This window comes from Ranitomeya variabilis, chromosome 1, assembly GCF_051348905.1.
Source record: "Ranitomeya variabilis isolate aRanVar5 chromosome 1, aRanVar5.hap1, whole genome shotgun sequence".
NCBI classification, from domain to species: domain Eukaryota; kingdom Metazoa; phylum Chordata; class Amphibia; order Anura; family Dendrobatidae; genus Ranitomeya; species Ranitomeya variabilis.
This window is the reverse complement of record NC_135232.1, coordinates 281,917,642-281,989,730: the sequence shown is the minus strand read 5'-3', so window position 1 is coordinate 281,989,730 and position 72,089 is coordinate 281,917,642. Positions and strand designations below refer to the sequence as shown.

Here is a 72,089-nt window from a genome sequence, read left to right as displayed (position 1 = left end):
AGGCTCTGCCCAGAACCAGCTGACGGTACTGGAACCAGGATGGGGAGCAGAAGGTACAAGAGCAAGTGTCTGCGTGGCTTTTGCAGGACACGATGCCGGCTGCACAGCAGGGGAACAGCTGGCGGTGCTGAACCCCACTGACACATTGGCTGGTGTTTTTCTCTGTGCAGCTAGCAGTACCGGGCCCCAACTGGCGGTGTTAGAGCCCGGGGTCAGCAGGAGGAGGAGATGGAGCAGAGTGTAGGCCGAAGCCTGCACTGGCGGCAGCTTTGGGTCTGTTGTGCCTGCGTGGCAGTTGCAGGACACGTTGCCGGCTGCACAGCAGGGGAACAGCTGGCGGTGCTGAACCCCACTGACACATTGGCTGGTGTTTGGCTCTGTGCAGCTAGCAGTACCGGGCCCCAACTGGCGGTGTTGGAGCCCGGGCTCTGCAGGGGGAGCAGAGTGTAGGCCGAAGCCTACTTGAACCAATTTCAAAGGTAACCTTTAACCCCCCCTCAGGGGTTACAAAGTAGAAGAGCCACAGCTTATGCAGCAGTAGTGCTGCACAAGTCAAAGGTTGCTCTTTTAATTTTGCTCCTTGCACACGCTGAATGAAACACGTATAACATTTAGCCCTTTATACAGTCAAACTGTGTTGGAGGCGCGAGTTCCCTTTGTAATGAGACGCAGCACAGATGTCAAGAATCCCACCTTGGTGCTGGGTGCAGCCTCCTGAGCGTTGTTATTTGCTGTACAGGAGTCTGCGCTGTCGTGTTATCCCCCGGCCTAGCGCTGTTAGCGCTGCCCATCTTCTGACCTCATTTAATGTCGGCCGGTGCGGTTCGCGATGACCATGAATCCCAGCCCCGCAGTGTCTTAACATTGTTAAAACACTGCGGGGCTGGGATTCATGGCCTGGCGCAGCACATATGTTCGCCTCTCGCACTCGGGTCCTTACACCCGCTTCAGACTGTGCAGCGTCAGCTGATCCCTTATCGCATGCCGCGGCCATGAAGCCGCACAGTCTGAAGAAGGCGGAAGGAGATGAGGGACAGGCGAAGTGATGCACCGCTCATGCCCATCAATCACACCCTCGCAGTCCCAAGAAATAAGACACCGAGGGGCGTTGTGTGGGTCAGGGCGGCCGCAGAGGCGCAGGCAGCCAAACAATGATGCCAGAAGACGGGCAGCGCTACCAAGGGGGTTGCAGCGTGTCATTACAAAGGAAAGTCACACCACCGGGACGGTTAAATGGTCACACAGAGGACACATTTTAGACGTGTTTTCAGTTCCACATGTGCGAGGAGAATACGTTTATGAGCCACCTTGCACACATGCAGCATTACCGCTGTACAAGGTGGCCTTAAAAACGTACAAACGCCTGGGGGAGGGGGGACAGGTTCCCTTCAATTTCAGTTCTTGTGTCTGCGTGGCTTTTGCAGGACACGATGCCGGCTGCACAGCAGGGGAACAGCTGGCGGTGCTGAACCCCACTGACACATTGGCTGGTGTTTTTCTCTGTGCAGCTAGCAGTACCGGGCCCCAACTGGCGGTGTTAGAGCCCGGGGTCAGCAGGAGGAGGAGATGGAGCAGAGTGAAGGCCGAAGCCTGCACTGGCGGCGCTTTGGGTCTGTTGTGCCTGCGTGGCAGTTGCAGGACACGTTGCCGGCTGCACAGCAGGGGAACAGCTGGCGGTGCTGAACCCCACTGACACATTGGCTGGTGTTTGGCTCTGTGCAGCTAGCAGTACCGGGCCCCAACTGGCGGTGTTGGAGCCCGGGCTCTGCAGGGGGAGCAGAGTGTAGGCCGAAGCCTACTTGAACCAATTTCAAAGGTAACCTTTAACCCCCCCTCAGGGGTTACAAAGTAGAAGAGCCACAGCTTATGCAGCAGTAGTGCTGCACAAGTCAAAGGTTGCTCTTTTAATTTTGCTCCTTACACACGCTGAATGAAACACGTATAACATTTAGCCCTTTATACAGTCAAACTGTGTTGGAGGCGCGAGTTCCCTTTGTAATGAGACGCAGCACAGATGTCAAGAATCCCACCTTGGTGCTGGGTGCAGCCTCCTGAGCGTTGTTATTTGCTGTACAGGAGTCTGCGCTGTCGTGTTATCCCCCGGCCTAGCGCTGTTAGCGCTGCCCATCTTCTGACCTCATTTAATGTCGGCCGGTGCGGTTCGCGATGACCATGAACCCCAGCCCCGCAGTGTCTTAACATTGTTAAAACACTGCGGGGCTGGGATTCATGGCCTGGCGCAGCACATATGTTCGCCTCTCGCACTCGGGTCCTTACACCCGCTTCAGACTGTGCGGCGTCAGCTGATCCCTTATCGCATGCCGCGGCCATGAAGCCGCACAGTCTGCAGAAGGCGGAAGGAGATGAGGGACAGGCGAAGTGATGCACCGCTCATGCCCATCAATCACACCCTCGCAGTCCCAAGAAATAAGACACCGAGGGGCGTTGTGTGGGTCAGGGCGGCCGCAGAGGCGCAGGCAGCCAAACAATGATGCCAGAAGACGGGCAGCGCTACCAAGGGGGTTGCAGCGTGTCATTACAAAGGAAAGTCACACCACCGGGACGGTTAAATGGTCACACAGAGGACACATTTTAGACGTGTTTTCAGTTCCACATGTGCGAGGAGAATACGTTTATGAGCCACCTTGCACACATGCAGCATTACCGCTGTACAAGGTGGCCTTAGAAACGTACAAGCCTGGGGGAGGGGGGACAGGTTCCCTTCAATTTCAGTTCTTGTGTCTGCGTGGCTGTTGCAGGACACGTTGCCGGCTACACAGCAGGGGAACAGCTGGCGGTGCTGAACCCCACTGACACATTGGCTGGTGTTTGGCTCTGTGCAGCTAGCACATCTGGGCCCCAACTGGCGGTGTTAGAGCCCAGGGTCAGCAGGAGGAGGAGAGGGAGCAGAGTGTAGGCCGAAGCCTGCACTGGAGCAAGTTGAAAGGGAAACTTTAACCCCCCCCCCCAGGCGTTTGTAGCTGAAAGAGCCATCGTGTACAGCACTAATGCTGGAAAAGGTAAACTTAGCTCTTTTAATTATGGTCCTTGCACATGCTGAACCTAACACTTATAAAAAGTGTCCCCTCCTACCGTGATACCGTCCGGTAGGTGGAACTTTCCTTTGTGATGTGACGCAGCACAGCCGTCATTCTTACCCCCTTGGCGCCGTGCGCCGCCTCCTCAGCGTTGTTTGAATCAGTCCCGGAGCCTGCGCTGTTAGGTTAGCCCTTGGCCATGCACACATTTTGCGCTGCCCGTCCTCTGACATCATTTGGTGTCAGGCTGGCTGCGCATGTGCGGCCGCGCTGGCCGAGAGCCCGCCTCGTACTGTCTTCTGATTTAATCCCACTCGGGGCCTGAGATCCATGGACATGCGCAGTGCATATCTGAACCTCCACCTCTCACTCATCTCCCTACGGCTTCTTCTGACTGTGCGGTGTCACGGCCGTGGCATGCTATTAGGGACCAGCTGACACCGAACAGTCTGAAGAAGCCATAGGGAGATGAGTGAGAGGTGGAGGTTCAGATATGCACTGCGCATGTCCATGGATCTCAGGCCCCCAGTGGGATTAAATCAGAAGACAGTACGAGGCGGGCTCTCGGCCAGCGCGGCCGCACAGGCGCAGCCAGCCTGACACCAAATGATGTCAGAAGACGGGCAGCGCACAATGTGTGCATGGCCAAGGGCTAACCTAACAGCTCAGGCTCCGGGACTGATTCAAACAACGCTGAGGAGGCGGCGCACGGCTCCAAGGGGGTAAGAATGACAGCTGTGCTGCGTCACATCACAAAGGAAAGTTCCACCAACCGTACGGTATCACGGTAGGAGGGGACACTTTTCATAAGTGTTAGGATCAGCATGTGCAAGGAGCACCACGAAAAGAGGCACTTTTTCCCTTTGCATCATTACTGCTGCACAAGGTTGCTCCTTCAGTAACAAACGCCTGGGGGGGGGGGCAGGTTCCCTTAAATTTAACTTGTTGTGCCTGCGTGGCGGTCGCAGTACACGTTGCCGGCTGCACAGCAGGGGAACAGCTGGCGGTGCTGAACCCCACTAACACATTGGCGAGGTGTTTGGCTGTGTGCGGACAGCACTTCTGGACGGCAACTAGCGGTGTTGGAGCCCAGGGACAGGTGGAGGAGGAGGAGGTAGGAGGGATTGCCACACACACAGCAGGGGAACAGCTGACGTTACTGAACCCCAATAACAGAGGAGGGACTGTTGGGACTGTGCGTACAGCACTTCCAGGCAACAACTAGCGGTGTTGGAGCCCAGGGACAGGTGGAGGAGGAGGAGGTGGAGGAGGTAGGAGGGATTGCCACACACACAGCAGGGGAACAGCTGACGTTACTGAACCCCAATAACAGAGGAGGGACTGTCGGGACTGTGCGTACAGCACTACCAGGCAACAACTAGCGGTGTTGGAGCCCAGGGACAGGTGGAGGAGGAGGAGGTGGAGGAGGTAGGAGGGATTGCCACACACACAGCAGGGGAACAGCTGACGTTACTGAACCCCAATAACAGAGGAGGGACTGTCGGGACTGTGCGTACAGCACTACCAGGCAACAACTAGCGGTGTTGGAGCCCAGGGACAGGTGGAGGAGGAGGAGGTGGAGGAGGTAGGAGGGATTGCCACCCACACAGCAGGGGAACAGCTGACGTTACTGAACCCCAATAACAGAGGAGGGACTGTCGGGACTGTGCGTACAGCACTACCAGGCAACAACTAGCGGTGTTGGAGCCCAGGGACAGGTGGAGGAGGAGGAGGTGGAGGAGGTAGGAGGGATTGCCACACACACAGCAGGGGAACAGCTGACGTTACTGAACCCCAATAACAGAGGAGGGACTGTTGGGACTGTGCGTACAGCACTACCAGGCAACAACTAGCGGTGTTGGAGCCCAGGGACAGGTGGAGGAGGAGGAGGAGGTGGAGGAGGTAGGAGGGATTGCCACACACACAGCAGGGGAACAGCTGACGTTACTGAACCCCAATAACAGAGGAGGGACTGTCGGGACTGTGCGTACAGCACTACCAGGCAACAACTAGCGGTGCTGGAGCCCAGGGACAGGTGGAGGAGGAGGAGGTGGAGGAGGTAGGAGGGATTGCCACACACACAGCAGGGGAACAGCTGACGTTACTGAACCCCAATAACAGAGGAGCGACTGTTGGGACTGTGTGGACAGCACTTCTGGACGGCAACTAGCGGTGTTGGAGCCCAGAGACAGGTGGAAAAGCAGAGGAACACAATGTAGGCCGAAGCCTGAGAAAGTCGAAAGGGAACCTTTAACCCCCCCCAAGGCGTTTGTAGCTGAAAGAGCCAGCTTGTGCAGCACAAAAGATGCAAAAGGAAAAGGTGGCTCTTTTCATCATGCTCCTTGCAAACACAGAACTAAACACTTATAAAATGTGTCCCCTGAAACCGTGAAACCGTCCCGGAGGTGGGACTTTCCTTCGTAATATGACGCAGCACAGCCGTCATTCCTCCCCCCCGGGCGCCGCGCCCCGGCTCCTCAGCGTAGTTTGATTCCGTCCCGGAGCCTGCGCTGTTATGTTATCCCTTGGCCAGGCACACTTAGCGCTGCCCATCTTCTGACATCATTTGGTGTCAGGCTGGCTGCGCCTGTGCGGCCGCGCTGGCCGAGAGCCCGCCTCGCAGTGTCTTCTGATTTAATCCCACTGGGGGCCTGGGATCCATGGACATGCGCAGTGCATATCTGAACCTCTCACTCCCCTCCCTACGGCTTCTTAAGACTGTGCGGTGTCACGGCCGTGGCATGCTATTAGGGACCAGCTGACACCGAACAGTCTGAAGAAGCCATAGGGAGATGAGTGAGAGGTGGAGGTTCAGATATGCACTGCGCATGTCCATGGATCCCAGGCCCCCAGTGGGATTAAATCAGAAGACACTGCGAGGCGGGCTCTCGGCCAGCGCGGCCGCACAGGCGCAGCCATCCTGACACCAAATGATGCCAGAAGACGGGCAGCGCTAAGTGTGCCTGGCCACGGGATAACATAACAGCGCAGGCTCTGGGACGGAATCAAACAACGCTGAGGAGCCGAGGCGCGGCGCCGGGGGGGGGAGGAATGACGGCTGTGCTGCGTCATATTACGAAGGAAAGTCCCACCTCCGGGACGGTTTTACGGTATCAGTGGACACATTTTATAAGTGTTAAGTTCTGCGTGTGCAAGGAGCTAAACCAAAATAGCTACCTTTTCCTTGTGCAGCATTACTGCTGCACAAGGAGGCTCTTTCAGTAACAAACGCCTTGGGGGGGGGGGACAGATTCCCTTACATTTCAGTTGTTGTGTCAGCGTGGCGGTCGCATGACACATTGCCGGCTACACAGCTGGGGATCAGCTGACGTTACTGAAACCCAATAACACTGGGTCGTATGTTTTGACTGTGCAGACGGCACTTCTGAGCCTCAACTGGCGGTGTTGGAGCCCAGGAATTTAAGTTCAGGTGGTAGAAAGATGAACACAACAGGAGACCTGGATAACGTATACAGTGACCTAATTATTTAATCAGGAGGAGGAGTGGCAAATTCCTGCGAGATCCAGGCCTTGTTCATTTTCAGGAAAGTAAGCCGGTCAACGTTATCGGAGGATAGTCGCATGCGACGGTCAGTTAGTACACCACCTGCAGCACTAAAGACACGTTCCGATAATACACTGGCCGCAGGGCAAGACAGCACCTCCAATGCATACTGGCTTAGCTCTGGCCATGTATCCAGCTTTGAGACCCAAAACTTGAAAGGGGAAGAGCCGTCTGGGAGTACAGCAAGAGGGCAAGACATGTAGTCTGTCACCATCTGACGGAACCGTTGCCTCCTGCTGACTGGAGCCGTCTGTGATGGTGTAGACTTTTGTGGGGGGCACAGAAAACTGTGCCACAGTTGGGCCATACTGGTCTTGCCTTGGGCAGAGGCACTGCTTCTGCTCCCTCTTTGTGCAGAGCCTCCACCACTGCCTGGACGCACTGAGCTGCTTTGGAATGCACTAGCAGCACTTCTCTCAGTTGGAATGGAGAAGATGATGGAATTGACCAGTGTGTCTTGGTACTCCCGCATTTTTCGCTCCCGGTTCAACGGTGTGATGAGGCTTTCTACGTTGTCCCGGTAGCGAGGATCGAGGAGGGTGAACACCCAATAATCAGACATGTTGAGAATGTGGGCGATGCGGCGGTCGTTTCTCAGGCACTGCAGCATGTAATCCACCATGTGCTGCAGACTGCCAACTGCCCAAGAAACGCTGTCCCCTGCTGGAGGCGTGATATCTGCCCGCTCGTCATCACCCCACCCTCGCTGTACACACTGAGTACTGGACAATTCGGTAACTCCCTCCTCTGGACGGATGTCTTCCTCCTCCATTGACTCCTCCTCACCCTCCTCACAAACTGTCCCCTGCCTACGCGTTTGTGAGGAACCACGTGGCGCTGACTGTCCAGAAGATGATGGAAATGCTGAATCCTCATCCTCCACCTCTTCCACAACATCATCCCTTAGCGCTTGGAGTGATTTTTCAAGCAGGCAGATAAGGGGGACAGTCATGCTGACTAGTGCATCATCTGCACTCGCCATCCGCGTGGAATAATCAAAGGGACGCAAAACCTGGCAGACGTCATTCATAGTGGCCCACTCTGTGGTTGTGAAGTCTGTACGGCGCTGACTGTGACTTCTTTGTGCCTGAAGCAGCTGGTACTCCATTACAGCTTGCTGCTGCTCACACAACCGCTCCAACATATGTAACGTGGAATTCCACCTGGTAGGTAGGTCACATATGATGCGATGTTCCGGCAGGCGGTGTCGGCGCTGCAGAGCCGCAATGCGCGCTTTTGCCGTGCTGGAACGCCGCAAGTGAGCACACTCTAGGCGGACCTTGTGCAGCAGTGCATCAAGATCCGGATAGTCCCTCAAAAAGCTCTGCACGACCAAATTGAGCACATGTGCCAGACATGGGATGTGAGTGAGGTTGCCGAGGCCCAGAGCTGCCACCAGATTTCGGCCATTATCACACACTACCATGCCTGGCTGGAGATTCGCTGGCACAAACCACACATCGCTCTCCTGCTTGATGGCATTCCAGAGCTCCTGCGCTGTGTGGCTACGATTCCCCAAAAAAATTAATTTCAAGACGGCCTGTTGACGTTTGGCCACGGCTGTGCTCATGTCGGTCGTAACAGGTACACGTTCATCACGGGTCCATGTGGAGGTGGACTGTGACAGCTCCTGCAGCGATGATTCTGAGGAACTGGTGTAAGAGGAGGAGTCAATGCGTACAGAATGGATTCCTGCAATCCTTGGAGTGGGCAGGACACGTCCTGCGCCACTCGCACGGTCTGTACCCGGCTCAACGACATTAACCCAATGGGCAGTGAGGGAAAGGTATCGCCCCTGTCCATGTTGACTGGTCCACGCATCGGTGGTGAGGTGGACCTTGCTACTGACGGCGTTCAGTAGCGCGTGTTTTATGTGTCCCTCCACATGCTTGTGCAGGGCAGGGACGGCTTGCCTGCTGAAGTAAAAGCGGCTGGGCACATTGTACTGTGGGACTGCCAATGACATCAAGTCACGGAAGCTGTCAGTCTCCACCAGCCTGAATGACAGCATTTCCAGTGACAGAAGTTTGGCAATGCCTGCAGTCAGAGCCTGTGCTCGTGGGTGGTTTGACGAGAAAGGCCGCCTTTTCTCCCATGCCTGTACTACCGATGGCTGTAGACTGGGCTGGGAGTGTGTGGATGACTGGGAAAGTGGTGCTGCGGGTGGAATTACAGCGGGTCTCTGGACAACAGGGCCAGAGGTTCTTCCACGGCGATCCTGGGAGGAAGCCGAACCAGCTGCGTGTGAGCTAGAGGAAGAGGCAACACGAGCTGAAGAGGTGGTAGCTGCCGCTGTTGGTTGGCCTAGCTCTTCAGTGTGTTTTTCTAACTCCGCCGGGTGCCTGTTGCGCACATGTTTCCACATGTTGGAGGTATTGAGGTTGCTGACATTTCGACCTCTTTTGACTTTTTGATGACACACCTTGCATCTGACATAGCAAATGTCATCTGCAACTGTGTCAAAAAAGGACCAGGCACTGCAAGTCTTGGGAGCGCCCTTTTTGGCTTTTGGAAGAGACATGCTCCTAACGGGTGCCAAAGCGGAGGCTGCAGGATCCGCAGTCTTCCCCCTCCCTCTCCCTCTTTGGGCCGTACGGGGAATCTCTTCCTCAGAGCTGCTCCCACCACCTTCCTGTCCCTCACGCCAAGATGGGTCAAGGACCTCATCATCTACACTACCCTCTGCCCCCAACTGCTCCTCCTGGGTAGTCTCAGCAGCAGAGCACGCACCAGTAAGTGGCACCTGAGTGTCATCATCAGCTGATGCGGCCTGCGATGTGGTGACCGGAGCCACTGGCCCACCCGCCTCTTCAGAGGAAGAGAGAAAAAGCTGTTGGGCATCACTGCACCCTGCCTCTTCTTCCATTTCTCCAATGCTGCTTGGCTGGCCCCCTGTTTCCAAGCCAAGAGATTCAGAGAACAGAAGTAGAGACGGCTCCTGTCCTGGGCTCTCTGTCTGCCTGGGCAATTTGGCAGGTGGTGAAGAGACAGATGGCTGCTCTCCAGTGCTCTGTGTCTGAGAGGATGTGGCACTAATTGAAGTTGATGCATTAGCTGCCATCCATCCGACAACGGCTTCAATTTGGTCTTCACGCAGCAGCGGTGTACGGCGCTCTGACACAAAGCTGCGCATGAATGACTGTTGCCTGGTGAAAGTGGGTGCTGATGAGTCACCGGTGCCCACAGCAGGCACAGAATCCCCACGTCCCCTCCCTGCTCCGCGCCCACGCCCACGCCCACGTGCCTTACTCACTGCCTTCTTCATCTTGGTTGACTGATAAAGATAAGCAGAAAAGTACTAACGGCTTTGTGTGCTTATTCCTGAGCAACTCCTCCTAACAGGTATAAGAAACACTAATTTTCTAAAGTGTGGACTAGACTTTAATATGAGCTAATGTGGCCTACACAAATGTAAAGTGGTGTAACTGGTGTGTTTGGTGAACTTTATTATTTATTTTTGGGGGGCTGAACTGACAACGGATAGAGCTGCAGTCACACGGAGACCGTGCAGACAGACGTAAACGGCGCTGCAAGGCCCAAAAACCCTCCTCTACGTTATCCTATGTAGTGTTTTTCCACAAGTTAGCTGGAGACGGGTGGAAAGACACTAATAGGATTTTTTTGAAAAAATGTGCAGCAGCCTGCACTACTTAAAACAAAATGAAAATTGATTTGGCGGTATGACGCAGTGAAGAACCCTGAGCTGGAGACAACCAGGCTATGGCTGCTCACAGACTACAGGGCGAGCTGCAGTCACACGGAGACCGTGCAGACAGCCGTAAACGGCGCTGCAAGGCCCAAAAACCCTCCTCTACGTTATCCTATGTAGTGTTTTTCCACAAATTAGCTGGAGACGGGTGGAAAGACACGAATAGGAATTTTTTGAAAAAATGTGCAGCAGCCTGCACTACTTAAAACAAAATGAAAATTGATTTGGCGGTATGACGCAGTGAACAACCCTGAGCTGGAGACAACCAGGTTATGGCTGCTCTCAGACTACAGGGCGAGCTGCAATCACACGGAGACCGTGCAGACAGCCGTAAACGGCGCTGCAAGGCCCAAAAACCCTCCTCTACGTTATCCTATGTAGTGTTTTTCCACAAATTAGCTGGAGACGGGTGGAAAGACACTAATAGGATTTTTTTGAATAAATTAGCAGCAGACTACACTACTTGAAAAAAAAAAAAAAAAAGAACAGTATGAGGCAATGAACCACCCTCCCTGAACTGAATACAACCAGCTATGGATGGCCTATGTGGCTGCACTCAGACTAGAGAGTGGGCTGCACTCACACACACACACACACACAGACCTTGCAGATCGCTGTGAAAACAGCGCTACAAGGCAAAAGCAAGGTGAATAGTAGGTGAACACAGCGGTTGCTAAATTAGCCTTTGGAAAGCACAAAGAAGCAAATCGCTATCTCTAAACTGTCCCTCAGTCAGCAAACAGCGTCCTGTCACTAACTGAATTCACAGCAGAGTGATCGCAAAATGGCGCCAGTGACTTTTAAACTGCACCATGACATCATTTCAGCAGCCAATCACAGCCTTGCCAGTAGTTTCATGCCCTCCATGCTAAACAGGATGTGCCCACACTTGGAATCATTCTCATTGGCTGAATTTCTGCATTTTGAATCTTGGAACTTCCGATTCCGGTATCCGATACGCGGCAAGTATCGGAATCCCGGTATCGGAATTCCGATACTTGCGGTATCGGAATGCTCAACACTAGTTATAAGTATTCAGACCCTTTGCTCAGTATCGAGTAGAAGCACCCTTTCGAGCTAGTACAGCCATGAGTCTTCTTGGGAATGATGCAACAAGTTTTTCACACCTGGATTTGGGGATCCTCTGTTATTCAACCTTGCAGATCCTCTCCAGTTACACCAGGTTGGATGGTGAACGTTGGTGGACAGCCAATTTCAGGTCTCACTAGAGATGCTCAATTGGGTTAGGGCAGGGCTCTGGCTGGGCCAATCAAGAATTGTCGCAGAGTTTTTCTGAAGCCACTCCTTTGTTATTTTATCTGTGTGCTTAGGGTGATTGTCTTGTTGCAAGATGAACCTTCGGCCAAGTCTGAGGTCCAGAGCACTCTGGAAGAGGTTTTCATCCAGGATATCTCTGTACTTTGACCAAGATGAGCAGAGACCACTCCTCTCTGCTTCACACCTGAACGCACTTAGTTTTACATATATTGCATAGCTAAAGTCTGCATGACTTTAGGGTACTGTCACACAGTGCAATTTCGATCGCTACGACGGCACGATCCGTGACGTCGCAGCGTCGTGTGATTATCGCTCCAGCGTAGTAGACTGCGGTCACACTTTGCAATCACGGCGCTGGAGCGATGCTGAAGTCCCCGGGTAACCAGGGTAAACATCGGGTTACTAAGCGCAGGGCCGCGCTTAGTAACCCGATGTTTACCCTGGTTACCAGCGTAAACGTAAAAAAAACAAACAGTACATACTTACATTCCGGTGTCTGTCCCCCAGCGTTCTGCTTCTCTCCACTGTGTAAGCGCCATAGCCGGAAAGCAGAGCGGTGACGTCACCGCTGTGCTCGCTTTCCGGCCGGCAGGCGCTCACACAGTGCTGAGACGCTGAGACGCCGGAGGACAGACACCGGAATGTAAGTATGTACTGTTTGTTTTTTTTACGTTTACGCTGGTAACCAGGGTAAACATCGGGTTACTAAGCGCGGCCCTGCGCTTAGTTACCCGATGTTTACCCTGGTTACAAGCGAACACATCGCTGGATCGCTGTCACACACAACGATCCAGCGATGTCAGCGGGTGATCAAGCGACGAAAGAAAGTTCCAAACGATCTGCTACGACGTACGATTCTCAGCAGGGTCCCTGATCGCTGCTGCGTGTCAGACACTGCGATATCGTAACGATATCGCTAGAACGTCACGAATCGTACCGTCGTAGCGATCAAAATTGCACTGTGTGACAGTACCCTTAGTCTGCAGTGTGATTCCTAGAAGTGTGTCCTAAAAGTGTGAAGATAACAGTAGAATTAAAACCTGAATTGAACCTGAAGGGAACTGGCCAGTCGCTGTAAACAATATTTCTGTTTGTTTTCACTTTCACCCCTATAATCCTTCACTTTCTGCTAACTCCCCTAATCCCCACACCAAGTAAGGAACTGTTTATCTCTGCTTCAATCCTCCCCATCCATCTCACCTCCTCCTCAGAACTGTTCCTTCACATACAATCCTCTGTCTCCAAGCACAGACAGCCCCCTCATGCCCTCTCCTGCTCCCACCTAAGGGTACTGTCACACAGTGCAATTTTGATCGCTACGACGGCACGATTCGTGACGTTCTAGCGATATCGTTACGATCTCGCAGTGTCTGACACGCTACTGCAATCAGGGACCCTGCTGAGAATCGTACGTCGTAGCAGATCGTTTGAAACTTTCTTTCATCGCTGGATCTCCCGCTGTCATCGCTGGATCGTTGTGTGTGACAGCGATCCAGCGATGCGTTCGCTGGTAACCAGGGTAAACATCGGGTTACTAAGCGCAGGGCCGCGCTTAGTAACCCGATGTTTACCGTGGTTACCAGCGTAAAAGTAAAAAAAACCAAACCGTACATACTCACCATCTGTTGTCCGTCAGGTCCCTTGCCGTCCGCTTCCCGCTCTGACTGTCTGCCGGCCGGAAAGTGAGAGCAGATCACAGCGGTGACGTCACTGCTGTGCTGTGCTCTCACTGTACGGTGGCACTCAGTCAGAGCGGGAAGCAGACGGCAAGGGACCTGACGGACATCAGATGGTGAGTATGTACGTTTTTTTTTTTTTAACTTTTACGCTGGTAACCACGGTAAACATCGGGTTACTAAGCGCGGCCCTGCGCTTAGTAACCCGATGTTTACCCTGGTTACCCGGGGACTTCGGCATCGCTCCAGCGCCGTGATTGCAAAGTGTGACCGCAGTCTACGACGCTGGAGCGATAATCATACGACGCTGCAACGTCATGAATCGTGCCGTCGTAGCGATCAAAATTGCACTGTGTGACAGTACCCTAACAATTTCTCTGCTCCTTCTCATTGCTGGTGATATCTCTCCAAATCCTGGTCCTCCTCACCACATTCCCACAGTCATTTCTACCTCCCATCCACTCTCTATCACAAACTTCCGTAACCTCTCTAACCTTATACCCATTCGCCCAGCCCCCGCTTCCCTAGTCCCACTAACAGAAGCTCTGTGGAATGCTCGCTCTGTCTGCAACAAGCTTTCCTACATCCATGATCTTCCACCTTTCTCACACACCCCGCCCCAGCAGCAAACATGGCGGAGGAGTTGGTTTTCTCCTGTCAGATAACTGCTCCTTCACCCCAATCCCACTGCCACCCTCCCTTCCTTTGAGGTGCACTCTATGCGCATCTACTCCCCCTCCAACCTCCAACAGGCTGTCATTTACCGCCCCCCAGGGCCAGCCACCACCTTCTTTGACTACTTCACCACCTGGCTACTTCATTTCCTTTCCGCGGACATCCCCACTATCATCATGGGCGACTTCAACATCCCCATTGCCACTTCCCTCTCAGCTGCCACTAAACTTCTATCTCTCACTTCCTCCTTCGGCCTCACTCAATAGTCTTCTGCAGCCACTCACAAAGATGGTCACACACTGGACCTCATCTTCACCCGCCTCTGCTCCCTATTTAACCTCTCTAACTCACTTCTTCCTCTCTCTGACCACAACCTTCTCACATTCTCTTCCCTCTCCACTCCATGTCTACAATCCCCACCCCACAAACTTTCACACCCTCGCAGAAATCTTAAACATCTTGACCTACATTCATTCTCTGAATCCCTCCTCCCTCTCACAGACATAAGTTCCTTACACAATGCGGATGACGCTGCCGCTCTATATAACACCACAATAGCTGTAGCTTTGGAATCTGCTGCCCCACTTACACATACTAAAGCTCGCAAAATCAACAGACAACCCTGGCACACCAGCCTGACCAAAGAACTGACGTGAGCTTCCAGGGCTGCTGAGCGCAGATGGAAAAGATCCCACTCCAACGAGCACTTTATCGCATTCAAACAGTCCCTCAGTACTTTCAGGACCACACTCGCCACAGCTAAACAAACCTACTTCGAATCTCTCATATCCTCCCTGTCTCACAACCCTAAACAGTTATTCAACACCTCCTCCCTCCCCACTTATCTCAGCTGAAGACTTTGCCTCATTTTTGAAGACTGATAACATCAGAGACAATATTGGTCAACAACCCCCAGATCCCTTCCTCCCGACTTCCCAGCCCTCCACCTTCAAAAACCAACTTCTCCACCATTAAAGATCACCTCTCCACTCTACTCTCAAAATCGCATCTCACCGCCTGTGCACTTGACCCGCTCCCATCCCACTTCATCCCAAACCTCACCACAGTCTACATCCCAACCCTAACCCATCTCTTCAACCTATCACTAACAACTGGTGTTTTCCCCTCAAGCTTTAAAGGGACTGTCACCTGAATTTGGAGGGAACAATTTTCAGTCATACGGGCGGGGTTTTCAGGTGTTTGATTCACCCTTTCCTTACCCGCTGGCTGCATGCTGGCTGCAATATTGGATTGAAGTTCATTCTCTGTCCTCCATAGTACACGCCTGCGTAAGGCAAGATTGCCTTGTGCAGGCATGTACTACAGAGGACAGAGAATGAACTTCAATCCAATATTGCAGCCAGCATGCAGCCAGCGGGTAAGGAAAGGGTGAATCAAACACCCGAAAACCCCGCCCATATGACTGAAAATTGTTCCCTCCAAATTCAGGTGACAGAGTCCCTTTAAACATGCCTCCATCACACCTATCCTCAAAAAGCCCTCTCTTGACCCATCCTCTGTATCTAGCTATCGCCCTATATCACTTCTCCCTTATGCCTCCAAACTACTGGAACAACACGTCTTCCTTGAACTGTCCTCCCATCTCTCTTCTTGCTCCCTCTTTGACCGCTTACAATCTGGCTTCCGGTCACACCATTCCACTGAAACTGCCCTAAGGTCTCCAATGACCTCTTAACCGCCAAGAGCAAGCGACACTACTCTGTCCTCCTCGACCTGTCGGCTGTCATTGACACAGTGGACCATTCCCTATTATTACAGACCCTCTCATCCCTTGGCATCACAGACTTGGCCCTATCCTGGATCTCATCATACCTAACAGACCGGACATTCAGCGTCTCCCACTCACACACCACCTCCTCACCTCGCCCCCTATCTGTCGGAGTCCCACAAGGTTCAGTCCTTGGGCCCCTGCTCTTCTCCATTTACACCTTTGGCCTGGGACAGCTCATAGAATCTCATGGCTTTCCGTATCACCTCTATGCTGATGACACACAGATCTACATCTCTGGACCAGATATCACCTCCCTACTAACCAGAATCCCTCAATGTCTGTCCACTATTTCATCCTTCTTCTCCGCTAGATTTCTGAAACTTAACATGGACAAACAGAATTCATCATCTTTCCCCCATCTCACGCGACCCCCCCAACGAACCTATCCATTACAGTACATGGCTGCCCACTCTCCCCAGTCCCACAAGCTCGCTGCCTCGGGTTAATCCTTGACGCTGATCTCTCCTTCCAACCACATATCCAAGCCCTTTCCACTTCCTGCCGACTTCAACTCAAAAGTATTTCACGAATCCGTACATTCCTCAACCAAGAATCTGCAAAAACCCTAGTCCATGCCCTCATCATCTCTCGCCTTGACTACTGCAACCTCCTGCTCTGTGGCCTCCCCTCTAACACTCTCGCACCCCTCCAATCTATTCTAAACTCTGCTGCCCGACTAATCCACCTGTCCCCCCCGCTATTCCCCGGCCTCTCCCCTCTGTTACTGGCTCCCCATTGCCCAGAGACTCCACTACAAAACCCTAACCATGACGTACAAAGCCATCCACAACCTGTCTCCTCCATACATCTGTGACCTCGTCTCCCGGTACTTACCTACACGCAACCTCCGATCCTCACAAGATCTCCTTCCCTACTCCCCTCTTATCTCTCTTCCCACAATCGTATACAAGATTTCTCTCGCATATCACCCCTACTCTGGGACCCTCTACCACAACACATCAGACTCTTGCCTACCATCGAAGCCTTCAAAAAGAGCCTGAAGACCCACCTCTTCCAACAAGCCTACAACCTGCAGTAACCACCGATCAACCAAACCGCTGCATGACCAGCTCTATCCTCACCTACTGTATTCTCACCCATCCCTTGTAGATTGTGAGCCTTCGCGGGCAGGGTCCTCTCTCCTCCTGTACCAGTTATGACTTGTATGGTTTAAGATTATTGTACTTGTTTTTATTATGTATACCCCTCCTCACATGTAAAGCGCCATGGAATAAATGGCGCTATAACAATAAATAATAATAATAATACTTTGCCGCATTCATGTTTCCCTCAATGACAACCAGTTGTCCTGTCACTGCAGCTGAAAAACACCCCTATAGCAGATGCTGCCACCACGTTTCACTGTTGGGATGGTATTGAGCAGGTGATGAGCAATGCCTTGTTTTCTCCACACATACCACTTAGAATTATCACCAAAAAGGTCTATCTTTGTCTCATCAGACCAGAGAATCTTATTTCTCATAGTCTGGGAGTCCTTCATATGTTTTTTTAGAAAACTCTATGCAGGCTTTCATGTCTTGCACTGAGAAGAGGCTTCCGTCGGGCCACTCTGCCATAAAGGCCCGACTGGTGGAGGGAAGCAGTAATAGTTGTGGAACTTTCTCCCATCTGCCCACTGCATCTCTGGAGCTCAGCCACAGTGATCTTGGGGTTCTTCTTTACGTCTCTCACCAAGGCTCTTCTCCCACAATTGCTCAGTTTGGATGGATGGCCAGGTCTAGGAAGACTTCTGGTGGTCCCAAACTTCTTACATCTAAGGATTATGAAGGGCACTGTGCTCTTAGGAACCTTGAATACTGCAGAAAATTCTGTTGTAACCTTGGTCAGGTCTGTGCCTTGCCACAATTCTGTCTCTGAGCTCCTTGGCCAGTTCCTTTGACCTCGTGATTCTCATTTGGTCTGACATGTACTGTGAGCTGTGAGGTCTTATATAGACAGGTGTGTGCCTTTCCAAATCAAGTCCTATCAGTTAAATTAAACACAGCTGGCCTCCAATGAAGGAGTAGAACCATCTCGAGGAGGATCACAAGGAAATGGACAGCATGTAACTTAAATATAAGTGTGAGCAAAGGGTCTGAATACTTATGACCATGTGGTATTTCAGTTTTTCTTTTTTATTACATTTGCAAAAATTTCTACATTTGTTTTTTTCAGTCAAGATGGGGTGCAGAGAATATATTAAGGTGAAAAAATGAACTTTTTTGAATTTACCAAATGGCTGCAATGAAACAAAGAGTGAAAAATGTAAAGGGGTCTGAATACTTTCCATACCCACTGTATATTTACACCATGTATACAGGACAGAAGGAGTATACACTATGTACACAGCTCCACACTATATACTGTGGCAAGGAATATAGAGTGGAGATGTGTATATATTATAAAGTGTAGCGATGTGCCAGTGTATAGTGTGGATTCCACACTATACACAGCACCATACTATATGAACAGCTCTACACTATATATACACACACAACTCTATTATACTATATGATGCATATATCATATAGGAGACACCACGACTGCTAAATATATATCACACAGACTACTGTATATACATTATATAGGTGATACTGCTGCAACTGCTGTGTATAGTCGCAGTATCACTTATATATTGTATATACAGCAGTACCACCTATATAGTGTATATAGATTGGTGTATATACAGTGGAGGAAATAAGTTTGATCCCTTGCTGATTTTGTAAGGATACCCACTGACAAAGACATGAACAGTCTATAATTTTAAGGGTAGGTTAATTTTAACATTGAGAGATAGAATATCAAAAATAAAATTCAGAAAATCACATTGTATAAATTATATAAATTTATTTGCATTTTGCAGTGACAAATAATGATTTGATCCCCTACCAACCATTAAGGGTATGTGCACACGTCGATGGAACCTCTGCAGATTTTTCCGCACCTGTTTTTGTAAATCCGCAGGTAAACCGCACTGCGGATTACCTGCCTATTTACTGTGGAATTACTGCGGTTTTTGTGCGGATTCCACCTGCAGTTTTACACCTGTGGATTCCTATTATGGAGCAGGTGTAAACTGCAGCGGAATCCGTACAAAGAATTGACATGCTGCGGAATAAACAACGCAGCGTTTCCGTGCATTTTTTTCCGCAGCATGGGCACTGCGATTTTGTTTTCCATAGGTTTACATGGTACTGTACAACGCATGGAATCCGCAGCAAAATCCGCAACGTGTGCTCATACCCTAAGAGTTCTGGCTCCTACAGACAAGTTAGACTGTCAGGGTTCTTGCAACCACAGTGACGCGTGACCACATTGTTTCCCTTACCCCCTAGTGAAAAGAAAAAACAAACAAACAAAAAAAAAAATATATATATATATATATATATATATATATATATATATATATATATATATATATATATATATATATATATATATATATATATATATATATATATATATATATATATATAAACTAGTTTGGTATCACTGTGTTCACAAAGAGTCAAAACAAATTAACCCGATCGGTAAACACCGTAAACAGAAAAAATTCAAGACTATAAATTACATTTTTTTTTTTTATTGCCACAATTCCACAAAAAAAATGCTATAACATGTTATCAAAAAGTCACATCTATCCCAAAATGTGACTAATAAAAATGTTGTCTCGCTCCTTACAAAAGAGAGATCCACCTGGTCTCGGAAAATGGTGACAACTCCCCAATTTTTTTTTCACCACTAAAATAATATAAAAAAAAAAAACTGGACATGTTTGGTATCACTGTAATCATAATAATGGAGAATCATATTGATAGAGAATCTTTACCACAAAATGTATACCATAAGGCCAGAGTCACAATACCGTAGAATACGAACGAGTGCTATCCGAGTATCGGCTCACTCGCACCCATATAAGCCTAAGGGTGCGAGTGAGACAACGCACATCACTCAGATATCGTCCGAGTACTGTGCGATATACGCGGACCCCGGCAATGGAGGAATTCATTTCTCCACCTCCTCCGCAGCTGTGCTCCGATCCGCTCTCTTACTGGTCACTCCGACAAGCACTGCGCGCACGGGACATGCCGAGGTCACGGGTACGAGCCGTATTGACAGTGATCATAGTTTTTACCATCATCTCCAGCAATACCCACATCCTAATTTGAGCAGAAGGATGTATATATTCACCTAAATAAAGAGTTGGGACCATAGAACGGGAGTCCCTTCACATCTATATGATGACTCTATTGCATAAGTGAAATGTACCCATTACTGGTGACATGTACGAGAGTCGCCATGAAAGGACATAGGAGAATGCGAGATGTGTTCCGATACTAGGCCCTCTTGCAGATTTGTGGAAAAACTCTGGCAGCGAAGTGACTCTTAGGATACAAGAACGTAAAAAAAAACAAAACAAAAGGGGGTCAGCGTTTCAAACAGAATAGTGGGAGGATTTTTCTCACTTGTCCTAAGTGTACAGTCCTTATACATTCCGTTTATTACAGCAAACTGCGATATTTTTCACATGTTCAGTGAAAAAATGTTTAATCTGCACTGCCCTATTAAATAATATTGGTCGAAGTGATGTCTATTATTTCAAAGACAGCGCTCGGACTGAAAATACAGTTATGTGAATGAGCCCTTATGGTTCGTTTATGGGGGAGACCCCTATATTGCAGCTCTTACTGATAGTTTTCTCACTTTCCCTGTGTGTAGACCTGTATGCATAATCTGTTACATAAATGACTATACATGTATCTGCAATTTATACACCACCCAGTACTTTTCCCTTGCAAAACCTGTCAAAAAGGATACCTGGCCACTTAGAGAAATTATATGAATTATTTATTTGACTTCTGCAGAAATTTCAATAGAAGAAAAACTATGTTAATGTTTTACATCTAGTCTAAAGTCTTCTAGATATATGCTACCAGGACAAAAAAAGTCATTAGGAATACAATATTTACAGTGTTACAAATTCATAGAATTCATAGGACACTGAAGAGTGATCTTTGACAAGACATGTGACAAAAAAAATAAAGTATAAAACTAGAACAAAGGATCAGCTTCACAGTAACAATAATAAAAAAAATACATCATGTAATACAAGTTTCTGACTACAGCCAACAGAAACAAGGAAAAATGAGGGACCTTGGGCAAAGAAACAGCACACAAGTAATCGTGAGTGTTGTGAAAATGATTTCCATCGGTTTTGTAAGGTGGGATTTTCAGACATGGTCAACCCCCACCTTCTGTAATCTGTGACCCAACGAAAGAATATGGTCTAATTCGTGCAGGAAATTAGGACTATGTTTTGCTTGTTGAAGACTCCTTCTGCTGTAATTTGCGAATTAGTTCCAGTAAATTCATCTGTATCGTTATCTCCTAGAAGGAAACAAGAACAATTTATTCACGTTTGTAAAGTGCATTTTAATATCATAATTTCATCAGCTTTCTTATTAATTCTCTAATACGTCTTTCTGTAAACGACTAATCTTAATGCACAGCTCGAATCTTTGTCCAGCTCCGTACCCCGGTTATGAGATCATATGAACTTCTGATGTCCACCCAGTATAAGTGGATTATGGCCAGGAGGCCGGCCATTACGTGCACAGAGTCACAGAGAGTACACAACTGACAACAATGAGTAACTTTCATGAAATGTACATAAGCGGCATAACCCTGGACAGCAGGAAAATCAGAATCATTAGTACGAGAATCAGAAAATAAGGAGACTTCATGGCGTAAAAGAATTTCATTGATCTCTGATTAACATTGTGAATTGGATCTCTAAAGCAGGTTGTATATATTCGATCAAAGGCATGATAAAACGTCTCTCTCCAGATAGTCCCCCAAAAAGAAGAAAAGTAGTATACACAATATTACGTGAACTAATCTTCACGGTAGACTTGTATGTGCCAAGCATGTAACATGCAAGGTTGGAACATTTTGACTGCAGTCGTCTAAAATAACGTGTATGACATGACTGCCCTTTTGTTTGATCTCTCAGATAGGTCTAGAGTTTGTGCCACTCAAAAAATACCTAAGGTAATTTTAACCTACCCAATTCTTTGCTCCAGCAGAATATGACCCATTGTCCGGCTCATTTATCGGGAAGGAAAAAAAGAGGTAACCGTTTGGCCCCTGCTACCTAGTATTTAGAGGCACAGTTACCCATAGGGCACCATTTAGCCTGGCAGGCAGTCTACTAGTAGATTGTGGATAAATGACTTGAAACCAGTTTGTTGACTTTCCCTGCTGTCTGGTCAGTGATTTTGATGGTTTATGGACCGTATATACTTTATGATGAGGGCAGAGGGCGAAAATCAGAAGAAAATCCTTTATACCTCGCCAATTTCAATGTGCAACATGCAATTCTCCTTTTCTCCTGAGGTGGCAGTGCGGGGAAACTAAACACTTGCTGCTAGATTATTCCACAGATTACTGGAGGATGGCATACCCTGTGATGAGCTGATTTTCAAAGGGACCATTTAACCAAAAAGAATGGTCTCTTGAATGTCTGTGATACAAAAACAAACCACAAGGCGGAAAAACAGAAAAGTTACCCTACTAGGATTAAATAGTGCAAAAACATAGCTAAAATTTGTGAAAGGGAAGGCATTGCAAAGTTACACACGTGGTCAAAATTGTTGGTGCCCCTTGTTTAATGACAGAAAAACCCACAATGGTCACAGAAATAACTTAAATCTGACAAAAGTAATAATAAATAAAAAATCTATGTAAATGAGCAAATGAAAGTCAGACATTGCTTTTCAGCCATGCTTCCACAGAATTAAAAAAAAAAATTAAACTCATGAAGTAGGCCTGGACAGAAATGATGGTACCCCTGAAAATAATGTGACAAAAGGGACATGTTAAATCAAGGTGTGTCCACTAATTAGCATCACAGGTGTCTGCAATCTTGGAATCAGTGACTGGGCCTGTAGGGCTACAGATACCCACCATGTCACCAAACAGCACAGGGAGTATCACACTCAACATGGACCAGAGGAAGAGAAAGGAAAGCGTTGTCTCAGGAGATTAGAAAGAAAATTATAGACAAACATGTTAAATGTAAAAGTTATAAGACCATCACCAAGCAGCTTGATGTTCATATGACTACAGTTGCACATATTATTCAGATATGTAAGATCCATGGGACTGTTGCGAACCTCCCTGGACGTGGCCACAGGAGGAAAATTGATGACAAATCAAAGAGACGGATAATACAAATGGTAACAAGAGAGCCCAGAAAAACTTCTAAACAGATTAAAGGTGAACTTCAAGCTCAAGGAACATCAGTGTCAGATCGCACCATCCGTCATTGTATGAGCCAAAGTGGACTTCATGGGAGAAGACCAAGGAGGACACCATTGTTGCAAAAAAAAAAAAAAAAAAAAAAAAAAAAATCATAAAAAGTCCAGACTGGAATTTGCCAAACTACATGTTGACGAGCCACAAAGCTTCTGGGAGAATGCCCTATGGACAGAAGAGACGAAAATTGAACTTTTTGGCAAGGCACATCAGCTCTATGTTCACAGGTGAAAAAATGAAGATATCAAGAAAAGAGAACTGTCCCTACTGTGAAACATGGAGGTGGCTCTGTTATGTTCTGGGGCTGCTTTGCTGAATCTGGCACAGGGTGTCTAGAATCTGTGCAGGGTACAATGAAATCTCAAGACTATCAAGAGATTCTAGAGAAAAATGTGTTGCCCAGTGTCCGAAAGCTTGGTCTCGGGTCATGGGTCTTGCAACAGGATAATGACCCAAAACACACAGCTAAAAACACCCAAGAATGGCTAAGAGGAAAGCATTGGACTATTCTGAAGTGGCCTTCTATGAGCCCTGACCTAAATCCTATTGAGCAGCTTTGGAAAGAGCTGAAACGTGCCTTCTGGAAAAGGCAACCTTCAAACATGAGACAACTGGAGCAGTTTGCTCTTGAGGAGTGGGCCAAAATACCTATTGAGAGGTGCAGAAGTCTCATTGACAGTTACAGGAATCGTTTGATTGCAGCAATTGCCTCAAAAGGTTGTGCAACAAAGTATTAAGTTAAGGGTACCATCATTTCTGTCCACGCCTATTTCATGAGTTTTAATTTTTTTTAAAATTCTGTGGAAACATGGTTGAAAAGCAATGAACACAAATTGAGAAACAAAAAGCCAGCTCACCAGGCAGCCCCAGCAGGTGCACGGAACTTCCACGTTGATGTGCGTGGTGTTGAACAGACAAAAGAAGAAAAGATTCGTTCCAGCTCCAAATTGTAAAATTCCGATTCTTTATTGATCCATATTAAAAACATGGGCTGAATAACTCTCCATGGCACGGTAGGAAATGAGCTACGCGTTTCGATCTTTGCAGATCTTTGTCAAAGCTACACATAAATGAACATTTGACTTCATATAGCTACCATCAACCAATGAACAACTGACCCAAAATCACATGTCATGTGATTTTGGGTCAGTTGTTCATTGGTTGATGGTAGCTATATGAAGTCAAATGTTCATTTATGTGTAGCTTTGACAAAGATCTGCAAAGATCGAAACGCGTAGCTCATTTCCTACCGTGCCATGGAGAGTTATTCAGCCCATGTTTTTAATATGGATCAATAAAGAATCGGAATTTTACAATTTGGAGCTGGAACGAATCTTTTCTTCTTTTGCTTGAAAAGCAATGTCTGACTTTCATTTGTTCATTTTCATAGATTTTTTATTTATTAATTACTTTTGTCAGATTCAAGTTATTTCTGTGACCATTGTGGCTTTTTCTGTCATTAAACGAGGGGTACCAACAATTTTGACCACATGTGTACATAAAATAGAATTAGTCTTACCAGTAATTCGGTTTCTAGGAACCTTCCACGACAGCGGTACCGGAGGATGTCTCCACGCCCTAATGGGGGACAGGAACACAAAGAGGTTAAATACCCTTCCTGCCACCTTCAGTGGTTTTTCTGGACACAGTAGCATGTATAATTACCAACTCGGTGCAGGAACCCCTCAATAAATATTGTTAATAGGGAGGGAAATTAGTGCTGTCGTGGAAGGTTCCTAGAAACAGAATTACTGGTAAGACTAATTCTATTTTCTCTAGTCACCTTCCACGACAGCGGTACCGGAGTAGTACCAACAAATAATTTCATAGGGAGGGACGACAGCCTGCAGAACTGGTCTGCCAAATGTTAAATCCCTGTTAAAGTCTAATCTGTAGTGCCTGGTGAACAGACGACCAGGTGGCGGCTCTGCAGATCAGCTCCATAGTTGTGTCTTCTCTCTCTGCCCATGATGTCGACACTGACCGTGTAGAGTGGGCCTTTAGCGATAAAGGAGGGAATAAGTTCTGAGATGAATATGCAAGAGCTATGGCTTGCTTAATCCAATTGGCAATTCTGTTCTTTGCCGCCTTTTTGCCCTTGTTCCTTCCTGAGTATTGGATAAATAAATTTTGAACAATCCTCCAGCTCTCAGTCTGTTGGAGGTAGAAAAGAAAAGTCCTTCGGACATCCAAGGTGTGGAAGGACTCTTCCTTCCTGTTGGAAGGGTCAGGGCAGAATGAGGGCAGCCTATGTCCTGACCTATATGAAAGTCTGACGTTACCTTAGGTAAAAATGATGTGTCTAGACGAAGGATTATACTGTCAGTTGTTACCCTGAAATAAGGTTCTTTCATAGATTGTATATTGGTTCAAATGGAGATTGTGTCAGACTATTTAGTACCAAATTCAGGTCCTGGGGGGGGGGAACACGATTACGCACTGTGGGACAGAGTCTACTGGCTGAAGTTATGAAGCGTTTTATCCAACGATGGTTGGCCAAATCCTGATAAAAAAAAGAACTAAGTGCAGAGACCTGAACTTTTAATGTACTCGGCCTAAGTCCTAACTCTAGACCTTTCTGGAGGAAGTTTAGGATCGGGGCCACATTCGGATGGAAAGGGTCCGGAGTATTCGGAGAGCACCATGAAGAAAATTTTTTCCAGACTTTGCCATAAATGGCGTTGGTTACCGGCTTCCCACTTTTCTGAAGAGTCTGAATTACTTCATAAGACCTCTCGCTCTCAGAATTTTGGCTTCAGTAGCCATGCTTCGAGGTTCAATCTGTGTAGGTTCGGGTGTAATAAAGGACCTTGATGAAGAAGGTTGCTCTTCTGGGGTAATTGTATTGGACCCTCGTGGGCCATCTCCAACAGTGCACTGTACCAACCCCTTCCCGCCCACATAGGGGCAATCAGAATTGTAGTGACCCGTTCGGATCGGATTTTCTGGAGAGTTTTTGACAGAATCGGGATAGGTGGGAAAGCATAAGCAAGGTCAAACTTCCAGGGGGGTGAGAAAGCGTCCATGCCCAGTGCTTTGTCTGTCATGTTTAGGGAAAAATATGCTTGTGGTTTGGCATTCTGGCTGTTGGCGAATAAGTCTACGTCCGGGATCCCCCATCGGGAAACTAGAGAGAGGAAGACTTCCTGATACAGGCACCATTCTCCCGGATGTATATCTTTCCTGCTGAGAAAGTCTGCCTGGGTGTTGGCAGACCCCCTTAGATGGACTGCCGTGATAGATAAGAGGTGACGTTCTGCCCAGGAAAAAATTTTTGCAGCCAGATTTTTTAAATTTATCAAACATCGTACCCGCTTGATAACGGAGGTAAGCTACTGTGGTCACACTGTCAGACTATATTTTGACATGGTGACCCTGGAGAAGAGTCGATGCAGGCTTTAAGGCCTCCTCCACTGCCTTCAGTTCCCTGAAGTTTGATGAGCAGGCTCTGATGTTCAGATACCATATGCCCTGGAAGTGAGAATTCTCTACTACAGCTCCCCATCCCCTTCGACTGGCATCTGAAGTGAGAATCTTCAGTGGGATCTGGTCCCAACTGACCCCCTGTTGAACATTCCGGAGACAGAGCCACCATGTCAGCGATGTTCTGACATGATTGGGAAGGAGAACTTTCTTTGACACGGAGCTCTGTTGCCTGTCCCAAGAAGACAATACGTGGGTCTGAAGGATTCTGGTATGGGCCTGGGCCCATGGCACCATCTGGATACAAGAGGTTAGGGACCCCAAAATGGACATGGAATGTCTCAGAGTAGGAGTCCTTAGGGTTTTGTACTTCTTTATCCTTTGCATCAGATCCTGTTGTCACTCTTTGGGTAGAAAGGATTTCCTTAACTCTGAATTCATAAGAACTTCTAGGAATTTCTTCCTTGTGGACAGAATCAGATCTGATTTTTCCCGGTTTGGTATCCATCCCAGGGATTCTAGGATTTCTAGGGTCCTCACCACATCCGTGTTTAAACGGGAGGTTGATGGAGCGACATTAAGCAGGTCGTCTAGATATGGTATAATGCAAATCCCCTGAAGCCGTATGAAAATCACTGCCTCCGCCATGATCTTAGTGAACACCCGAGGTGCTGATGAGATTCCGAACGGGAGGGCGTTGAATTGATAATGTGTGATCATCCGACCCTGGGAAATTGCAAATCTTAGGAATTTCCTGAATTTCTGATGGATGGGGACGTGATAATATGCGTCCCTTAAATCCACTGTAGCCATCACCCAGTTCTGACCTATCAGGGGAATAGCAGATCTTATTGATTCCATTTTGAATCTTCTATTTGTAATCACCCGATTTAAGGGTTTCAGATTGATAATTATCCTGTGCTTCCCCGAAGGTTTCCTGATTAGAAATAGGCGAGAAAAGTGACCCCTGCCTATCTCCTGTTGAGGAACTGGAGAGATTACTCCCGTCTGGAGTAAATCCTGAAGGCCCGAGCAGAATGCATCCTGCGGATGGAGACTTTGTAAAGGGGTAACCCTTAGGCGACAAGGGGGAGGACTCTCGAACTCCAAACTTAGACCATTTTGAATGGTACGGAGTACTCACGGGTTTGAAGAGATGGAACGCCACTGGCTGATAAAGTTTGAGAGGCGACCCCCGACCCCGAGGGAATAGTCACTGTTTATCTGGGGTCTGCGGACCTAGGATATTCCTTCCCTTTCCCCTTTTAGGGTAGCTCCAGCGGCCTGTTTTGCCCTTGCCTTTGAAAGGTCTGATATCTTGAGGGACGAAAAAACCTCTTTTTTGGAATCCTCTGCTCGGGAAGCGCCTTCTTTTTGTCTGTGGCTTTGTCTAAAACATCATCCAGGGCCTGACCAAACAGGTATCTACCCTGAAACGGAATGGTACAAAGTTTTGCTTTGGATGTAATGTCGCCACTCCAGGACTTCAGCCACAGAGCTCTTCTGGCCGAGTTAGAAAGCACAGCGGCTTTGGATGCCACTCCGACAGATTCCGCCGAGGCGTCGGCAAGAAACCCCGTAGCTTTTTGGAGCAGGGGAAGGGAATCTAGAATCACTTCTCTTGATGTCCCCTGGGTAAGGTGAACCTCTAGAGTACGGAGCCAACAAAATAGAGATCTAGCTACACATGTAGATGCTAGGTTTGTCTTAATGAGGTTCGAGATCGTCTAAGGAGACTCTCCATTTTCCGATCCATGGGGTCCTTGAGCTGGGATGAGTCTTCAAATGGCAGTGCTGTCTTTTTTGTCACTCTGGACATCAAACCTTTGTGTGTCCCACAGAGAGGTGTCCCCATCTAGAGGGAAGCGTTTTTTTTTTTTTAACTCCGATGGGACACTAAGCCCTTTTTCAGGGGTTGCACATACACCACACTTACGGTCTTCCGTTTTTCTGGAAGATTTGTCCTTCTTGGGGACAGAGGCCTTGTCTCCCTAGAAAGAGAGAGAAGGAAAACTAAGTCTAAATGCCACCCAGAAGTAAAGAGGACCTTCATCCGCTACTCACAGTAGGAGGGAGGACGCGGGGCTCCGCAGACGCAGAGAGAGGGGTTCGGTCACCGTCCATGGTCAGTCCACAGTCCAGACAGACAGTGGGTCTTACCTGGTGGTGAAATAACGGAGGTCCGGCGCCTGACACCGCGTGCTCCTCCTCTCCCATGTCACATGCAGGAAAAAAGGGGGGGATCCCAGGTGAGAATGCCCCATGTGGCCGCCTGCTCCGGAGTAACAGCGGAACTGCTGGGCGCGCGTGCGTTCCAGCGTGGAACAAACCGGAAGTACTAGCGCGTCACTTCCAGTGCACGCGCACTCCAGAATCCAGCGCCATGAGGAGAGGAGGAAGCCGGGGAGTCGCGAGGGGACCCCGGCCGCACATCACCGCCCTGCTTTACCCCTCGAGGGGGCGTAGGAAGGGCGGGAATAGGGGTCCCGAGTCCAGGCACGGCATGGAGACGGGAGCAGCTATACCAGGAGGAGAGCATCGCCCCCGACCCCAGCTGCCCAGCTAATGGTAAGCTGAACTGTGTGCTCCGGTCGCCGGCCACGGCAGCACCACAGGATCTCTTCATGCCCCATAGGGGACAGGGAAAACACTGGAGGTGGCAGGAAGGGGAGGGTATTTAACCTCTTTGTATTCCTGTCTCCCCATTAGGGCGGGGAGACATCCTCCGATACCGCTGTCGTGGAAGGTGACTAAGTGCCGCTCACTCCGCATCATTAAGTGACTGGTGCTAATGACGTGGCATTAGCAGATTCCTGTCACGACAGGTGCACCTGTCCTATCCTCACCTACTGTATTCTCACCCTTGTAGATTGTGAGCCTTCGCGGGCAGGGTCCTCACTCCTCCTGCACCAGTTATGACTTGTATTGTTTAAGATTATTGTAGTTTTTATTATGTATACCCCTCCTCACATGTAAAGCGCCATGGAATAAATGGCGCTATAACAATAAATAATAATAATAATTTATTAGTCCTGACAGGGAGCTACAGACTCAATGTGAAAAAGACAGAAGATGCGAGTGAAAGGACTAATGTGTATGTGAAAGTGAATAATTATCAGCTTTGTAATGGTTCCTGAAAATATATCACACATACTAAGAAGTGAAGTGATGCCAGTGTAAAGTGTAGAATCATCATCTCAAGCTGAACATCTCAAGAGCCTCTTTCCTTTCATACATATCAATTATTTAAACCCAGATAGCCATCAGATGCACAACCGCCTTGCCATGGCGTTCCCATTACTGCACGCTTATCAGAATTTACTTGTAAGGTGGCAACATGTCTATTGTTATCACATAGGTTCCTAAAAAGTGTCCTGTAAAGAACGCAAAAAAGACCAAAGAGTAGGTCTCTTAAAAGAGCCAGAACGCATAACTGGGTTTCTTCCATCAGTAGAAAAGATGGAAGCCCTTTACCATTACCATTCCCACAGCTTCCTAATGCCAATAGCTATAAACACTCACTAAACCTCATTATACCACAGCTCTTTCATAGTTTGCTCTGCACATAGGTGCCCACATCCACCCACTGGACAGAGAAATTTGACCCAGCCCTTTTCTAAAGCACAGAGCAATGTTTGCATCACTGCAAAAGGATGGTAGAAATACCAGATGTTGGATCTCACTGATCAGGATATGGAATATCCTACCAATATTCCAAACATTTTAAAACTGGAATATCCCTTTACATATTTTCAATTGCAGTATGTATCCAGTGTGACCATAATTTTATTTTGCATGGTATTAGTGCTCAGTCCCACTCACTTGACAAAATCTGTCAAAGAAAATTAGCTAGTGTCATGTCGCACTTTATGTGCCCCCAAGTTCTTGGCGGCAATAGTTTAGGCTGGTCTTATACACTGGTCCCAACAGAAAGCTCGCTGGCGTAAAATTGACAAGATGTATTACTAATAAGTCTGGAGCATTGCCCTCTGTGCGCAAAAAAAACAAACAGAACAAACCCTCAAATCTACACCAGCAAAAGATTCAAGTATAATTGGCATTATGGTTTCTGGCAAAAGCCATACTAAATGTGTAGCACCCTGCATGGACCCAACTATTCTACAAAGGTTTGCCCACTTATTATGCGAATGACAACATACATATAATGTGCCTTTTCTTTTCTTTAATGGCAGAAGGTGTTGTAAATAAATTTGTAAATATCCCCACTATCATCCACAGTTCATAAAACTGAATCAAATGTGCAGGGAAGATTCATGGTTATATCTGTGAAATTAAATTTGTGGTTTATATTAGTTACTGCCTACCTTCACAATAATCTACTTTCCAAGCCAGCATCTGCACCGCTTTCCGAATTCTAATACTTTGTAATATACACAGTTAGAATTCGGCTCGCTACTTCCAGGTCACGGCCTCACTGTGCGCGCCTGCACAGCATCGCTGCTTCTATGCAGGCGCCCTCTCTCTTCTGGTACCCCCGAAAGCTTGGATCACTTCCGGGGAGAACGTATGGGGGCTGTGCACTCGCGTGTGCGCCAGCAATACGAGCAGTGGCAGCGCATCTACCTCCTCCAGTAGCGAGTGTAGTCTTCCCCGGCAGGCAACGAGCGTTCCAATCCTCGCACTCTCCGTGAGCCAGGCAACTCCCCAGATCCTGGCATCACGGTGTCCTGCCAGCGGAGGCGGGAGCTGAAGACTGCACCCCCGACGCTGCTTCCGGCGCTGGAGCCGCTGCCGTTCTCAGAGTAACCGCACAACTGGCATCCAGGCCAGGTATCCTCTTCTCTCTACAGGTTCCTTGGGAACAGGAAACCAACTGTGGGAGTGAGGGGGACCGCCCCTTTTATCACTCCGTAGGGTTTCCTGTTCCTAGGGGAGGATCCCTCTCTCGGTAGATGCTGTCGTGGCGAGGAGAAAAAACAAGTTAGATTATACTCACCCAGGGGCGGTCCGGTGTGGTCCAGGTCCGATGGGCGTCACATGTCCGGGTCCGGCGCCTCCCATCTTCATGCGATGACGTCCTCTTCCTTGCTTCTGTCGCGGCTCCTGCGCAGGCGTACTGATTTGTCCTGTTGAGGGCAGCGTAAAGCAATGCAGTGCGCAGGTGCTGGGCTTCTCTGACCTTTCCTGAAGCCTGCACACTGCAGTACTTTGTTCTGCCCTCAACAGGGCAAAAAAAATATGCCTGCGCAGGAGCTGCGACAGAAGCAAGGAAGAAGACATCATCGCATGAAGATGGAAGGCGCCAGACCCGGACATGCGAGGCCCATCGGACCCGGACCGCCCCTGGGTGAGTATAATCTAACTTGTTTTTCTTATTTTTCAGGTTACATCGGGGGCTTATCTACAGCATTACAGAATGCTGTAGATAAGCCCCTAATGGCGGTGGCCGCAGTTTATAGCGGCAAAATGAGGTGACAGATCCCTTTTAAGGAATACTTAAAAATATCAGCCAAATCTGAACCCCCAGCAATATTTAAAAAAAATATCTATACCATTAGATGTGCACCGATTTCAACATAGCTATGTAGAAAATGTATTTCACAATATTTTTTCCAACTACACACGTACTCGTGGTATATTTAGTGTTTATGACCCCATTTAACTTCTATCTCATCAGATGAGCCAACATGCTCTTCTAAATGGGAATCGGTGCTAAATCACTTCTTCTTGATTCTATGTTGGCATAAGGCCATTAAATCAACTAAATCTGTTTCCAAAGGTGTCAAACACTGGGAAGTGTCTCATAAGATTCTCATTCGCTGGTACTTAATCCTTGTGCACTAGGCAGAAATCATCAGTCATTACCCTGCTATATGCTAGAGAGGCTGTGTGTTAGAGGGTATTATATTTAGAAGACACATTTTTCTCACAAGCCCACCTTTGCATCAACAAATCATGCAAAATTACTTTCCTCTCCGTCCATCAAGAAAACCAGCAATGTAACTCATATTTTTTAAAAATTAGTATGTGCTTACACCAAGAAGTCATTGAAAGGCCAGCAAGCAGAAGCAAACTGGAAACTCTTCCCTAAGGCTACGTACACACTGAGTTTTCGAGCACTTATTCGGAGTGGGTCTTCCTAACAACTTGCCTCAAAACACCTATTCATTTCTATTGTAAAACCGCTTTGTTGTCCATATGTTCAGTGTTTTGAGCAGTTTTCTTCTGGTTCAGGTGTCAACATCTGGTAGGGAAACAAAGTGCATATCACTTCTCTGAAGTGGCTCCTGATGGAACATGCTCCAAACCGGCATTGTCCAGTTGGAAGCCTGCAAAAACCTCAGAGTGCACATACCCCAAGGATCCAGGCTAGTTGGGTTTTTGAGTCACACAGGTTATTACTGTAATTTGTAAGCTACCACATTTTTACTCCCTTACTTGCCACTGCTCTCCGGACCCAAGCGTGACAGCTTTATATATTTCTATGAGGTTGTGACGGCCGGGTCAGAAGAACTTTGGCCAGTCTGTGCATTAGCAGTCCATGCTCGGGCAGATTGGCCCGGAAGTCTGCATGAGCCCTTAAACTCACTGGGTAACTGCTCTACCTTGGCCCTTGTACCACATACAGAGCCTAACTCAGACATCCAGATGCCAATATTTCATTTTCTGTAAGTCCTTGATATTCATGCTTTTTGTTCCCGATTACTTCTCTTTTAGGTTTCCCTGACACTCAAGTTGGAAATGTATTTTATTAGATTAATTAATAGCCTCTGCTTGGCAGATTCAAGTTTAAAGGAACGTGTCACAGCTAAAAATGTTTTTTACCTGTAGATACAGTGGTAATCTGAAGGAAAATAGAATTTAAACCATCTGTAGCAGGCTTAGTGGGCAAAAGCTACACACAGTGTTTCTACTTGAAGACTGTGGATGTGAAGGGACATTATATACTGTATATTTAGAAATAAAAGTAGATTGCAATTTTACTTTTCAACCTTTTAAAAACATCAACCATCTTATAACTTGGCCCCCCTGAAGAGGCCATTTAATGCGATACAGTGGGTTATGTAATTTAGTGGGTACTATAGGAGTTTTACAACATGGGTATGAAACTGTACTATTTGGTTACACTTTGTACTACCCAAATTGTCAAATAATGTGGGTAGATATATCTGAGCTTGCACTTTATTTATAGATTATACCACTCCAATTACCTTTTTGACTACTTTTGTGTATGTGGCAAAGAGATTTGGTTTTAACTATATGTAATAAATAAAGTGTTTCTCTTATCACACATTTAGGGCAGATAACGCTTTGGTGTGATGATGATTCACTATTTTTTGGCGTTATGGATGATACTTTACCAGTGATGGGAAGGGCACTATGTGATATAATTGCGTGAAAGTGTCCAGCTCCTTTGTGAAACATGCTATTATACCATGCTAAAACCTTTACATTGGATCTTTTTTTTTATCTTACACATTGTAGATGGTATTTCACCCAGAATTATGTGGAACGAAACACTTACCTGGGGGTTAGTTGTAACATAGAAACCAGACACACCGGCTTTCTCTAAGGTATTTTGCTGGTCTATAACTTTTTGGTCTAATTCTAGAACGATCTTTTCATCCATCATTCGTTGTTCCTCTCGGATTCTCTGTTCAAGAGCCTATAATAATGAAATACAGATAAAAGGCATCTAAAAAGGATGTTTTCCAGGTTCCTCATAATTAAATCCACAGTGGGCTTAGACTATGTAAAAGAATATCAGCCTGGCCTACCAGTGCTGACTCTCCGCCACAGCTCACAGACTTTTGCACCATTTGACTATTGTGCCCATTCACTGGGATCTCAGGTCTTGTGTCATCTACATCAGCATGCCCACTGACCCAAGTCCTGAGATTGTGCCATTACCGCTGCTATCATGTCAATATAGACCACAGAGAGCAATGAGATGCCAGAGGGTAAGGCTGATTGATTTTATTTTATGTAGAAGATGCTTGTATAGGCAAAAGTAAGTGAAACCTGGAAAACAACTTAAACTTAGACTAAATAAGTCATAGAAATAACATTTCTGGTGTTAAATGTACGATTCTGTATCAATGCACTAGTCGAGTGAGTCAGGATGACTTGCAATATTTTGCAGCTCATAGACAAAGATGATGCCATTTTCTGGAAAATAAGAGTTCCATTCTAGGAAAACCATCCTCGGCAAATAGGTGCAGGAAAACGCTCTGCTCCACTTCATTGTTCACCAGGCACCGCTTTTAGTAGCAGATGAGCCTGATACTAACTCTCACTTCCATTCATTTACATCTGGACTTAGTCACCCAGCGCTGTACTGTCAGGTACAACTTATAGTGGAAGCAGGTTGTGTCTGCAAAACAATGGAAGAAAGTGGCACCTAAAAGCCATCACACCAGCAGGAATGAAGAGTCAGACTCCCTCCAATCAAGGACCTCAGGTGGAACCAAAGCCTAGGCCATCACCTAACTCACTGCAGTACAACAGATCAGGTTGTGGGAGTGGGCACAGATTTATAAAACAGGATGCTAAAAAATACTTACTGGTTTAGAGTCTAGCCATGGTACTAAAGCAGCATCTCATGATCATGCCGTATACCCACAGAATATGACATGAAATGGGAATGGCTTTACTGTTCTATATTCTATAATGGCTATACATGCTCATTACAAAAATATCAAACACGGCAAGAAATAGCGACTCAAATACAAGAATGCCAGACACTGAATGTCCTGACTCCATGACCAGCTGTAATCTTCTAAAACTAGGCTCAGCTGTCTCTTCTTGAGATTTCTTTATCCTTCAGTGCAGTTCAGTTTCCTATTTAATGAGTCTTGCAGGACACAGCGTGAAAGATGTAATTTTACTGCAAATTAATTTGGTTTAGGATGTGATATGAACAGATTACGGATGGGAGCCTGTTCATCAGCACTTAATCATGTCACATTACAGCTGCCCTCCTAAGTATGTTGTAATCTCCCTTACAATCAATTGTGGACTACCAGGAAATGCAGAATTAAGAATGCTGTAATTTCCATGAATTTCTGCGTGCAGTACAACTGAATACAAAGCGGCCTCTTCTCAAGGCCATAGTCCTCCTCAGACCACTGTGTGTGACTGATAATGGCAACCCATACATTCGCAATTAGATTTTTAGTCCAGCTCTGGATACTTTCATGTTTACGTAAGACAGGCTACCAATGTGTGATTAGTGGAGACCACGGCTAACGGTCCATTCATACTGCATGACTATGATGTATGAGCGATTCTCGGAATGTTCATTTTCAGATAATCATGCAGTCTAAATAGGCTGCCAATCACCGATGAGAACAATGGCAGCCTATGCACCCCCGATATACACTTTATAGTGGCCATGGATACTGTGGATCACCTACCATTAAAGGGAATGTGAGCTGAATGGAAGTACCTGGGGAAGGCCACTATTTAGTGTGTGGCACTATGCTGAACCCCCTCTAAACACTAACTCCAGCTGCCACCAGAGCGGAATTGTCAGATCCCCACTAGTCTGATATTGATGACCTATCATTAGGATCATCTGTAATATGTATCATCTTTAAGTTTATTGTTCACATTGGGAAGACACGCTGGCGATTTCCTGTAAGTGAATATGTTAAAGATCATTCACTTGTTGCGTGAAAAAAAGGTGAATTTAAAAATTGCAGCATATCAATTGTTTTCTGCAGTGGACCCTTCCGCAATGAAATCTGCATGTAAGGCAGAACATAGGTTAGCTGACATCCCTAGTGCTCAGCACTGTACTGACCTCTAGCTCCCTCTGCTGGGTGGATTGTAGTACAGACATATTGTGCGCTTTACATGACTGCTGAGCCTCTTTATGCTTCTTGAGGAGATCCTGCTTTAACACTTTACAAAGAGAAAGAGGCACAATGTTATATAGGCACAAAAAATGTATTTGTAATTTAGGCAGTAATGAGTGGAATATCAAAACTTAATTTACATGAGTTCTCATTAAATGCAGGATAAAGAGCATGCCCAACATATCCAGAGTGCAGCAGCTCTAAATGCAGGTAATAAAAGACTCCAGGCCTGGGTGCCCCAGCATAAAAGAATCAGTGACATATAGGTTAGGTCATGGTTGGGAATAGAGTGGAGCGATTTTTTGAAAATTGGGTTCAGGTAACGATCGGCAGCAAAAATTTTGAATTTGCAATGCTCGCCGAACATCATGGGAGTCAACGGGAGTTGAAATGACAGAATATGTTCGGACCCGATCTTCAAACATAAATTTGGCATGAATAGGGTACCAATACAGCAAATTCAGACTCGGAGATCATTTCCGAACAAATCTGCTCATCTCTAGTTGTGAATATTCTGTCCCCGGGGCCTGTGGCTGCAAATATGGCTATGTGAGATGCTGGATCTCTTCACCTTACTTACAATTGGCGACGGTCGCAGATAGCTTAACTAAGCTGCAGGCACACATGTTATGAAGAATCCAGAAGAGACTTTGATTTCTTTAAAGGGAACCTGTCACCCCTAAAATGGAAGATGAGCTAAGCCCACCTGCGTCAGGGGCTTATCTACAGCATTCTGGAATGCTGTAGATAAGCCCCCGATGTCCCCTGAAAGATGAGAAAGTCATAGTTACTCACCGATAACGGTGTTTCTCGGAGCCCATGACAGCACTACGGAGAGAGGGGATCCGCCCTTCGGGGACAGGAAACCTACAGATACATAAGGGCGGTACCTCTCCCTCGCATCAGTTGGTTTACAGAGCATCGGAGGTCCTCCAGGTTAGTTTACAACAGAGAAAATACCATATTATAACATTTCTTAACAAAAAAAGGAACCCCGTGCCTAAATTGTAATATATACATTATATAAATCATATGTAATTAAAGGTGCTCACCGCACTCGTGATGGGAGGGAAATAAGCGAGTGCTGTCATGGGCTCCGAGAAACACCGTTATCGGTGAGTAACTATGACTTTCTCGGTCTCCCATGACAGCACTACGGAGAGAATTGCAGAGACTAAGCTTAGGGAGGGACCACCGCCTCAAGAACCCTTCGACCGAAGGTTAGGTCAGACGTAGAGGCTAGATTTAGTCTATAGGGTCTAAAAAAGGTTGACGGTGATGACCAGGTGGCCGCCTTACAGATCTGTTCTATTGAAACCTCTGACCTCTCAGCCCATGAGGTAGCAACTGCTCTTGTGGAGTGCGCTCTTATACCGTCCGGGATCGCATTTCCCGTAGATGAATATGCCAATGCTATTGCCTCTTTTATCCACCTTGCCAACGTGCCTTTAGATGCCCGGAATCCTTTTCTGGGACCCTGGAAACAAACAAACAGAGAGCCTTCCTTCCTATACTCCCTGGTGGAATCTAGGTATTGGACTAGGCATCTTCTGACATCTAAATTATGGAAGTTCTGTTCTTTCCTATTTCTAGGGTTCGGGCAGAAGGACGGAAGGGATATCTCCTGTGACCTATGGATTTAGACGCCACTTTTGGCAGATAGGCCGGGTCAGGTCTAAGAGTAACTCTATCATCCAATATTTTTGTAAAAGGAGGGTTAGAGGATAGGGCTTGGATATCGCTTATTCTGCGCGCCGATGTTAAGGCTACTAGAAGAATGGTTTTTAGTGACAGTGTTTTTATGGAAATCGTGTCTATAGGTTCGAATGGTGGACCAGATAATGCAGAAAGGACTAAATTTAGGTCCCATGAGGGCATCTTTTGGGTAACTACGGGTTTTGATCTTGTTACCGCTTTAACGAATCTTATTATCCATGGGTTGGCTGCTATATTCTGGTTATAGAGAGCACCCAGGGCTGCTATCTGCACCTTAAGAGTACTAACCGCTAATCCTTGTTCCAGTCCTTTTTGTAGGAACTCAAGTATCTTATTAATTGAAGGACCGTCCTGGATTTTGACTTTGGATACAGACAAGAATTTCTTCCATGTTTTGCCATATATTTTGGTAGTAATAGGTTTTCTACATTTTAATAATGTTGCAACCAAGTTGTCTGAAAAGCCTCTTTTTATTAACAGTTCCCGTTCAAAAGCCAGGCTGTCAAATGCAAGTTCGTCTCCTGTGGGTGGAGGATCGGTCCTTGCTGTAATAGGTCTGGCAGATTCGGTAGAACCCATGGGTCTGAGACCGATAGCATCCTTAGCCAGGAAAACCATGTCCTTTTTGGCCAGAATGGGGCAATAAGGATCATCTTTGTTTTGTCCTCTCTGACCTTGCGGATGACCGCCGGAATTAGAATGGTTGGTGGAAAAGCGTAAGTTAGTTTGTGTGTCCATGGAATGAGAAAAGCATCCAGAGCCTGGGGATTCCCTTTTGGGCTTAGAGAACAAAATTTGTTTACTTTTTTGTTTTTGTGATTGGCGAACAGGTCTATTGTTGGGGTTCCCCATATTTTCGTGATCTGGTTGTAGACAGACTGATTCAGGGACCATTCGCCTTGTCTCAACTGAGTTCGACTCAGGTAATCCGCTTTCTCGTTTTTTGAACCTAGAATATGTAGTGCGGAAAGGGAAAGTAAATTCGTTTCTCCAAGGCGGAGAATTTTGGCGGAGGAATTCATCAGTGACCAAGACCTTGTTCCCCCCTGGTGATTTATGTAAGCTACTGTCACTATATTGTCCGAGAAAATTCGGACATGATGTCCTCGTATGTAGGGAAGAAACGACAGGAGAGCCTGATACACCGCCCAGAGTTCTTTTTGATTTGAGGATGCTGATAGTTCCTGAATTGACCAGTTGCCCTGAGTCACTCTGTTTCCCATGTGGGCCCCCCACCCCCTGGGACTCGCATCGGTTGTTATTACCCGAGATATTTTGGGTACCCAAGGAATCCCTTTTGAAATATTCTGGCTCTTTCCCCACCAGAGGAGGGAATGAATAACGGAGGAATTTAGAGTGACCCTGCTTTCCAAATTGTTTTTTAAAATTTTCTGCCATTCTAGTATGTGCCACTGAAGCTCCCTTGTGTGGAATTGTGCAAAGGGTATCGCCGGCAGGCATGAGGATAGAGACCCCAGTAGAGACATTGCCCTCCTTAGAGTCATGGAGGGGTTTTGCAGTGTTTGTGCTATCATGGCCAAAATTTTGTCTTTTTTGGGGCCCGGGAGCCGGCATTCTTGAACCCGGGAGTCTAACGTCAACCCTAGGAACTCCTGTACCTGAGAGGGTTCCAACTTTGATTTTTTTATATTTATGAGCCAACCTAATTCCGTCAGAGTAGTCATTACCCGGTCTCTCTGATGTCTGCAATTTTGAGCCGAGTCGCTGGCAATAAGAAAGTCGTCCAAGTAAGGGACTATGATAATGTTCTGTTCCCTTATGTGGGCCATCATCTCCGCTACTATTTTTGTAAATATCCGCGGAGCTATAGAAATCCCGAACGGGAGGGCCCTGTACTGGAAGTTTCTTATTTTCCCTTTTATGGATACCGCCATCCTGAGAAACTTTTGAGAATTCTCGTGGATGGGCACATGGTAATATGCGTCGGTTAGATCTATCACAACCATGTAGCAATTTGGAAAGAGAATTTTTATTGTAGATTTTATTGTCTCCATTTTGAATTTGTGATTCCTTACATAATTGTTTAGGTTTCTTAAGTTTATAATTGTCCGAAAGGACCCGTCGGGTTTTGGTACTAGAAACAGAGGGGAGAAAAACCCCTCCCCCATTTCTTGAGGAGGAATCTCCTGAATTACAGCTTTCTTCAGTAGGGAGATAATCTCTTTCTCTAGTGCCGCTTGCTCTACCGACGAAGACCTCATTTTTGTTATTACATAATTTCGAGGGGGGAGGGAAAGGAAATCTATTTTTAGGCCAAATTGTATGAGTCTTAGAATCCAGGTGTTGTTGGATATTTTCTTTCAAGCAGGAAGAAATGCGGTGAGTCTTCCCCCCACCGCAGGGACAATGTCACTTGGTGGTTTTTTTGTCGCGGGAGGTGTTGCCAAAGAGGTAGCCTCTATCTCGCCTTCTACCTTCTTCCCATTTATTTTGGTCTCTAGGAGGTCTTCGACGAAAAAATTTTCTATTCCGAAAGGACTGTTTAAATGGGGCTGGTCCCAAATTTGGAAACCCCTTCTTTTTGTCTCCCGCTTTCTGGAGGATGTCATCCAAGGTTTCCCCGAATAAGAAGTTTCCCTCGCATGGAATAGAACACAGCTTTAATTTGGTTTGGAGACCCCCTGGCCAGCTTTTAAGCCATAGGGTCCTTCTGGCCGCATTGGAGAGAGCAGCGGCCTTGGATGTTACCGAGTCCGCTGAGGAGTCTGCTAGAAAAGCTGCTGCTGCTCTAATTGCAGGAATTGAGTCTAACAATTTACTTCTGGGTGATCCGTCCTTGATCTGGCTTTCCAGCTGGTCAACCCACACCATCAAAGACCTGGAGGTGCAGGTCGCTGCGACTGCAGGTCTCAGGCTACCTCCAGCCGATTCCCAAGCCCCTTTGAGAAAGGTATCTGCTTTTTTGTCTAAGGGGTCTTTGAGGGTACCCATATCCTCAAATGGGAGCGCAAATTTTTTTGAAGCTTTAGCTACTGCTACGTCCAATTTGGGTGCCTTGTCCCAAGAAGTGGACGCCTCATCATCGAAGGGATACTTTCTTTTCAGCGAGGGTACTGAAGAATTTCTCCTGTCCGGTTTCTCCCATTCTTTTTTGATTAGTGTCTGGACATTGGAGTTTAATGGAAAAGCTCTCCGCTTTTTTTGTTTCAGACCTCCGAACATAATGTCTTGAGCCGTTTTATCGGGTCTGGGATCCTCGACCCCCATGGTGGCCCTGACGGCTTTAACCAAAGCGTCCACTTCCTCTAATGGGAAGCAGTGACGGCCCGAATCTTCGTCAGAGGAAGATAGGGAGGATTTGGAATCATCAGAGTCCGCATCCTCAGATGAGGATCGGACAGAGTGAGCATATACCGTCTCCTTCACCTTTTCCTTCCCTTTTTTGGAGGATAATAGGGCATTCTGAACTTCCGATCTAATTATGGTTTTAAGTTCTGAAGCGAAGTCAGGGGTTTCTTCACATAAACGCTGGATACAAGATTTACAAAGCTTTTTTCCCCAGGTTGCCGGCAAAGCTTTGTTACATGTGGGGCAAACTCTATTTTTCTTTTTCTCCAGGCTCTTCTTACCCTAGTAAGGGAGAAGAGGGAGCCCTATTATAGGAAATGTGTACTTTCACGGAGATCACTCACCATTCAGATGTGGAGGCAGGTACCGGTTCTGGAGGAGGGCCGGGATCTGGAAGTGAAGCCTCTTGAGGAGGAGAGTTAGTCCTTGCAGCAGATCTGCTGCGCTGTGTGGATCGACTGCTTGATCCACTTCTGGAGCTCTTTGGGTCATTTTTCTTATGATGCTGCTGCTGCCTTGGCTGCAGCCGCTGTGAATCGCTGTCCTCCATAGTGAAAGGGAGATGGTGCACACATTGTGTGCACCATCTCCCTTTTTAAATCCGGCGCCAGCTCCGGCGTTTTCCGTCACTTCCGGTCCTGCACACATCCCTGGGAGAGGAGAACTTGCCGCGCATGCGCGCGGGGATGACCCGGAAGTTGATGCCGCATTTCCGGAGCGGCGGCCATCTTACTACACCCGGCCCGTGCAGCAGCCGGCACAGGAGCTCCGGGTGATCAGCGCCCCTTCGTCCGTCGGAGTCTGGCGGCGGCCTCTCCCCCTGAAAACCCCATCGGTCTCAGCGGTGGCGGCTTCGGGTGCCGGACCAGCCGCGGCAGGAGCCTCCTCGCTGCCAGAACTCGACTGTCCGGTCCCGGTCCGTGGATACGACGTCTTCCTTGCAGGTACCGCCGAAAGGAGGTTCCCCGTTCAGGGACAGGAAACCAACTGATGCGAGGGAGAGGTACCGCCCTTATGTATCTGTAGGTTTCCTGTCCCCGAAGGGCGGATCCCCTCTCTCCGTAGTGCTGTCATGGGAGACCGAGAAATAGAGGTTACATTATACTCACCCAGGGGCAGTCCCGCTGCGGTCCGGTCCGATGGGCATCGTGGTCCAGTCCGGGGCCTCCCATCTTCTTACAATGACGTCCTCTTCTTGTCTTCACGCTGCGGCTCCAGCGTACTCTGTCTGCACTGTAAGAAGATGGGAGGCCCCGGACCGCGACGCCCATCGGATAGGACCGCCCCTGGGTGAGTATAATCTAACCTCTTTTTCTCATCGTTCAGGATACATCGGAGGCTTATCTACAGCATTCCAGAATGCTGTAGATAAGCCCCTGATGCCGGTGGGCTTAGCTCATCTTCCATTTTGGGGGTGACAGGTTTCCTTTAAGAATTCTTGTTGAATGCATACAAACAGCAGCAGGTAAAAAAGACTTTATTCAGACAGGCTGAAAGCACATGTGCCTCTAATGAAGCCAAGATAGAGACAGACACAAGGAGAAGAAGGAAGTGACATGACACCCAGCAGAGGGAGACATGGAGAAGGAAGGGACAAACTTAATGGAAAGGGAGGATTTCAGCTATGCAAAACACAGGAACACATAGCAACAATAAACAATATGAGAGACTGCAATACTGTATGTAAAATGTACAGGACAGTCTGTAAAATGTCTCATTCATGGGACATAACAGTGATTATCAGCAAGTACAACTCCAAACACTGTCATCTTAGTAGTGGTTCTCAGACTATACACATAAAATCTATATTTATTGGTATCCATTAAAATACAAAAACATATTAAAAATCCCCATAAAAAAATTACAATCCAGAGTGGTATAAGACACTGGTTATGAAAGGAGAGGGTCGTCACCCTATTCAGTCCTCACCTGCCAGCGGAGGTTGGCACCCTCTTGAACACAAATATCACCCCCGCTCCACAACGGCTCTCCCCATAGGTCCCTATTGTGATTACATTGTATGGACAGATCACAAGCCGGTTTTCAGAAAACGAGCATCAAAAATACCTGCAATTGAAATAGGAGTAGGACCACCTATATCGCCAAACAACATCATCCAACCCCGTAGACACCATTTTGGATAACAAATATACAAGACCGCTGTATCGCAATGACTACTACTGAAAATGAGCATAATTTTCAACATCTTGGGTTCTTCACCCAAAATAGTAGAACTATATATCACAACAGTGTATAAAATAACACATAGTAATTGTCATGTGACATGTGGTCAAGCAGAGGATTTCCCTGTCCTGAAGGGGTTATGCACAGTTAAGTGACAAATTTTCACAGCTCCCCCACGTCAACACATCTGGCAGGAACTCGAAGAACTGGACTTTGTCAAGTGCCACCACACGAAGCTTTGCTTGGTACAATATGGAGTACAGAATAGCAAGAGCTTTGAGACGTTTCTTGACATCCAGAAATTTTGCAAGTTTCTATTGCTGAGAAGTGTGGTCTGGATAAAGATTTTATTGCCATCTATTGCTAGGGAATGATGATCTCTGGCTTTGCCAAGTATAGTGTCTCTGACCCTTAAGTGAAGCAGTTTTATAAGCACTGGCCTAGGTATGGAGCCCGGTGGACCGGAAACTCTATGGGCCCTTTCAATAGCAAAAAAACGGTGATAAACTTGCTTTGACATATTTATCTAGAAGCCACATTTCAAAGGAGGATGAAACCGGATTTCGCCCCTCCCGCCTTCTCTGGAACACCCACCAAGCGGATAATACTGAGACAGGATCTATTTTCCAAATCGTCCGTCTTGCTGATTAGTAAGCTCACATCATAAGATGCTCTTTTTAACTCCTTGAGTATGAGTGAAAGTTGATCGTCCACTGTGCTTACTCTGTCTTCAACCTCTTAACTCTTTCAGATACACCATTCATTTCCGGCCTAAAAGGGATTCTTGTCCTCTCTCAAGTTTTTCACATGTATAGCAAGAGAATTAAGAGTCTTATTATTAGCCATAATGGCAGATAATGTCCCTTTCAAACTGTGTAGGTTAAAGCACATGCCTCCTCCCCAGCACCTATAGCAGTGTTCCCCAACTCCGGTCCTCAAGAGCCACCAACAGGTCATGTTTTGAGGATTTCCTTAGTATTGCCCAGGTCATTGAATGCTTGCATGTCCAGATGATGCAATTCTCACCTGTGCAATACTAAGGAAATCCTGAAAACATGACCTGTTGGTGGCTCTTGAGGACCGGACTTGGGGAACAATGACCTATAGCATAAGATGACAGATTGCCATTTGACTCTCCCAGGAAAACAGGCCCAGAGCTGGAAGCCATAGCTCCACTTTCTCCTTTGAAATCTCAGGCTGCTGATACTTCAATCTCCTCTATGTAATTGGAGGATGTGTACGGAGGGAACAAGGGACTGTTTGCATACATGCCCAGCTTGAGCGTGGCAGACATCGCTATTCTCTCCCTTGCCGGAGCACGGGCTCAAGAATCCATAGTGGAAACGCCCCAAATTGTCCCCAAAAGGTGGATTATCCCTTTAACCCCTTCATGACCCAGCCTATTTTGACCTTAATGACGTGGCCATTTTTTGCAATTCTGACCAGTGTCCCTTTATGAGGTAATAACTCAGGAACGCTTCAACGGATCCTAGCGATTCTGAGATTGTTTTTTCGTGACATATTGGGCTTCATGTTAGTGGTAAATTTAGGTCGATAATTTCTGCGTTTATTTGTGAAAAAAATGGAAATTTGGCAAAAATTTTGAAAATTTCACAATTTTCAAATTTTGAATTTTTATTCTGTTAAGTCAGAGAGTTATGTGACACAAAAATAGTTAATAAATAACATTTCCCACATGTCTACTTTACATCAGCACAATTTTGGAAACAACATTTTTTTTTGCTAGGAAGTTATAAAGGTTAAAATTTGACCAGTGATTTCTCATTTTTACAACAAAATTTACAAAATCATTTTTTTTAGGGACCACCTCACATTTGAAGTCAGTTTGAGGGGTCTATATGGCTGAAAATACCCTAAAGTGACACCATTCTAAAAACTACACCCCTCAAGGTGCTTAAAACCACATTCAAGAAGTTTGTTAACCCTTCAGGTGTTTCACAGCAACAGAAGCAACATGGAAGGGAAATATGAACATTTAACTTTTTAGTCACAAAAATGATATTTTAGCAACAATGTTGCTATTTTCCCAAGGGTAAAAGGAGAAACTGGACCATGAACGTTGTTGTCCAATTTGTCCTGAGTACGCTGATACCTCATATGTGAGGGTAAACCACTGTTTGGGCGCACGGCAGAGCTCGGAAGGGAAGGAGCGCCATTTGACTTTTTGAATGAAAATTTGGCTCCAATCTTCAGCGGATAGCATGTCACGTTTGGAGAGCCCCTGTGTGCCTAAACATTGGAGCTCCCCCACAAGTGACCCCAATTTGGAAACTAGACACCCCAATGAACTTATCTAGATGCATAGTGAGCACTTTAAACCCCCAGGTGCTTCACAAATTGATCCGTAAAAATGAAAACGTAGTTTTTTTTCACAAAAAAATTATTTTAGCCTCAATTTCTTCATTTTCACATGGGCAACAGGATAAAATGGATCCTAAAATTTGTTGGGAAATTTCTCCTGAGTACACCGATACCTCATATGTGGGGGTAAACCACTGTTTGGGCACATGGTAAGTCTCGGAAGGGAAGGAGCGCCATTTGACTTTTTGAATGAAAAATGATCTCCATCGTTAGAGGACACCATGTCGCGTTTGGAGAGCCCCTGTGTGCCTAAACATTGGAGCTCCCATACAAGTGACCCCATTTTGGAAACTAGACCCCCCAAGGAACTTATCTAGATGCATAGTGAGCACTTTAAACCCTTATGTGCTTCAGAAATTGATCCATAAAAATGAAAAAGTGCTTTTTTTTCACAAAAAAAATTCTTTTAGCCTCAATATTTTCATTTTCACATGGGCAACAGGATAAAATGGATCCTAAAATTTGTTGGCCAATTTCTCCTGAGTACGCCGATATCTCATATGTGGGGGTAAACCACTGTTTGGGCACACGGCAAGGCTCGGAAGGGAAGGAGCGCCATTTGACTTTTTGAATGGAAAATTAGCTCCAATCATTAGCAGACACCATGTCGCCTTTGGAGAGCCCCTGTGTGCCTAAACACTGGAGCTCCCCCACAAGTGACCCCATTTTGGAAACTAGACCCCCCAAGGAACTTATCTAGATGCATAGTGAGCACTTTAAACCACCAGGTGCTTCACAGAAGTTTATAACGCAGAGCCGTGAAAGTAAAAAATAAGCCGCACGGCTCCGCCCCATTAGGGCGTTAGGACCCACTACGAGGTTTGCCGTGAAGGGGCAGTGGGCTTCATACAGTCTGATCAGAATGTTAAACTGAAAACCTCATGTTCAGTATTTAAATTTTTGCCTAGCGGCTTTAGATCAACATATGATTTTGGGATGTGCGGTTCATGCTCTTTTTTTTCTTTTTGCACATAGCATGTACTTGTCTCTTTTTTTGGACCAGCACTCCTCCCATTTGGCTCAGGTGATTTTAATTAGCAGGAGACTGCAAAGTAAGGGGTCTAGCCCATTTTGGCTCTCACTGAAGAGCTGGAGGAAGGTGAGTTGAAATGCTCCCTTCATTTTGGTGCTGGTGCTGTGTGGCGGCCATTGTTGCTGTGGCTTTGTGCTGGTGGGGCGGCGCGGTCTGGAGTCTTGGGGACTCAGTCTCGCAGCATGGGTGCTGTGGGGCAACAGGCCGTCTGCCCTGCTGGTGCATGGCCGCTGCGGCGGTGGTCGCCGCACGGCTCCGCCCCATTAGGGCGTTAGGACCCACTACGAGGTTTGCCGTGAAGGGGCAGTGGGCTTCATACAGTCTGATCAGAATGTTAAACTGAAAACCTCATGTTCAGTATTTAAATTTTTGCCTAGCGGCTTTAGATCAACATATGATTTTGGGATGTGCGGTTCATGCTCTTTTTTTTCTTTTTGCACATAGCATGTACTTGTCTCTTTTTTTGGACCAGCACTCCTCCCATTTGGCTCAGGTGATTTTAATTAGCAGGAGACTGCAAAGTAAGGGGTCTAGCCCATTTTGGCTCTCACTGAAGAGCTGGAGGAAGGTGAGTTGAAATGCTCCCTTCATTTTGGTGCTGGTGCTGTGTGGCGGCCATTGTTGCTGTGGCTTTGTGCTGGTGGGGCGGCGCGGTCTGGAGTCTTGGGGACTCAGTCTCGCAGCATGGGTGCTGTGGGGCAACAGGCCGTCCGCCCTGCTGGTGCATGGCCGCTGCGGCGGTGGTCGCCGCACGGCTCCGCCCCATTAGGGCGTTAGGACCCACTACGAGGTTTGCCGTGAAGGGGCAGTGGGCTTCATACAGTCTGATCAGAATGTTAAACTGAAAACCTCATGTTCAGTATTTAAATTTTTGCCTAGCGGCTTTAGATCAACATATGATTTTGGGATGTGCGGTTCATGCTCTTTTTTTTCTTTTTGCACATAGCATGTACTTGTCTCTTTTTTTGGACCAGCACTCCTCCCATTTGGCTCAGGTGATTTTAATTAGCAGGAGACTGCAAAGTAAGGGGTCTAGCCCATTTTGGCTCTCACTGAAGAGCTGGAGGAAGGTGAGTTGAAATGCTCCCTTCATTTTGGTGCTGGTGCTGTGTGGCGGCCATTGTTGCTGTGGCTTTGTGCTGGTGGGGCGGCGCGGTCTGGAGTCTTGGGGACTCAGTCTCGCAGCATGGGTGCTGTGGGGCAACAGGCCGTCCGCCCTGCTGGTGCATGGCCGCTGCGGCGGTGGTCGCCGCACGGCTCCGCCCCATTAGGGCGTTAGGACCCACTACGAGGTTTGCCGTGAAGGGGCAGTGGGCTTCATACAGTCTGATCAGAATGTTAAACTGAAAACCTCATGTTCAGTATTTAAATTTTTGCCTAGCGGCTTTAGATCAACATATGATTTTGGGATGTGCGGTTCATGCTCTTTTTTTTTTTTTCTTTTTTTTTTCTTTTTGCACATAAAAAATAATTTTTCTTTCCTCAAAAATGATTTTTTAGCCCAGACTTTTTTATTTTCCCAAGGGTAACAGGGGAAATTGGACCCCAATAGTTATTGTCCAGTTTCTCCTGAGTACGCTGATACTCCATATGTGGCGGTAAACCACTGTTTGGGCACACGGCAGGGTTCGGAAGGGAAGGCACGCCATTTGGCTTTTTGAATGGAAAATTAGCTCCAATCATTAGCGGACACCATGTCGCGTTTGGAGAGCCCCTGTGTGCCTAAACATTGGAGCTCCCCCACAAGTGACCCCCTTTTGGAAACTAGACCTCCCAAGGAACTAATCTAGATGTGTGGTGAGCACTTTGAACCCCAAAGTGCTTCACAGAAGTTTATAACGCAGAGCCATGAAAATAAAAAATAATTTTTCTTTTCTCAAAAATGATTTTTTTAGCCCTGAATTTTTTATTTTCCCAAGGGTAACAGGAGAAATTTGACCCCAAAAGTTATTGTACAGTTTCTCCTGAGTACGCTGATACCCCATATGTGGGGGTAAACCACTGTTTGGGCACACGTCGGGGTTCGGAATGGAAGTAGTGACGTTTTGAAATGCAGACTTTGATGGAATGCTCTGCGGGCGTCACGTTGCGTTTGCAGAGCCCCTGATGTGCCTAAACAGTAGACACTCCCCACAAGTGACCCCATTTTGGAAACTAGACCCCCAAAGGAACTTATCTAGATGTGTGTTGAGCACTTTGAACCCCCAAGTGCTTCACAGAAGTTTACAACGCAGAGCTGTGAAAATAAAAAATCATTTTTCTTTCCTCAAAAATGATGTTTTAGCAAGCAATTATTTATTTTCAAAAGGCTAAAAGGAGAAATTGGACCCCAATAGTTGCTGCCCAGTTTGTCTCGAGTTTGCTGGTATCCCATATGTGGGGGTAAACCACTATTTGGGCACACGCCTGGGCTCGGAAGGGAAGTAGTGACGTTTTGAAATGCAGACTTTGATGGAATGGTCTGCGGGCGTCACGTTGCATTTGCAGAGACCCTGATGTGTCTAAACAGTAGAAACCCCCCACAAGTGACCCTATTTTGGAAACTAGACCCCCAAAGGAACTTATCTAGATGTGTGGTGAGCACTTTGAACCCCCAAGTGCTTCACAGAAGTTTACAACGCAGAGCCGTGAAAATAAAAAAATCATTTTTATTTCCTCAAAAATGATGTTTTAGCAAGCAATTTTTTATTTTCACAAGGGTAACAGATGAAATTGGACCCCAATAGTTGTTGCCCAGATTGTCCCGAGTATGCTGGTACTCCGTACGTGGGGGTAAACCACTGTTTGGTTGCACGTTGGGGCTCGGAAGGGAGGGTGCACCATTTGACTTTTGGAACGCAAGATTGGCTGGAATCAATGGTGGCGCCATGTTGCGTTTGGAGACCCCTGATGTGCCTAAACAGTGGAAACCTCTCAATTCTAACTCCAACACTAACCCCAACACACCCCTAACCCTAATCCCAACTCTAGCCATAACCCTAACCCCAACACACCCCTAACCACAACCTTAACCCAACACACCCCTAACCCTAATCCCAACCCTAATTTCAACCCTAACCACAACCCTAACCCCAACACACCCCTAACCATAACCCTAACCACAAGCCTAATCTTAAACCTATTTCCAACCCTAGCCCTAATTCCATCCCTAACCATAAGGCTATGTGCCCACGTTGTGGAATCGTGTGAGATTTTTCCGCACCATTTTTGAAAAATCCGCAGGTAAAAGGCACTGCGTTTTACCTGCGGATTTACCACAGATTTCCAGTGGTTTTTGTGCGGATTTCACCTGCAGATTCCTATTGAGGAACAGGTGTAAAACGCTGCGGAATCCGCACAAAGAATTGATATGCTGCGTAAAATACAACGCAGCGTTTCTGCGCTGTATTTTCCGCACCATGGGCACAGCGGATTTGGTTTTCCAAAGATTTACATGGAACTGTAAACCTGCTGGAAAACTGCTACGAATCCGCAGCAGCCAATCAGCTGCGGAGCCGCAGCCAAATCCACACCGTGTGCACATAGCCTAATTCTAAGGCTATGTGCACACGCTGCGGAAAAAGCTGCGGATCCGCAGCGTTTCCGCAGCTGCGGGTCCGCAGCAGTTTCCCTTGAGATTATAGTTCAATGTAAACCTATGGGAAACAAAAAATGCTGGGCACATGCTGCGGAAAAAACTGCGCGGAAACAAAGCGGTTTACATTCCGCAGCATGTCACATCTTTCTGCGGATTCCGCAGCGGTTTTACAACTGCTCCAATAGAAAACCGCAGTTGTAAAACCGCAGTGAAATCCGCAGAAAAATCACGTTGAATCCGCGATAAGTCCGCAGCGGTTTTACGCTGCGAATTTATCAAATGCGCTGTGGAAAAATCCACAGAGGACCAGAATACCCTAACCCTAAGGAAAAATCCACAGAGGACCAGAAAACCCTAACCCTGGTTCTGAACCTAGTGGGGAAAAAAAAAATAATATATATATATTTTCTTTATTTTATTGTTGTCCCTAGCTATAGGGGTGATAAAGTGGGGGGGGGGGTCATTTACATTTTTTTTTTATTTTGATCACTGTGATAGGTTTTCACAGTGATCAAAATGTACATTGAACGAATCTGCCGGCCGGCAGATTCGGCGGGCGTACTGCGCATGCGCCCGCCATTTTGGAAGATGGCGGCGCCCAGGGAGGAGACGGACCGACACCGGGAGGCTCGGTAAGTATGAGGGGGTAAGGGGGGGAGCTCGGGGGGTGGATCGGAGCACAGGATGGGGGGATCGGAGGACGGGGGGAGCGGACAGGAGCACGGGGGAGCGGACAGGGGGACGGAGGGGGGTACCGGACAGAACGGAGGACTGGGGAGGAGATCGGGGGCGGTGGGGGCAGAACATGATTTCCAGCCATGGCAGATGCTATTGCAGCATCGGCCATGGCTGGATTGCAATATTTCACCATTTTCATAGGTGAAATATTGCAAATTGCTCTGATTGGCTGTTGCACTTTCAACAGCCAATCAGAGCGATCGTAGCCACGTGGGGGCAAAGCCACCCCCCCTGGGCTGAAGTACAACTCCCCCTCTCCCTGCAGATCGGGTGAAATAGGAGTTAACCCTTTCACCCGATCTGCAGGGACGCGATCATTCTGTGACACAGCATATGCGTCACAGGTCGGATTGGCACCGACTTTCATGACGCATACGCTGTGTCACAGGTCGGGAAGGGGTTAAAAAAACAACAACGAACAATTAATATTTTAAACAGAACCAAAGGCCATTCCATAAGTGTCTGGTAGGTAAGCGATAGTTAAAACGCCTATAGAGCCACTGATGTCTGTGGAGCATGCAGTAATCAGTGGACGTACCAAAGAAAATAGTTTGAACTGCACTAGTGGGGCATCTGAAACACATCTGGAGCTGTCTGTTCCCATATTTACTGATATTCATTTGGTATACGGTGCTCTTGCATTGGAACATCCACATGTCAAATCAATGTTCAAAAAGGAAAAAATGCCGCACTCACCACGTTGGCTGTGATTTTTCAAAGTCCTTTATGTCACCTTTTGTGGCATCGACAATGAAATGGACGTGTAGTTCAAAGAGGCATGCGGGGAGAGAAGAAGTGGACTACGGCCGTTTCGTGTGTGATCGCTTCAACGCGTCCAGGTGAGTAATTACTTGAGGTCATTTCCTTTTTAAGGCAGTGGGATGAACAAACGATAATATTCAAATCACGTGAATATTATTTTTTTAACTGTGTCAGGTGCATTAATGTTTGCAGGTATGGAAACAGTGCAAAATCCCCCACAAGGTGGTAACCATAATAAGAGGTTATAAAAACAATAAGCACAATGGATCTTAAAGATGAATGCACAAGTTCCATTAGGCTTCAATGGTAGAACGGATATATCAGTTTTCCTCTGAGATTCTTATATTTACATAGCAGTCTGTAATTACTAAATGTATGATGCACTTTATTCACGTGATTTGACTTTTATCGTTTGTTCATCCCACTGCCTTAAAAAGGAAATTACCTCACATAATTACTCACCTGGACCTGTTGAAGCGATCACACGCGAAACGGCCGTAGTCCACTTCTCTCCCCGCATGCCTTTTGAACTACACGTCCATTTCATTGTCGATGCCAGAAAAGGTGAAATAAAGGACTTTGAAAAATCACAGCCAACATGGCGAGTGCGGCATTTCTTCCTTTTTGAACAGTAATCAGTGGACTCCAGTTCTCCTGATTGATTAGGCACCCAATAGCAGAACCCACACCTATCTCATCTATTGGTATGCAGTGAATGCCACAAATGGAATTGTCCCTTTAAATTAATAGATTTCCTACTTTCCAAAATATTAAAGCCAACCATTTACTGTGAAAAGGGGGTCCACCACATCTGCAAAAAGCAACAGATAATATTATAGGATTAAAAGGTAACATGCTGTTAAAAATTACTTTGCAGCAGATAGCGGGGTGATCGTTAGGATTTTATCAGTATGCACTAAATTATTAAAGGGGTTTTCCACTTCAGCATTAGAAAGTGTATGATTTAACCCCTTAATGACAGCCAATACGCCTTTTAATTGACCTGAGATATAAGAGACTTATATCCCCATACAGGTGACAATCCAGCAGCTGTCGACTGGACACTATAGCTGACAACTTGCTGCATCAGCCATGATCAGTTTTTGCACCATCCAGATCTATTTAACCCCTTAGATGCTGCTGTCAGCAGTGACTACATCATTATAAATGGTTAAGAGTGTGGGGGCTTCCTCTTTATCCCAATTGGTGGTCTCAGATCATGATTGTGTGGTCCTGATGTTTGCCATGGCAATTCATGACCAAATAGCGGCTTTAGAGTCTGACGGCTGTAGTAATCTGTTCAGAAGTTAGTGACATTTAGGTGGTAAAAATACACTTTTTCATTTCTGTCATGCCACTTTGCATTAATTCCTGAAAATCACCTGAAGGGTTAACAAACAACCTGACTGCAGTATTCAATATGTCATGGGGTGCTGTTTTAAAAATGGTATCACTTTTGGGGGTTTCCCTATATATAGGACCCCCAAATTCACTTCGAACATGGATAGGTCCCTAAAAAAATACATTTTGTAAATTTACTTGAAAAAAAATGTAAATTGCTGCTACATTTTTAAACCTCCTAAAATGCCAACAAAATAAAATAACATTTTGCAAATGGTGCTGATGTAAAGCAGACGTGTGGGAAATGTTATTTATTAATGTTTTGCTATGGCATGACTATCGGGATTAAAGGGATAATCATTCAAAGTTTGAAAATTGCTAATTTTTTAACATTTTTTTCAAATTTCTGATATTTTTTTTTATAAATAAACACAAAACATATCAACCTAAATTTACCATTATCATAAAGTATAATGTGTCACGAAAAAACAGTCTCAAAATCACTGGTCTTTGTTGAAGCGTTCCAGAGTTATTACCACATAAAGTGACACTGGTCAGATTTCAAAAATTTGGCTCCGTCACTAAGGGGTTAAAGGGGTATTCCCATCTCCAAGGTCCTATGCCAATATGGAGTAGGTGTGATAATATATTAGCATATATCTTCAATTAGAAATGTTATTTAGTTCTTATGTTTTGCTATGTCTTCTTTCCTCACGTCCAGGCATTACGGGACCTTACGTGTCTATGGTTATGACCACTAGTAACTGGCCAACTAACTGTCACTATATCAGCATAGCTCCCAACCGTCTCTCATTGTGCGGGACTGTCCCGGTTTTCAGCCTTTGCCCCGCTGTCCAGCACGGGACGCTCTGATCCCGCAGACAGCAGGAGATTAGAAGCAGGCGACACGCCCCCTTGTGTTAAGCCATGCCCCGGGCCCTTACCCTTCCGTATGGCTGCCTGCTTTCTGCGCACAGGACCTGTGATGAGGTCACAGGAGGGGAGGAGTCAGGGGTCACATGATCGGGACCTCTGTGGATTGCAGGACTCGGCTGCCTGTGCTGGTTGCCAACTTGCCGCATGATGCTGCAGGAGGTAAGTAATGACTTGTGTGGGGTCAGGAGGTGTACAGTGTGGATGTAGCAGAGCCGTGTGTATGAGGTGTATGGAGCGGAGCCGTGTGTGTATGAGGTGTATGGAGCGGAGCCGTGTGTGTATGAGGTGTATGGAGCAGAGCCGTGTGTGTATGAGGTGTATGGAGCAGAGCCGTATGTGTATGAGGTGTATGGAAGGGAGCCGTGTGTGTATGAGGTGTATGGAGCGGAGCCAAATGTGTACGAGGTGTATGGAGCGGAGCCGCGTGTGTACGGAGCGGAGCCGTGTGAGCAAAGTGTACAGAGTGCAGCCACGTGTGTAGGAGTAGCTATGTGTGGCCATTATATGGTACGAAGTATCATGTGCGGGCAATATACTGTATGGAGCATCATGTGTGGTCATTATACAGTATGGAGCATCATGTGCAGTCATACAGTATGGAGCATCATGTGCAGTCATACAGTATGGAGCATCATGTGCAGTCATTATACAGTATGGAGCATCATGTGCGGTCATTATACAGTATGGAGCATCATTGACAAAAAAATTTCACAGAGAAAAACGCAGAGATGGTTACCTGCTGAAGCCTCCAAACAAATGCACCAGCAGAGCGCATCGGACCCGAATAATGATGGCAACAACACAGGTGCAAAAAATACCGATTAAACAACCACTTTCAATCCAGTGTTGGCTGTTTGGCATTAGTGCACAGAAAGATAAGCGATAATAGTCTGTATGTGGCATTGTTCACACAGGCAATGCAGAGCATCTGGTTTACAGCCTATTACTAACGCACATACAGGCGGGCCGCCCAGTGCCACAAAATGCATGCTGTGTGAATAGAGGCCTACAGTTTACAGAGCCATCTTGGTCCGACTGCGCCCTGCAAGATAAAAGTGCAAACCCCCCCCCAAAAAAACACATATCAATGTATGTAAGGTATTAGTTTATATTGGGGCCTCAATACGTAAGCCGGCAACCCACGTCAAGGGTCCTTACATTTTTGCCGGTCCTAACGCTAAACATTGAGTAAAAGCTCACAGACGCACAAAGAGGACTTAAAAATCCTCCAGAAAATTGACAAAAAAATTTCACAGACAAAAAAGCAGAGATGGTTACCTGCTGAAGCATCATGGGGCATCATGTGCGGTCATTACAGTATGGAGCATCATGTGCAGTCATTATACAGTATGGAGCATCATGTGCAGTCATTATACAGTATGGAGCATCATGTGTGGCCATTATACAGTATGGAGCATCATGTGCGGTCATTATACAGTATGGGGCATCATGTGCGGTCATTATACAGTATGGGGCATTATGTGCGGTCATTATACAGTATGGAGCACTGTGTGGCCATTATACAGTATGGAGCATCATGTGCAGCCAATATACAGTATGGAGCATCATGTGTGGTCATCATACAGTATGGAGCATCATGTGTGGCCATTATACAGTATGGAGCATCATGTGTGGCCAATGCCATTATACAGTATGGAGCATCATGTGCGGTCATTATACAGTATGGGGCATCATGTGCGGTCATTATACAGTATGGGGCATCATGTGAGGTCATTATACAGTATGGAGCACTGTGTGGCCATTATACAGTATGGAGCATCATGTGCAGCCAATATACAGTATGGAGCATCATGTGTGGTCATCATACAGTATGGAGCATCATGTGTGGCCATTATACAGTATGGAGCATCATGTGCGGTCATTATACAGTATGGAGCATCATTGACAAAAAAATTTCACAGAGAAAAACGCAGAGATGGTTACCTGCTGAAGCCTCCAAACAAATGCACCAGCAGAGCGCATCGGACCCGAATAATGATGGCAACAACACAGGTGCAAAAAATACCGATTAAACAACCACTTTCAATCCAGTGTTGGCTGTTTGGCATTAGTGCACAGAAAGATAAGCGATAATAGTCTGTATGTGGCATTGTTCACACAGGCAATGCAGAGCATCTGGTTTACAGCCTATTACTAACGCACATACAGGCGGGCCGCCCAGTGCCACAAAATGCATGCTGTGTGAATAGAGGCCTACAGTTTACAGAGCCATCTTGGTCCGACTGCGCCCTGCAAGATAAAAGTGCAAACCCCCCCCCAAAAAAACACATATCAATGTATGTAAGGTATTAGTTTATATTGGGGCCTCAATACGTAAGCCGGCAACCCACGTCAAGGGTCCTTACATTTTTGCCGGTCCTAACGCTAAACATTGAGTAAAAGCTCACAGACGCACAAAGAGGACTTAAAAATCCTCCAGAAAATTGACAAAAAAATTTCACAGACAAAAAAGCAGAGATGGTTACCTGCTGAAGCATCATGGGGCATCATGTGCGGTCATTACAGTATGGAGCATCATGTGCAGTCATTATACAGTATGGAGCATCATGTGCAGTCATTATACAGTATGGAGCATCATGTGTGGCCATTATACAGTATGGAGCATCATGTGCGGTCATTATACAGTATGGGGCATCATGTGCGGTCATTATACAGTATGGGGCATTATGTGCGGTCATTATACAGTATGGAGCACTGTGTGGCCATTATACAGTATGGAGCATCATGTGCAGCCAATATACAGTATGGAGCATCATGTGTGGTCATCATACAGTATGGAGCATCATGTGTGGCCATTATACAGTATGGAGCATCATGTGTGGCCAATGCCATTATACAGTATGGAGCATCATGTGCGGTCATTATACAGTATGGGGCATCATGTGCGGTCATTATACAGTATGGGGCATCATGTGAGGTCATTATACAGTATGGAGCACTGTGTGGCCATTATACAGTATGGAGCATCATGTGCAGCCAATATACAGTATGGAGCATCATGTGTGGTCATCATACAGTATGGAGCATCATGTGTGGCCATTATACAGTATGGAGCATCATGTGCGGTCATTATACAGTATGGAGCATCATGTGTGGCCATTACACAGTATGGAGCACTGTGTGGCCATATTTTTTTGTTTATAATTATTGTATATGAAACAGTGTGATCAGCAGTGCTAAATGGGTGTGGTTGGGATGTGGATATTGGTGTGACTAATTATGAATGGGTGTGGTCAGGGGCGTGGCCTAAAATTTGCCGCATTGCGCGCCGCAAACTTTGTCCCTCTTTCCCGTCTTCAAAAGTTGGGAGGTATGCATCAGTGGTCGTAACTCACGTTGCTCTGTGTAGAATCACCACCATCTATCATCTGCTGTCTGTCCATAGATGATTTTATGACTGTATAGATCTCTGACATTATTAAGCAGAAGAATGAAAAAACAAAAACAAATAGAACATGTAGATATGGCATAAAAGTGTATGGACACGGACAGACCTTATTATACAACAGCTCTTCTATACACTGCTCATGAATGAATGAACTTAAAGGCAACTTACTCAAAACAAATGATAAATTATCCTCAGGATAGGCGATACCTTACTGATCAATGGGGGTCCATTTGCTGGGACAGGTACCCATCAGCTGAAATGGGAATTTATATCCTCCAACAGGGAACTTTTATCCCTACTACAAAATGGCACAGCAGGCTGGATGTAAGACCACCGCCTCATTCATTCCCTGGATGCCAGAAAAAGCAGTGATCAGTGTGGACACAACCACAGAGAATGAATGGGGCAGCGATCGAGTGTCAGCACTGCTAAATCATTCTAAAGGGAATGATCAGTGCAGGTCGGACCCCCACCAAACAAGGTAAGTTATTGTATTCAGTGCACAAACCCTGTAAAGGAAACTAACCTATAGCAAGCACACAGCATCACTATAGCTACACTGTGTGCAGAATTATTAGGCAAGTTGCATTTTGATCACATGATACTTTTTATAGATGTTGTCCTACTCCAAGCTGTCCAGGCTTGAGAGCCAACTACCAATTAAGTAAATCAGGTGATTTGCATCCCTGTAATGAGGAGGGGTGTTGTCTAATGACATCAAAACCCTATATAAGGTGTGCTTAATTATTAGGCAACTTCCTTTACTTTGGCAAAATGGGTCAGAAGAGAGATTTGACGGGCTCTGAAAAGTCCAAATTTGTGAGATGTCTTGCAGAGGGATGCAGCAGTCTTGAAATTGCCAAACTTTTGAAGCGTGATCACCGAACAATTAAGCGTTTCATGGCAAATAGCCAACAGGGTAGCAAGAAGCGTGTTGGGAAAAAAGGCGCAACATAACTGCCCATGAATTGAGGAAAATCAAGCGTGAAGCTGCTAAGATGCCACCAGTTTTGCCATATTTCAGAGCTGCAAGGTTACTGGAGTAACAAAAAGCACAAGGTGTGCGATACTCAGGGACATGGCCAAGGTAAGAAAGGCTGAAAAACGACCACCTTTGAACAAGAAACATAAGAGAAAACGTCAAGACTGGGCCAAGAAATATCTTAAGACTGACTTTTCAAAGGTTTTATCGACTGATGAAATGAGAGTGACTCTTGATGGGCCAGAGGCTGGATCAGTAAAGGGCAGAGAGCTCCACTCCGACTCAGACGCCAGCAAGGTGGAGGTGGGGTACTGGTATGGGCTGGTATCATCAAAGATGAACTTGTGGGACCTTTTCGGGTTGACGATGGAGTGAAGCTCAACTCCCAGACCTACTGCCAGTTTCTGGAAAACAACTTCTTCAAGTAGTGGTACAGGAAGAAGTCGGTATCTTCAAGAAAAATTATTTTCATGCAGGACAATGCTCCATCACATGCCTCCAACTACTCCACAGCGTGGCTGGCCAGTAAAGGTCTCAAAGAAGAAAAAATAATGACATGGCCACCTTGTTCACCTGATCTGAACCCCATAGAGAACCTGTGGTCCCTCATAAAATGTGAGATCTACAGGGAGGGAAAACAGTCCACCTCTCGGAACAGTGTCTGGGAGGCTGTGGTGGCTGCTGCACGCAATGTTGATTGTAAACAGATCAAGCAACCGACAGAATCTATGGATGGAAGGCTGTTGAGTGTCATCATAAAGAAAGGTGGCTATATTGGTCACTAATTTTTGGGGGGGTTTGTTTTTGCATGTCAAGAAATGTTTATTTATAAATTTTGTGCAGTTATATTGGTTTACCTGGTGAAAATAAACAAGTGAGATGGGAATATATTTGGTTTTTATTAAGTTGGCTAATAATTCTGCACAGTAATAGTTACCTGCACAAACAGATATCCTCCTAAGATAGCCAAATCTAAAAAAAACCCACTCCAACTTCCAAAAATATTAAGCTTTGATATTTATGAGCCTTTGGGGTTGATTGAGAACATAGCTGTTGATCAATAATAAAAATAATCCTCTAAAATACAACTTGCCTAATAATTCTGCACACAGTGTATACCATGTGGGACAGGATTTCTACATCACTGATTTGTCAACCATGAAGTTCTATGTAAGGGAAAACGAAATGTCAGTGACAACGATCAGTGTAATGAAGTGCTGACGAGCTGGGCTTGTTCTTTACCTCTGTGTTCTGCATGTAACTTTATACGCTGGTTATAAAGGTTTTTTTCGGTCAAATGCTGGATCTCCAACAAGCCTTGGACAATCTCAAAGACGGTGCCATCAATAAGTGCCAGGGCCAAATCACTGAGAGTGGTGTAAGACAAGCGCTGCTGAAAAGAGCTGAAAGAGATTAAGAAGACATAACATTCTAAGAGCGGCAGAAGCAGCTACTAATTTATATCTTAGTTGTGTGCTAATAGACCACCACTACAAAGCAGAAGATCTGTAGCTTTAAAGGCGTTTTCCGATATGTTGAATTTTAAGGCCACTACATTCCAGTTGGTGCTATGGCCTCTTCATAGTTTACCAGGCACAGGTACTAAGGTTTCGGCAAACTCATTCCATGATACCAGGCACAGCTGCTGCCAAGAATACATGTGCCTGGCAACCTATGAAGGGGAATTAGCACTCACCGGACCACTGCAGACCCTGCAACCTGCTGATCTGTGGTGGGTCTGGGTTCAGATTCCCAATGATATGTTATTAATGGCTTATTCTAAATACAGGCCATGTATAAAGTCTTAGATAACCCCTAACCATCTGTTCCAGCAACAATATCTTACCTCACAAGAAGATTGCTGCTCTGTACCTATACCATGCTTTACACTGCAGCTCTGCTTATCCATAAATCCAACAGATAATAATAACCCAGTGACTTTTTCATGCGCCAATAATTCCAGGAAAAGGAACATCTTAAAAAAGGTTTTCAGTAAATCAAATGAGACAAAAAAAAAGTCCAATGAAAATTAACTGTCCACCAAAATGCAACCTTTAGATGCATATAAAGTGGATCTGCATTAAAATAACTTATCTTTTTGGGTTATAAGGACTGACCCAATTAGAGAACAAGCGCTCCTTAATGGAAGCCTGACAGTCCCCGTTACAAATCAATGGGGTCTGCCATTTGACAGATCCATCCTTGGTTTGAGTTCTGCTATTCTGACCCAATAAATTCCATTATGTTAACCCATCCCTATTCTCATAATAGAAGGATTAAATCGCTGATTATTGGATGTAGTTTATCTTCCCTCCAGTGTTATTGCATTATAGCCTCACATGCTGAGCAAGGACTGCTCTGTCCCATCAGCCTTTGGCACCTTCATGTGCGCTCCACAGGGTTAAGTGGGAGAGCCGTGGCCTGGCACAGCCGACAGATCCACTAGAAAGTGAGCGAATATTACTGCAGAAATGTCCCCGACTAGAGAACCTCAATGACTGAGGCATCTGACACAGTGGACTCTGATCCAGACTGGTGTACGAATTTACAGTCTTGGTGAATCAGCCCTTTATAGTTTACCTCCAGTTATAGAATACAATTATTAAAGTGTAGGAGGACAATATTCCATTTCTAAGCCCCTTTCACTCCCAATTTTGCCCTCATTATCAGCCCAGACTGGCTGTGGTCCATTATGTTTCTGTGTCCGGTAGATGGCGCACCATGGCCGATAGCACAGGCAGGATTGGAAGTGACTAAGCAGAAGTGTATTAGCGCAGGCTCCCGCACGGCCCCCAAGTGCTGTATATACAGCCACACATCTGTGGAAATCTCAGTTCCACCTGTTTCAGCTAATCACTGAAACAGGTAGATTTTTATCCAGTGACTCTTAGCAATGGATCCTTGAAAATGGATAGTAAACTTAAGTGAAAAATGTGTCTTCTGATTTACAAAGATCCTCATTGACTTCAATGGCCGCGTCTGAGCTGCAAAACGAAAGCAAATAGGACCTGCTGTGAGTCTCATAGGAAGACGGCATACCGCCATCGAAACGCGGTGTGGATATTTTACTACCAATAAAGGCCTGCACATTTTCATTAGATTTGCCCTTTTCTATCTCCACCTTAGCGCTTCTTAAAGACCGCGTTATTCTTTTTCTTCATGGGAATGGAGACACGGATCAATTAAACTCTTTGTGTTTATGTGCTGTTGGACGAAAAAAAACAAAAAAAACAGAAGGACTAGGATGTGTCACAGGGATGTGTGAACACTGGTTAAATAGTACCGTACTCTTAAAATGTGTTTAGTGATGCGTGAACGTACTTGAATAAGGTGTTATCTGAGCATGCTCAGGTGCTGAGTGACTTCAGCGTGCTCGAAACCCTGCGGCTGCATGTCTCATGGCTGTTAGGAAGTAACCACACGCACTGCGGCTGTCTCACAGAGGGGCGATCCCCGCACGTGCTGCGGCTGTCTCACAGAGGGGCGATCCACGCACGCGCTGCAGCTGTCTCACAGACGGGCGATCCCCGCACTCGCACTGTGGCTGTCTCACAGACGGGCAACCCCGCACGTGCTGCGGCTGTCTCAGAGGGGGGATCCACGCACGCGCTGAGGCTGTCTCACAGAGGGGGGATCCACGCACGCGCTGAGGCTGTCTCACAGACGGGCAACCCCGCACGCTCTGCGGCTGTTTCACAGACGGGCGATCCCCGCACGCGCAGCCTCACAGACGGGCGATCCCCGCACGCACTGAGGTTGTCTCACAGAGGGGCGATCCCCGCACGCGCTGAGGCTGTCTCACAGACGGGCAACCCCGCACGCTCTGCGGCCGTCTCACAGACGGGCGATCCCCGCACGCGCTGCCTCACAGAGGGGCGATCCCCGCACGTGCTGAGGTTGTCTCACAGAGGGGGCGATCCCCGCACACGCTGAGGCTGTCTCATAGAGGGCCGATCCCCGCACGCGCTGCGGCTGTCTCACAGAGGGGCGATCCCCGCACGCGCTGCGGCTGTCTCACAGAGGGGCGATCCCCGCACGCACTGCGGCTGTCTCACAGAGGGGCGATCCTCGCACGCACTGCGGCTGTCTCACAGAGGGGCGATCCCCGCACGCGCTGAGGCTGTCTCACAGAGGGGCGATCCCCGCACGCACTGCGGCTGTCTCACAGAGGGGCGATCCTCGCACGCACTGCGGCTGTCTCACAGAGGGGCGATCCCCGCACGCGCTGAGGCTGTCTCACAGAGGGGCGATCCCCGCACGCGCTGAGGCTGTCTCATAGAGGGGCGATCCCCGCACGCGCTGCAGCTGTCTCACAGAGGGGCGATCCTCGCACGCACTGCGGCTGTCTCACAGAGGGGCGATCCCCGCACGCGCTGAGGCTGTCTCACAGAGGGGCGATCCCCGCACGCGCTGAGGCTGTCTCACAGAGGGGTGATCCCCGCACGCGCTGAGGCTGTCTCACAGAGGGGCGATCCCCGCACGCGCTGAGGCTGTCTCATAGAGGGGCGATCCCCGCACGTGCTGCAGCTGTCTCACAGAGGGGCGATCCCCGCACGTGCTACGGCTGTCTCACAGAGGGGCGATCCCCGCACGCGCTGCGGCTGTCTCACAGAGGGGCGATCCTCGCACGCACTGCGGCTGTCTCACAGAGGGGCGATCCCCGCACGCGCTGAGGCTGTCTCACAGAGGGGCGATCCCCGCACGCGCTGAGGCTGTCTCACAGAGGGGCGATCCCCGCACGCGCTGAGGCTGTCTCACAGAGGGGCGATCCCCGCACGCGCTGAGGTTGTCTCATAGAGGGGCGATCCCCGCACGTGCTGCAGCTCTCTCACAGAGGGGCGATCCCCGCACGTGCTACGGCTGTCTCACAGACGGGCGATCCCCGCACGCGCTGCGGCTGTCTCACAGACAGGCGATCCCCGCACGCGCTGCAGCTGTCTCACAGACAGGCGATCCCCGCACGCGCTGAGGTTGTCTCACAGAGGGGCGATCCCCGCACGTGCTGCAGCTGTCTCACAGAGGGGCGATCCCCGCACGTGCTGCGGCTGTCTCACAGAGGGGCGATCCCCGCATGAGCTACGGCTGTCTCACAGAGGGGCGATCCCCGCACGCGCTGTCTCACAGAGGGGCGATCCCCGCACGCGCTGCGGCTGTTTTACAGACGGGCGATCCCCGCACGCGCTGCAGCTGTCTCACAGACAGGCGATCCCCGCACGCACTACGGCTGTCTCACAGACAGGCGATCCCCGCACGCGCTACGGCTGTCTCATAGAGGGGCGATCCCCGCACGTGCTGCAGCTGTCTCACAGAGGGGCGATCCCCGCACGTGCTACGGCTGTCTCACAGAGGGGCGATCCCCGCACGCGCTGCGGCTGTCTCACAGAGGGGCGATCCCCGCACGCGCTACGGCTGTCTCACAGACGGGCGATCCCCGCACGCGCTACGGCTGTCTCACAGACGGGCGATCCCTGCACGCACTACGGCTGTCTCACAGACGGGCGATCCCCGCACGCGCTACGGCTGTCTCACAGAGGGGCGATCCCCGCACGTGCTACGGCTGTCTCACAGAGGGGCGATCCCCGCACGCGCTACGGCTGTCTCACAGACGGGCGATCCCTGCACGCACTACGGCTGTCTCACAGACAGGCGATCCCCGCACGCGCTACGGCTGTCTCACAGACGGGTGATCCCCGCACGCGCTGCAGCTGTCTCACAGACGTGCGATCCCCACTCGCACTGTGGCTGTCTCACAGACAGGCGATCCCCGCATGCGCTGCGGCTGTCTCACAGACAGGCGATCCCCGCACGCGCTGCGGCTGTCTCACAGACGGGCGATCCCCACTCGCACTGTGGCTGTCTCACAGATGGGCGATCCCCACTTGCACTGTGGCTGTCTCACAGACAGGCGATCCCCACTCGCACTGTGGCTGTCTCACAGACAGGCGATCCCCGCACGCGCTGCGGCTGTCTCACAGACGGGCGATCCCTGCATGTTTTGTTGCTGTCTAACATCCACCAGACATGCAGCCTTGGGGGTCTCGAACATATTATTCCAGCACACTGAAGCCACTTGGTTAGCACCTGAGCATGCTGAGATAACACCTTATCCAAGTATGCACACTGGACCACCAACATGCACAGGGATCCCTCCCTGGGATGAGTCTGTAAGAGTATGGAACAGGGCACAGTCTGCATGTAGCACCGTACCGGGGGCAGGGGTGGGTGGGTGGTGACAATCTGTACAGCGTTCTGGAATATGCCGGCGATATACAAGTGTGTGCTACATGGGAAGCCACGGGCGACCTGTGTGCGCTGTGTGGGGCTGAAGGACGCTATGTAGGGGCAAGAGACGGCCAGGAGGGGCGCTCTCCCCATGTGTTTCCTTACAATGAGGCAGTGCGGTACCGCGGGTTGGCCGTGCAGCGGCTGCTATGTTTGTACCTTGGTAAATCTTTGACGAGACTCTGCAGCTCGGACAGGAGGTAATAGTGCCGCTCCTGCTGCTGCGTTATGTCGCTCGGCTCCCCGTACGTGCCCAGGTAACCGGCCATAGCGGAGCATCTGCCAGCCTGAAAGAAAATAAGGTCACGTGACACTGCCGAGCAGTCACGTGAGTGTTTGAGCCGCGTGAGATTCCGGAAGTAGAATTACCTCACTATTCCAGTTCCGGTGCTGTGCTGCGCTCCTGATGCGTGTACTTCACATTGGGGTTTCTCCTGGTTTCTGCCCCCAGCAGCTCACTACTGAGGGGAATAGGAGGGAGCAGCTGGTGATAATAATAATAATTTTCATTTATATAGCGCCAACATATTCCGCAGCACTTTACAATTAAGCGGGGACATGTACAAACAATAAATTCAATACAAGTTAAGACAATTTAAACAGTGACATTAGGGGTGAGTTCCCTGCTGGCAAGCTTACAATCTACAAGGAAATGGGGGGACACAATAGGTGAAAAGTGCTTGTTATTTCAGGTCTGGCAATTATAATAGGGATTTTCATACAAAGCTGCATGATCCGGTCATCAGCCCGTGTGTTTAAGTGCAATAGTCAAGTAACAAGTGCAGTTATCATGTGCATGGAGGGTGTGGAGACAGATGAATTACAGTAGGGTGCAGATTCAGAATAATAAGTTGGAAGGAGGGAACAGGGCAAAGTTAGTTTACTGAGTAGTTGGTGTGGTAGGATTGTTTGAAGAGATGGGTTTTTAGAGCGCGCTTGAATAGGTCGGGGCTAGGTATCAGTCTGAGGCTGGCGTCACACTCAGCGTATGTAAATACGGTCCGTTTTTTACGGCCGTAATATGCAGAAAAGTTCCCAAAATAGTGATCCGTATGTCTCCGTAGTCAGGGTGTGTCAGCGTATTTTGCGCATGGCATCCTCCGTATGTAATCCGTATGGCATCCGTACTGAGATATTTTCTCGCAGGCTTGCAAAACCGACATCTAATGGATTTATGTGCTCAAATGTTCGTTACAACATATATACAGTATATCTATATATATATATATATATATATATATGTCATTGAGACACACATATATATATATATACATATATATATATACTGTATTTATATTTAATTCAGCGCGATATATGTGAAAAGCCTGTAATTCAATTGCCGGCTTTTCATTTCTCCTTCCCAAACCCGACAGCATATGAGACATGGTTTACATACAGTAAACCATGTCATATCCCCTTTTTTTTTTGCATATTCCACACTACTAATGTTAGTAGTGTGTATGTACAAAATTTGGGCGCTGTAGCTGCTCAAATAAAGGGTTAAATGGCAGAAAAAATTGGCGTGGGCTCCTGCGCAATTCTCTCCGCCAGAGCGGTAAAGCCAGTGACTGAGGGCAGATATTAATAGCCTAGAGAGGGTCCATGGTTATTGGTCCCCCCTGGCTAAAAACATCTGCCCCCAGCCACCCCAGAAAAGGCACATCTGGAAGATGCGCCTATTCTGGCACAGCCTCTCTCTTCCCATTCCCGTGCAGCAGTGGGATATGGGGTAATGAAGGGTTAATGTCACCTTGCTATTGTAAGGTGACATTAAGCCAGGTTAATAATGGAGAGGCGTCAATTATGACACCTATCCATTATTAATCCAATAGTACGAAATGGTTAATAAAACACACACACATAATTACAAAGTCCTTTAATGAAATAAAGACACATGTTGTTGTAATATTTTATTAGACACTTAATCCACCATGGGGAGGGCCAATAACCATGGACCCTCTCTAGGCTATTAATATCTGTCCTCAGTCACTGGCTTTACCACTCTGGTGGAGAAAATTGCGCGGGAGCCCACGCCAATTTTTTCCGCGATTTAACCCTTTATTTTACAAGCTACAGTGCCCAAATTTTGAACATACACACTACTAACATTAGTAGTGTGGAATATGCAAAAAAAAAGGGATATGAGATGGTTTACTGTATGTAAACCATGTCTCATATCATGTTGGGTTTGGGAAGGAGAAATGAAAAGCCGGCAATTGAATTACCGGCTTTTTTATAGAACACTGCTGCGTATTTCTCGCAAGTCACACTGCTGGTCCGTGTGTAATCCGTATTTTTCTCGCCCCCATGGACTTTCATTGGCGATTTTTTTGCGCAATACGGTGACAAACGCAGCATGCTGCGATTTTGTACGGCCGTACAAGACCGTATAATATGGATCAGTAAAATACGGCTGATAGGAGCTGGGACATAGGGAATCATTGGGCCGTGTGTTATGCGTATTTTACCGGTGTATTTTCTGCGCTCATACGTCCGTAAAACTCACCAGTGTGACGCCGGCCTGATCGTCTGGGGAAGTGCATTCCACAGAGCTGGCGCAGCACGAGAGAAGTCTTGGAGACAGAGGTGCGAGGTTCGGATTACGGGGGATGTTAGCCTTAGGTCATTTGTAGAAAGGAGGGCACGTGTAGGGCGATAGATGGAGATGAGAGAGGAGATATAAGGCGGTGCAGAACTGTGGAGGGCTTTGTGGGTGAGAGAGATGAGTTTATACTGGACCCTGTAGCGAATGGGTAGCCAGTGTAATGACTGGCACAAGATGGAGGCATCGGTGAAGCGGCTGGACAGAAATATGACCCTGGCTGCCGCATTCAAGATGGATTGGAGAGGAGAAAGTTTGGTAAGAGGGAGACCGATCAGAAGAGAGTTGCAGTAGTCCAGACGAGAATGAATAAAGCCTCTTTCACACTTCCGTCTTTCATCTCCCTTCACAATCCGTCGATTTTTGAGAATGCAGGATCCTGCATTTTCTCATAGACTTGTATTAGCGACGGATTGTGACGGATGGCCATCCGTTTCATCGTGCACTGGATCCTGCATAAAAAAACGGTCCGTCGGGCAGAGAAAACATTCAGAGGAACGTTTTTTCTGCACGTCGGAAAATCGGTCAGCGACGCATCCTCCGCTGCCCATCACTGGCTGCTATGGAAGCCTATGGGCGCAGGATGCGTCGCTGACTGTGAAAAGCAGGAATCCAGCGACGGGTCCCGTCTTTTCAAACTGAGCATACGTCGAAGAATTTCCCGTCAGGGAAATTCTCGCTCGCTCTCTTTCTCTTTTTACTATTGATGCTGCCTATGCAGCATCAATAGTAACAAGATATAATGTTAAAAATAATTTAAAAAAATAAAAAATCGCAATATTCTCACCTACCGGCGTCCCGCGCAGCGTGCGTCACCAATGCTCCTGGCAGATAGCGTTCCTAGTATTACATTGCGAAATCTTGCAAGAAGATTTCGCAATGTATTACTAGCAACGCTATCTGCCGGGAGCATCGCTGTGTGGGATGCCGGTAGGTGAGAATATTGCGATTTTTTATTTATTTTATTTTTAACATATCTTGTTACTATTGATGCTGCATAGGCAAAACCGCTGCGAAGATGCATACACAACAGCCTCGATGGGTCCGTCAGAAAGACGGGCCCAGTGCACGCGTTTTTTACAATCCGCACAGGATCCATCTTTTCAACATTTTGACGGATCCTATGCAGATTGTAAAAACGGAAGTGTGAAAGAAGCCTAAGAGCGACAATAAGAGTCTTAGCAGTTTCAAAGGTGAGAAAAGGTCAGATACTGGAGATGTTTTTAAGATGCAGGTGACAAGAGCGAGTGAGTGATCGGATATAGGGAGTAAAGGAAAGTTCGGTGTCGAATAGGACCCCAAGACGGGGCATGCTGCTTGGGAGTTATGGTTGAACCCTTCAGGGTAATTTCGATGTTGGGTAGAGTGAGGTTAATAGAAGGGAGAAACAGAGGAAGTTCCGTTTTGGAGAGATTTAGTTTTAGATAGAGGGAAGACATGATGTTAGAGACAGCAGACTTCTCCAGTGTACACAGGGCTGAGCTCACCGGAATGGAGGTCATACCTTGCTTCTCATTGAGACTCCATTCTGTCTCCTCACTACAGAACGGGCACCATAGCAGTGTGTGCAGTGAGGCTCCTGAGGCGCAGGGACAAATGCTATTATATGGCCGTGCATAACATGGAAACTCGGAATTATTTTCTGTGCTCACTGCACATGACATGTTTTACACTTTTATTATTCATTTATTTGGGGCCAACTAATTCTGCTTTTGTTTGCAATGAATACGAGTTATGTACTTATGTACAGACTTATCACTTTTGAAGGCCTGATTCACCAGACAGGTTTACCACAACTCATCTTCTGCATAGCCATCAGTCCAGCCGTCTCCTTGAAGAGTGGGTGCAGTTTAGTGTGGAGGGGCTTGGCCATTAAAGCAAAGCCATCATAATTTACAAATTAAAGGTGATGTAAAGTATGCCCGAAATGTACTAGCAAGGGCGGGCATACCATTGGTGCCAACTGGGCAGGTGCCTGGGACCCAAGAGGTAGGGGGCCCAGTTCTGCCTCCTAAGCTTATGGAATTATGCATTGTGATGGTGTATTAGATGTCAAAGGGCCCATAGAGTGTTATTGTACAGGGCTCTCTTCTATCTCTGTCTGCCCCTGTGTACTAGCGTATGGTCCACAAATGACAAAAGTCAAATTCTGGCAAAAGTGCCTTATATCAGCCCATCCAAGACCTGGACTGGAGGTTAGTGAGCAACTGATCCCTCCCAGCTCTTTCAGCTGCTTGTAAAACCTGGACCCATAATCCGGGCTCATAAAGACACCTCTCAACACTATATGTACTGGAGCCTGCTTCTTCGGGTCCTACATCACTGAGGTTTGACACATACCTCCCATCCATGACCTGTCCACTTGCCACCTTACATACCCCCCCTCCCAAAGCCGGGGGCTTGACACTTTCTGCCAACATACAGTGAACCCTTAGGCTACTTTCACACTAGCGTCGTGCACTGCACGTCGCTATGCGTCGTTGGGTTGAAAAAACGCATCCTGCAAAAGTGCTTGCGGGATGCGTTTTTTCACCATTGATTTGCATTAGCGTCGCATTGCGACGCTTTGCCACACATCGCAACCGTGGTGCGACGGTTGCGCCGTGTTGTGGCGGACCGTCGGCTGCAAAAAATGTTACATGTAACGTTTTTTGCAGGCGACAGACCGCCATTTCCGACCGCGAATGCGCGGCCGGAACTCTGCCCCCACCTCTCCGCACCTCACAATGGGGCGGCGGATGCGCTGGAAAAATGCATCCGCTGCCCCCGTTGTGCGGCGCATTCACTGCTAGCGTCGGTTCGTCGGCCCGACGCACTGCGACGGGCCGAGTACGACGCTAGAGTGAAAGTAGCCTTAATAGGGCATATGCATTCCCATGTTGTTTCCTAGGCTTATGCTGTATTGCCAAGTTTTTAACACTAAGGTTTGGATACGGCTTTATAGAAGGCAACTACTTGTGATATAACGCAATTTTATTTCAAAGTACAAAATTAAAGGAATAGTATGATTGCGTACACTTTTGTTTATTTTAACATATAAAGGGTAAGTACATATAAAGATAAAATAGATATAAAGATTAGGTACATATACTCGCATCATCACCAAGGAGCTTTTAAACATCATCCGTCTGGAATAACAGATAAGCATGCACCAAGACAGAGAACCCCTGAAAAAGTCACAACTCTGCATGGGCCTCCCCACTTATGCAGGTATCACAACAATGTACACGTATAAGTACAGGTACCCAACTTTCTGCTTCTGAGTCATGTTTCTCTGGCCTTATATAGTGATTTACATTGTGTAACTCGGGTTTCAGCCTCACCCTCTAGTCAAGTGGCTAGCTTTCGGGATAAGATGAAACGGACACCAGCCAAACATAAGATAATGGGCAATAAACCCCAGAATATAAAAGCACTTAAGGATTAGATAAGTCCACAACAGACAGAGGTTAAATAAACCCCCATGTTTTACAATAACCAACAGAAAAATATAAGGTACCGTCACACTCAGCGACGCTGCAGCGATATAGACAACGAGCCGATCGCTGCAGCGTCGCTGTTTAGGTCACTGTAGAGATGTCAAACACAGCAGCTCCAGAACGATGCAGGAGCGATCCTGTGATGTAACGGTGACTCACTTATCGTTCTCACAGGTCATTAGCTCCATGTAAAACATTGCTGGCATTGTTGCTTTTGCTGTCAAACACGATGATACACGCCGACCTGACGACCAAATAAAGTTCTGGACTTCTAGCTCCGACCAGCGATATCACAGCGGGATCCAGATCGCTGCTGCGTGTCAAACACAACGAGATCGCTAACCAGGACGCTGCAACGTCACAGATCGTTGTCGTTCTCGTTGTAAAGTTGCTGAGTGTGAAGGTACCTATAGAAGTATTTATGAAGTAAAAGCTTTCAGACAATAAGTAAACAGTTCTCAGGATTGTGTCACTATGAACATTGTCGGTCGGTAAATGTACAGTGGGTACGGAAAGTATTCAGATCCCTTTAAATTTTTCACTCTTTGTTTCATTGCAGCCATTTGGTAATTTCAAAAAGTTTAATTTTTTCACATTAGGCTCGTTTTACACTTGCCGTGTTTTTTTCGGCCAGTTTTTGCGGCCCCAATGCATTTCTATGGGGCTGCAAAAATGGGCAGCAAAAATTCGTAGGAGCAGCGTACGCTGTAAGGCCATATTTACGGCCATGAAAAAATATTGAGCAAGCTCGATATATTTTATGGCTTACGGACACGGGCTCCATTGAAAATCAATGGGGCTGCAAAAACAATGGAAGCTTGTTTTTGCGGTGCACAGTCATGAACATATTTGCAGATCACCGTTTTTTCCCTACTATTCTAAAACCAGAAAAACGGTGATCTGCAAGATTTTTGCAGCCGGTTTCCACGTCAGACTGTGAAAATTACGGCAATACGGCCCGCAAAAATGGGCAGCAAAAATCACTGCAAGTGTAAAAGAAGTCTAAATGTACACACTGCACCCCATCTTGACTGGAAAAAAAAACAAATATAGAGACTTTTGC

General features: G+C 47.1%; 1 protein-coding gene across 2 annotated transcripts; it reads right to left on the bottom strand.

Annotated features, from left to right (window-relative positions):
* Window positions 1–19,320: 19,320 nt before the first annotated feature.
* On the bottom strand, window positions 19,321–65,279 carry LOC143815612 (protein DGCR6-like). 2 transcript variants are annotated; one of them, XM_077295008.1, is made up of 6 exons: window positions 65,105–65,279; window positions 59,906–60,066; window positions 36,240–36,340; window positions 33,960–34,100; window positions 24,570–24,628; window positions 20,565–21,121 (listed from the first exon to the last, which is right to left on the bottom strand). In XM_077295008.1, exons 1-5 carry the CDS (start codon window positions 65,212–65,214, stop codon window positions 24,584–24,586), a joined length of 558 nt encoding a protein of 185 aa, XP_077151123.1. In that variant the 5' UTR covers window positions 65,215–65,279; the 3' UTR covers window positions 20,565–21,121; window positions 24,570–24,583. The 2 variants fall into 2 exon arrangements, with proteins under 2 accessions (XP_077151113.1, XP_077151123.1); XM_077294998.1 differs by lacking the exon at window positions 24,570–24,628 and having other exon boundaries at window positions 19,321–21,121; window positions 65,105–65,274.
* Window positions 65,280–72,089: the final 6,810 nt, after the last annotated feature.

What these genes read in the sequence shown, in the direction of transcription:
- LOC143815612 (XM_077294998.1), bottom strand. Translation starts at nt 65,214, where the DNA reads ATGGCCGGTTACCTGGGCACGTACGGGGAGCCGAGCGACATAACGCAG. An exon ending in CTCGTCAAAGATTTACCAAG is followed by an intron (nt 60,067 to 65,104) that starts GTACAAACATAG and finishes AATCTCTTTCAG; the next exon opens with CTCTTTTCAGCAGCGCTTGT. An exon ending in GTTACATGCAGAACACAGAG is followed by an intron (nt 36,341 to 59,905) that starts GTAAAGAACAAG and finishes CTCTTTGTAAAG; the next exon opens with TGTTAAAGCAGGATCTCCTC.